This window comes from Neoarius graeffei, chromosome 16, assembly GCF_027579695.1.
Source record: "Neoarius graeffei isolate fNeoGra1 chromosome 16, fNeoGra1.pri, whole genome shotgun sequence".
NCBI classification, from domain to species: Eukaryota; Metazoa; Chordata; class Actinopteri; order Siluriformes; family Ariidae; genus Neoarius; species Neoarius graeffei.
This window is the reverse complement of record NC_083584.1, coordinates 59,978,196-60,040,222: the sequence shown is the minus strand read 5'-3', so window position 1 is coordinate 60,040,222 and position 62,027 is coordinate 59,978,196. Positions and strand designations below refer to the sequence as shown.

Genomic DNA, 62,027 nt, shown 5'->3' with positions numbered 1-62,027 from the left:
TATGAACCTACCATTATATGCCTGGTAAGACTGAAATATTAAACAAACCCAGAGGTAGAAATATCAATACTGTCAGAATGGTATGTGAATTATGACTCTGGCAGTTCCTCAACCTGAGCTACATCACTCCAGGTCATAACTAGTCTCAATTAAATATGTCCACAGGACTGTTGTATCTGTTAACTCTCACAGTCATTATTTTTTCTGTTCCTCTTAGTGAATTTATTTGGTTCTATTCCCCAAAACATGTATTACAATCTAGTAGCCTAACTTAAATCACTGCAGACATCCCAACCTGACAAAATTCATTTCAGGGAGGTCCCCCTCTTTGGGGAAGGATTTTTTTTTGGGGGGGGGGGCAAATACATTGCCAGGGGGTATGGGGGTACTCCCCCAGAAAATTTGGATTTGGTTGATGTGATTTCCTGCATTCTGGTGGATTTTGGGGTGGCCTTTTGGAGATGAACAATACCTGAATTCACTCAGTTCACTCAGATTCATAGCTGACACCTTGACTTGGGGACTTAGCTGCCCCCAACCCATAAACTATGATAACTACAATGTGCCATATATTAAGCTCCTTACTGATTGAATCTGGACCCCCCCCAGAAAAAAAGGAAGGATGACCAGTATAGATAGAAATGTTCACCACAGAACATTGCTTTACTTAGATACCGAAACACAGATGAATATAACAGAACAATGAATGAATTGCATGAGTGACAATGAATGCAACTGTACATGTAGGCCTAGGCCAAAAGGACTCTTTCCTTTCCTCTGTTCTATGCCTGTTCCTTTTGCAAGCTTTCACTGTATTTAGAGGCTGCTTGCTTTGCAGATTTGAGCAATTTTCCAGATACCTCCACCTCGTAGTACTCTGTGTCAGTAAACTTGTTAATCTTGCAAGACATCGGATTCACAAGTGTTTGGTGAGACGTCTGACTCCTAAATTCTGTCTTGATATGACGCACCGAAATCCCTTTCCACATCACAGTTAGAATTTGGCAGCACCAATAGCAGCTTCATCAGCTGAGAGAGCTCCCTGAATCTCAACTGCCCTGAGCTCACAGATGTGACTTTGAACAGCTTCCCCCAGAACTCATCAACTGGTAAATTCTTATAATTTGGCACCAGTGCTTCCAGGTTAGATGAGACATAATCCAGGACTTCTAAATGGAGTTGTTCTTTGACATCTGCCTTCATTACATTTTGAAATCTCTCTGCCAAAGTCAAAATCTGCTCTGGTTTCACATCATCATGGTTCTCAGGATTGACCACTGACAGATTCGTCAAGATTTGATCTCTCACTGGGAATTTTTCCTTTTTTTTTTTGAAAGCTTCTGACGTAGAATGCTCTCGCATCTCTGTAGAATGGCTTTGTCTTGTGACTGGAGAGTGCTGATTTTCACATCGGAAAATCACACATTTGACTGAAGATGGATGTGTTAATAGTACCTGAAGATACAGTATTAATTGAACAGCGTAAATTTTGCACATCATGTGAGAGAATCTCTTTCAGAGCCTATAAACACAGAAAACTCAGATGAGTTAGTTGAGAGAGATAACAGGATGGCGTGTCCATTCATTTGATATTGAAATCATGTTTTTAGATGCAATATCACATCACACGTGTTTCAGTGGACAAAAAGGCGATGACAAGATTCAGAAATACACAGGGAAGTTTATAAATTATAAATTAATCTTGCAATGGCTTTTTCCTTCACTCCAATTCCATGATTATTGTAGAGACTTTACCTTAAAATTTCAAACAGGTTCAATTCACCTTAAAATCAGCTCTCTGTAAAGGGACACCGCAAGATCATAGGGTTTGGAATTTTTAAAAAAAAAATCCTGTATGGTTGCAAAGATATGATGATTTTAGTAAAAATAAATAAATAAATAACGGTAATTACGTGTTGACACCCCCCCCCCCCACACACACACACCTCTACTTAACGTTGTAGCACAAAATAGAAAGGGTATACATGGTCCTAATTGGTTCTGTTTGAACCAGAAAAGGTTGTAGTTTTATGAGCAACTTAGTTTTGGAGGTGAATCCGAACAAATTCCTGGTGGTTGCCCGCCACCTGCTCCTGCAGCTCCAGCACTGAAAGTGAAAGTAATTTATTGCCATTGTTGAGCCTTCTGCCGAGCAAGTGAGCTTACAAAGATGACAATTACAAAGAGACACTGCTTTATCATAACCGTGAAAGTTGAACACCAAATCAGTTAAAAACAAACAAACTCCCCCCCCCCCCGATGATTTGTACCATGCATTAATTTCCTGGGTTCCAGAAAACAGCTGGAGCAGCTGCTGCTCTTCTTCATGCTCTATGCAGTCACTGACTGGTCGTTAGGTTCGGGATGAAGATTGCTCACTTGCTCTAGATTCCGTGAGATTGTATGTAATTTGCGGGCATCAGGGAGCCGCTATCAATATGCGGGAGACTCCCAGAACTTCCGGGAGACTTGGGATGTCTGCCACTGTGATCCTGACCAGGCAGTTACTCATTGTCATCGGCTGTCCATTGCTAGTGATGATGACTGCTTCATTAGGATGCGCAGAAATGCAGATAGGCTGCGAGGCCCGCATCAGAGTGACAGAGTCACCCTCAGTGGTGGCACAAACAGCCCGGCCGAGCCTCCACGGAATGTCTGGCCTCTCACATATGATTCTCCTCTCCTAGCAAAGCGCCTTGCACAGTAAGGTAAGACAAACGGTGTCATGCCCCAATCATGTTGTCTCTCTGGACCTCCAGACCTGATGCCAAGTGGTGCACAAAAGTGCCACAGACCTGACGGGTATGGAAGTTGCCCTGCAGTGACAACTGACTTGCCGAATGATGCCATCCTTTGGCCATTTGGGTGGCTCTTCCACATGCCATCAGGTGGTGTGCCATTGACCCTGTCGGGTTCATTTACCACATTGCACCAAAAAGCACCCTGCTGCCAGCCCCTTGTTGGTGATGTCCTATTTAACCCATAGCTGGAACCCAGGCAGGTGCTACCACTCCAGATCAGAGTGGACCTGGGAACAATTGTGATTAAGGGGTAACTCCACTTTCACCAATACTCAAGTCCTTCCAGACCTAAGACTCACCACTGGTTGCAGTTTAAAGTCATACCCAGGACTATACCAGGCAGTTACTAAGGATGGTGTAATAAGGATTGAGACTCGAGTTTTCAATCAGGTGCAAGTCCAGAGTCTGAGATGGTCATTACTAAACACCAGTTTTATGGTCTCATTACCATTTTTTGTATTTATTTGGTAGTTTTGAAACTTCACAACCCCTGAAAAATGAACTCCACTTTGGTTCTTTCTTTTCTTCTTTACTTCTTATGGAGTCAGAATGCTTCCTGGACAATTAACTGATCAAGACCTAGAACTTTTTATTTACTTTTTAATGGTATGTTTAATTGCTTATATATTTTATAAGCATGATCTGACTCATGCAGCTCATCAATCATCTGTTATTTTTGTATTGAAAGCAATTTGAGATTGTGCATGTAAATATCATACTTGCCAACTCGACCAATTCATGCAGTAGTTTACTGATTTTGGCAGGTGAAGACAACCTACTGCTTTTAGTTCTAAAAAATACTGCATTACAAAATTATCAGTGAACATTGTTGGATTCTTGTTTCAGCTGTTTTCAGCACAGGGGATACAAGTATACAGTGTCAAATAGTCATATTAAGTAAAGCCAAGAGCCAATTGTATTGTGCCATTCCATTGGCTCTCGTTATGGTTCTCAATCTGCAATGAGCTCACATGTTACAACAAATCGTGCCAGTGTTTGTGAAAACCAAACACAATTCTTTTTCTTCTCCGTGCTCTCACAGAAGGCGGTCGCATTCCTCTCCTCTCCTCTCCTCTCCTCTCCTTTTTTTCCTGCTTGTGCTCTTTGTTTTGTCTCATCTGCCTATACTTTTTTTTTTGAGAGAGACTCTCTCCGCATTGAATTTCTAAACTAAAAAAGCATGGATTTGATAAACTGGTCTCCTAACGAAATTGACACAGTTTCTGGGTTTGGGGGAACCCACCTGTCCTGCTGGAACATCTGTGGAGGACATTGAAGATATCTACCTATTCGGAACCATGATTACCAGACTTTTGCTGATTGGATTAGGCATTGCCCTGGTATATCGAGGAAATCAGACAACGGTGACAGCTGTTCAAAGCCCCACAAAGCTGCCCGATATGATTGGAGTGGTGGGCAAAGCTGTCGGCATTCAGACTGTGGCAGAACTTGAACCACAACATGGTTGTCAGCTTGGAGATGCTTTCGGCTTTGCAAGGAAGAAGTATTTCGGAGACCAAATGGAATTGAATTGAACAGAAATAGACAAAATGGACAGATATGGACGAGTGGTGTGGACGTGTAAAGACTGCGTCTGTTCGAAAGACCAAACAATCTCTATCGTATCGACATTCGGCTCCCTGAACAGCACCGGCCTCGATCAAGGCCGTTGCTGGGAAAACATTTCCCCCAGAAGGTCACTGCTGGGAGACACTCTCGCATTCTTCGCATTCCTTCCCCAATTTTCCGCGGTCGCCATTTTTCACCCCCAGTGTGACAAGCAGGTGCGTGACCAGCGCCGCTTGCATGGCTGCAGGAGCGGATGGCTGCTTGCTTGCGCTGGGTTACATCTACCTCCTCCCCTCCCCTCCTACCCCCTTACCCCTCCTCCCCACCCCTGATTGCCCCCTCCTTCCCCCCTTTCCCCCCCTCAAGTCCCATGTTTTAAAGTGTACTTGTGTTGTTGTGTGCTTGTGCGGAGGTTTTTAAATGCTCCCACACTGTACTCCTGATAGGAGCATAGTGGGGGGGGGTCTTTTTTTCCTCATCTTTCCTCATGTTACTACTTTCTTTTTCTTTTCTTTTATCCCTGTCTTCCTGTCCTGTTCCCCCTCTGTAAGGACAGGTTGATGGTCAATTTCACTGGTAACAGTGATAATAAAGGGTTCATTCATTCAATCTGGTGATCACGAACAATGTAAACTCAGAAGAATAAAAAGATTTGTTATGACAAGAAGTTCAAAGTGACTTGGTCATTGGATCATCCAGCATCGAGGTGAAATGAGGAGCAGCATTTTATGAAATACGTCAGTCCAATTTCATGATCAATTTTCTTCAAATATGGCACTCAGAATGCAGGAGAATGCACCATTTTACACCAAGAAGGGCACGGCTGCGCTGCACAACCTGATCTACCACTTTTAATTCTCTGGGGGTTGGCAAGTATGTAATATTATTTCCATTTATCTTTATGTGTAGGTGTGCCAGTTTTGAGAGATAATGCTAAAAAAAAGTGGGAGTATCTTTATGATGGTCTGGAAAATACAAAGTCTGGAAAATACAAAATGTCTATGAACAATGTTTGTGTAGATAAATGTTTGAAAACTAGAACCCACTAACAAACTGTTCTCCATTGAGTGGTGACTTGCTTCAGTGTGGGTTCAGTCAGTGTGTCTTTAGACCCTGAACAGTTAATTTTACAGCTATTTGAATGTTGTTTTGAGTTGTTGCACATTTAAATTTTGCAATTTCTGAGCATCGAGGCTTGTGAACTGGTATAGAAAGATCTGGAAAACATCGGAAGGGTCTTTTATGAAGACTACTGTATCTGAATTGTGTAACTGAAGTTCAGTGTTCTTCCTGGAAAATAACTCTGTGCATGGCAATTCAATTTAAACACTGAACTTTCAATTCATAAATGAGTTCAAAACAGTTGTGGTTGTCTATATGGACAGACAGGTCAGCGCCCCATCACATGCAAGTCTTTGTTCATGAGTTCATACATTTAAAGTCGATTGAAATACTAATTAGCTCTTTTGAGAGACCGACTGATACAAGCTGATCCCACTGATTTGGTGATCTTTCTAGATGTGTGCTTACTTAGGCCCTGGTCACACTATAGCTCGCAATGGGTTTGCAAATACTTGGCGATGAAAAATAGGTAGCATCACCACCAATCATGTGATGCATGACGAATGTTCTCTGAGCTTTGCGAGTTGTTTTTTGTTGTGTCTCTGCCTCGTGAGTGGGCAAAAACATCACAGTAAATTTCAATGCAGGCATTGAAATTTGGTGCCAATGTTTTTATCAGCAAACTAAGTGGCAAATACTCGCAGATGGGTTTGGGAATACTTCCTGAAGCTCGGGGAACCTTTGTCGAGCCTCTTGAGATGTATTTGTCTCGAATCCATATCCCTGATGCTCACTGGAGTCTCATCAACACACCGGCTCAGCATAGCCTAGCCTTCTCCGAGACTTGCAAAGTGCATTTACATTCGGGAATCCTTTGGAGCGCAGTGTGTGCACTCTTGGGACCCAGTCATAATGGGAAACACCTGATGCTGATTTGAGCGCAATCAGCATATGCAGATAAGGATGCTGTTTTCACAGAGACGTTGTTAAGTATTCTATCAGGTATGCGGTGGTAGATGGATGTAAGTGCAGGAAGAATGTTTATTAGCAGGCGTAATATTTACAATAACAAAACGTGAAGCAAGGTCACAGTAACAAAATACAAATGAAACCAAAAGCAAAACAGAATCCTAAAGCAGAGTATTTAACCAAAGTCATAAACATAGCTAGAAACAAATGTGACAGTGATAATGATAATACTTCGCAAAGTCTCTGTGAAAACAGCATCCTTATATGCGCATGCTGATTGCGTTCAAATCAGCATCAGGTGTTTCTCATAACGACTGGGTCCCGAGAGCATGCGCAATGCGCTCCATGAGTGCGCACGGCCGCTTGAGCTGCGTCAGACTAAAGCGCATGAAGGTGTGACAGTCAAGTGCTCGCCTGTTGTGTGATCACAACTTTTAGCTCACCTGTACATCGGCATGCATCACCACCAAAACAGCTCATTGTCATTGATAGCCCATTGCAAAGCACCGCAAACTCTAGTGTGAACGTAACTTTAGCCATTTCACAGATATTATTGAGCCTAGTGGTCAAAAATGGGAACAGCAACAAAAGCTATGAGAGGCCCATTTGTGCAGGAATCACGCAGTATGCCTAGGTAATGGTTTCTATGCCAAATAAAGATAGTTTGATAGTTTAATTATCAATACTCCACTGCCTCCAAAAGCCATTTCTATTTTAAGATATATTGCAAAGGAAAGACACATTGACCTTGCTTCTCATACAAAGGCTGAGAAAAAGAAGACAAATGTTCGGCTTGTTTCAGGTCTTTTGTATGGTTTTTGAGATGTAGTTAAGCTGGCAAACCTGGTTAAAGATTTCAGCTCTTCTGTGTCTACCTTGTGGATGATCAGAAACAGACCTGCTGTATTAAACAGTTGAACAAAGGTAAATCTAAAACCACCCAATGTTTGCCACACTATATCTTTGAACTTCTCCTGAGAACACTGGACACAAATTGGGGAATAACACATTGTACACCATGCACACACATTCACATATTAGCAAAGCTAATCCACCTCCTGGCATGTTTATGGGAGGTAACCCAAAAATGATAACACCCATGTTCAATCATTCATTTTCATTAACGTCTTTGTCTTGATAAGCGATGCAGTGAATCCATGCCCTCACACATTCGCATGAGGCAATTCAGCATAGCCAGTGTGTGTTTTGAAGCTGTGAGGTGGGAAAGCTACCTGCTGCACCACCATGCATATACAGCGCAATGCATTTTCATAAAAAATGTAGAGGGAGTAACAATTGCAGTGTAGTACACAAGCTGATGCGTGCACTACACTGATTTTGCATTTTCATGGATCCCACTCCTGGCACCATTAAGCATGATGAATCATTTATTGTAGGATGTAATAAGTGGGGTATTGAGTGGTCTCAATCTTTGTTCTATTATAAAAGCACTCAGTGTCAGGACTGAGCAGTGCGTGTGTGTGTATAAAGCAAGGTTTAAAAAAATCTATCGTACTGTCTATTCTTGTTTGTAATGAACTGCGTGCTAGGCTAAACTCCAAGCCCTCTTGGCAGGCTTTATTGTCTGTGCAAGGCTAGGCTTTTACCTGTGTGGTTTGGTCGTCTTTTATCAGTTGAATAGTTACCCATAAAGATGCATGTAGGGGTACTATTTGATAGAACTTGAAAGACATGCATGGGTGGTAGTATAACGTGTTCAGTGTTAGTTTAGTTCAATGGACAACTGCACCAGAGGACAGATTCTGTGACTTGAAGGCAATCTATACCTCTAAAAGTGGCAGATATATAACAAAAATATAGCAGATTTGGATTCAGTACACAGTCTTAATTAGAGCCTCTGTTAATGCCTTGACTTATTCCACAATTAGATCCAAGTTTAGCATGGAGCATGTTACAGTGGCTTGAAAATGTATTCAGCCTGCATCTCTATAATATCAATGTCTTCTTCCCTGCTATATTTGTGAGTCCTTTTTTCTGTTACGTAAAAGAATAATCATTTATGCATATTGAACAAATATTTTTCCATCATTGCCAGTGCCAACTTGGGCATCAGTATAGCAATAAGTGTATCTGAGTGCATCTTTTTTAAACTTTAAGCTCAAAGCAATATTTGTCCATTAGTCCTTAAAATTCTTCAAGTCGTGCCAGGTTAGTTGGGTGACATGACAAACTCTTGTCAGATGGAGAGTATATTTAAGAAAAACAAAACATGACACCATTCAGACATTCCAATTTCTGTTTGCAAATTCTCTGTGATGACTGATTTTCAGGCAGAGCTACTTCTGTGCAACCCAAACAAAATAGAGTTCAGATTTGATGCTTTATTGCCATGTTTTTGCCAAATTTGCCACTTAATGTCCTCCTTTAACAGTTGCTACTGCCTCCTCCACTGTGCCTCTGTTAACCACCTCCAGTGAACATGACAGCTACAGATGGCCTTTGTGCTGTCCAAATTATCTGTAACAATTTTAACTCTGCTGGTTTCCTTGCCTATTTGTACAAATTGCCCCATGCCTACTTTCAATACTGCTGTTTCCAATGACCCATTGGGAATTCTTCAACTTGTAGATGATTCATTTTTCACCCCTCATTTCCTTCCAATTGCAGCCCTTTTCACCTTGATCTCAGCTTTCCATCATCTTGACATTCCCCTTCTCTCTGGGCCCCTTTACTACTCTCTATTTCTTCATCCATTAGATCAACGTCTTCTTTCAGACCTCCCAACTGAATTGTCTTTACATTATCTTACATGCTCAAATGCCCCCAATACACCAAAGTCTTCCTCATCTGGGTTGCATCACCTATGTGGCTTGCTTTATACCATATTGTATCACTTTCCCCATTTTGCTTTATCAGTTTCTTTGCTGTAGAAAACTATTATCTGAGAAATGGTCCTTTCAACTTCAGCACTGGAACAGTATCTCCTTCATCTACCAGCATGCAGTGTTTTCCCCCTTAATACTATTTGCAGATACTGCTTTCTCTGTTACCATTTTACCACACTATTATTGCTGGCCTTCCTTGGGGTATACTTAGACACTCTTACTCATTCTGATAACTTGGTAGTTACACACATCAATGGTAGACACCCCACCAAATCCCAAGTCTCAAGCCTTTGTTGATCATCAAACTTACCACCAGTTGCCAGTTGTTCCATTTAAATGTAGAACTGAATATATAGGTATTTCTAACAATGACTGGTACCTGGATTATTCAAATTTTAAGGTCTTTATTCAAGGGCCAAACCTACAACCTTCCCATCAGTAGCCCAGTGTGTTAACCACTGAGCCTTCAGTGCCATCCTTCAAAGCTTTGCCGATTCAAATTTTGCATTTACTTCTCTATCATATGGAGGCATCTCCTAATACCTCAATCCACAGCAGTCTGTTTCCACAGTAACCATCCTTCTTCTTGCCTTTAAAGGTATTGCCTTTAAACCAACTTTAACAATGTCACAGATTTTTACCATCAAATTTAACAAGCAGATCACCTTGGGAAAACTACCACCCTCAACTTATTCAAGCCAGATTTGACCTGAAAACCAAGTGAATCTCTAATTGGCTTCCTCCAGTTCAGACACTCACAAAGCACTTTAAGGTCTGGTCTTTCTCAAATTGGCTCCATTTTCACTGATTGCTGATTTCAGAGCCATCTTCCCAACAAGTTTGGGGCAAATCCAGCATCCAGGTCAGGACTTCTCAAAAGTACCTTCCAACTGTGAGTGTTGGTCTTCCAAAGTGCTCCATGCTCACCCTGTCCAACGTCTTGGACATTAATCTTTCTGGATATACGACAGCTATATCCTAGACCCTATACTATCCCATGAGCTTATAAAAGGTTCATCAATTTAACTATAACATTCCAGGGGTCTGGCTTTCTAGGAAAAAGCAGGACTCATGGAGAAATCCTCATACCATTAGTGGCTGCATGGTCTACACTCATAAAATAAGATAAAAGACATTGAAATTCTACCTCCCTCTTAGCTAGCTTCCTATACGGTATACTGTAATTCTGTTTCACCATACTACACAGGTTCCCAACTCGGGTCCAGCAGTAACCCCTGCCCTGCATGTTTTATTGTTTTCCCTGCACCCAACATACCCGATTCAACCAGCTGATAACCTTCTCTTGAGTTGAAGTGGCTGTGGTAGAGCAGGCAAAATACTCAAATGTGCAGGATAGGGGGTACTCCAGGACCAGGGATGGGACCCCATGTCTTACTATCTGACATATCACTTGAAGGTGTGGTTGGCACTTGCAAAATGGATTGGTCTTAGTAATATTTGTGTTTCTAGATAATCTCATTCTGTCTATCTTGAAATCTCAAAAGATGAATGTTAAAGGTCCAGGTAGAACGAGTCAACAAATTGGGATTTCTAGGGTAAAGTTTTCCACTTTGAATGCATTCCATTATGATTTTCACTGTTCTGTTGCTATTTAATTCATTCATTAATTAATCTTCAGTCACTACTTTATCCTGGTCAGGGTTGTAGTGGATCTGGAGCTTATCCCAGTAATACCAGGCACCATGAATGGAATGCTGGTCCATTACAGGGCACCATGCATGGATACATGTTCACACCTTGGGGCAATTCAGTCCACATGCTGGCATGTGTTTGACAGTGGAATGAAACCAGAAAACCCAGAAGAAACCCACAAATAGACCGAAAGAGCATGTGAAACTCTGCACAGACAGTTACCCAAGCTCAGGATCGAACCCCTGGAGCTGTGAAGCAGTAATGCTACCAACGGTGTCACTGTGCCACCAGTGCTGTTTACGTTTTTTGTAATATTTATTAATTCAAAGGCAAAATCCACATTATAGTCTTTAAGAACACACTCTTTTTATAGGCACTTGATAACATAAGCCTTTACAAAAACAATTTTCATGATAAACAAAGAACTGTCTTGGGCTTGTGAGTAGTGCATCAGAAAAGGACGTGAGCTAGCAGTGGGAAATCATGAGCTCGAGTCCTTATGACACCACAGCTATCTGTAGCCGGTTGGTAGCTGTTGTGGGAGAAGGGAGAGCCGACTAGTGGGTGGGAATGGACAGATGACCAAACTGGGGAGAAAATATGGGAAAAGAAAAAGACAGAAAAAAGAGGTCTATTTAAAAAAAAAAGACACATATGCCCTAAAAATGTTTCTCCTTATTACTCACATAGTCGTTTTGCTCGCCCTTAATGGCAATGTAGCCTTTTCAGTGCTGTTATACACTGAAAAAGCTACCTACAGTATATAGTGAGCACACTACTATATATAGTGAGAATAAAGGCATTTAGAATTCAACATAAATGTCTTGAGGCACTATAATTATTTTATATCATTTCCATTATCTTTGTTTGGACCCTTCTAGTGTTTTAGCATTTTCTGCTGCTAGTAGATTACGACATCAGTTTCCTCTGTGCTTTCTCGTGTTATTTGTCTTGGCAGGCCCGTCTGGGGTTTTATGGACATTTCAACACTAGATCCAAGGGAGTGGAATTACTTTTTGTACTGAAGATATAAAACACGCCATAAACCATGTAACAAGTGTTTAAAATGCCCTTTAACTTCAAGGGTTTTATAATATAAGAACATTGCAAGCTTTTCCTTTTAGGTAATAATTCTATGTTGTATATAAGGTTTAGATGCATTTTATAAAAAAAAAAGTCACCAATAAAGTATTATTAAAAATAATATAAAAATATACGTTCAATATACATAACCTGCCAAATTCACGAACCCCATTTATCAAAGTGATCACGTCATCAAGATCAAACAGACTGTTACGAATCCATTGAAATGCTTTTTGTTTTTGTTTATCTGTTTATTTCAGGTATGTTTGTGTGACTTGATTGTTGCCTTAGGGACGAGTTTTATGATTTTGTTTTATTTTATTATATATGTTTTATTTGTGCAATGCACGAGCACTGTGTTCTAGGTTCTGCTATTTTTACTCTGGACACAACAGGAACCCAAATGGATCGAGACAACAAGTGCAATATAAAACCGGACTTTTTTGCGTGCACAAACCTAGAGAAAAACATTCATCCTGATTGCAATAATTATTCATGTGTTCACTGGCCTAGATAAACAAATTTACAGGTTTGTAGACGAATGTCAGCCTTTATTAAGTTTAGCAAAGTCACATTTAATTTATTTCCCCTTAATGTCACATATATCGTCTTTGTATTTCATGTTTATATGGATTTGTAACCCTTTAAAATATACATTTCAAATTTGTAAGTCTTTAAATTTTACAAGTCATGTTATGGAAGTAATGGTTGATATTGTGATTGATATTTCTGAGATATTTAAATGCACTTAGTATAATGACTTGCTTTAAAAAGAACTAGAGTGTAAAACTGAACTGAAAACTAAACGACTAAATTATTATTGTTTGTATAAATCTCTATGTATCTCTTTCTCTTGCGCTCTCTCCACACACACACACACACACACACACACACACACACGTAAATTTCCTTGTTAGTAATTTCTACAAGATTTGTAGATTTGTATGATCTAGAAAAATATTTCCAAATATATTCTATTCTAAAAAAAATCTGCTTTTTTTTATGATGAATGAATCCTGTTAATAAAACACTATTTATGATGCACAGAGCCTCAAAGGCTATTTAATTCTTGGAAAAAAAAAGTTATACAAGTATGTTCCATGTTCCACCATAGCCGTTTTTGTCTATTAAATGTGTTTTGCAGAGTTCATTTGTGTAAATTAAAGAATGAGAGCATATGGGTCTCTTAGCTCCATGCGTTGTTTTAATGTACTGCCTTAAATGTAATGTTTCAGTCCACTACGTCATCTGGCATTCGATGTTACTAGAAATGTGTTTGCACTGTACTGTTCTGCATGTCATAGATGTGCAAAAAGGCATGTCCACTTTATGTGCATGATCTGTTTTCTGTGTTCATGTTTACCTTTTTTGTTCTTTGAGAAAAATAAATCTGAAAAGCAGTTCTTAATGCTTTTATATGGTCACCATTTAAGAATAAACAAAAAAAAAGATGTAAAAAGTAATTTTAACTGTCTCTTTATATTTGTAGTTTATCTTTTTGGCCTGGAAGAAGCCCAACACTGCTCATCACTCTGAGAACATCATCCATACAGTGAAGCATGGTGGTGGTAGATAGTTGATAGTTATTGTCAGCCTCTTGGTTGCTTCTCTGTCTAATACCCCCTTTACCTGATCACTGAAATTTGAGGCACAGACTCATGTAGGCAGATTCATGTTGTATTGTACTATACTCTGTCCATTTTTTAATAAGGGGTTTAACGATGCTCTATGGTATGTTCAACCTTTGTTTAAAAAACATCTCAAACCCTGACTGATAGTTTTCCATAACTTTGGCTTGTTTTGATAGCTCTTTGGTCTTCATGATCCTATTTGTTCAGCCATGTTCTTTTATGAACTCTGGGATTTTTCAGGAATATTTATATTGCAGTCATGTGACATTCACGTAATTATTTGACTTCTGATGGTAACTAGTTATACCAGAACTAATTTAGGGGTTTCAAAGCAAATACAGTGAACATATATTCAATTTCAACTTTTCAGTAGACATGCAATGATATATTTGTGACAATTTGGATCGATGTAATAATCAGGCTCTTAGTTTTTCCTTGCTGTAATTGTGTTGTTTAGACAGCAGACGGCAGACATAGTAGCGTACAATAGCAGGAATGCACATGACTTCACTGTAGGCGGAAGTAACTCAGCTCTAATGCCATGAAAACGCGCACAAAAAACAGATGTAGAATGTGAAAGAGCTGTTGTGTGATTCTGAACAGATTTAACAAGAAATCAGAGCTCTCTTTTTGCAGACTGCTGAAAGATTAATAAAAGAGAAGCAAATGGAGGCAGTACAAATGTTTGTAAAAGTTTATTAAGAAAAGGAATATTTATTATTAACTTTTTCATTTTTAATAAAAGGAATACTTCAGTTAATAGGTGATTTATATTTTCCTTCAACCTTTACAAATGTGGGTAAATAATTATTGTTGAGTGTTAAAAAAATGGTGAGGCATGCTACAATACAGATGTGAGTACAGAATCAAACTCTCGCAGTTACCAGATGACGAGCAGCCACGGGCTAGAGAAACTGCATTGGCTGGCACCAATCTCTTCTTAAGGACCTGATTAGTACTGAGACTGCCTGGCAAGATCAGGTCCTGGCATGGGAGGGGCTATTAAGAAAATTAAACAAGTTTTTTTTAAATTTCGAATTGTAAACCCAATATTGTGAAGCAAATCGAATCGTGAATTGGGTGAACTGTTACATGCGTAATTTTGAGGTTTCTTACTTGTAAACAATTTTGCTCAATAGATTATCCAGTTAAGTCCAACACAACTCAGGTTATAACACTACAACATGTGAAAAAGTTCAACGGGGTGAACACTTAGGCATGCTGCTGTTGTATTCTATTATTAAACCGTACTGTTAGGGTACATACCTTCTAGTGTGGACTACAACATAATGAGAAAATGGACTCTCCTTCAATCCAAAACCAACCACCAGACCAAAGAGTTGGGCATTTATTAAAATATCTATGGTTTACTTATTCTCACAAAAAGTCCTCAGCCACACCAGAAACTGAAAAACATGAAGGAAAAGGACTGATCTCACCTCATAAGCACGTGATCACCCTGAATGCAAAAACCTTAATTCAGGACATGGTCCGAGTCGAGAAATTCATGCATTAACCCAAAGATTTTTAGCTTCTGGGATTCAACTTCGCAAGTCTTCTAGCCTTAAGCTACTTGATGACAAAATTGGGTAAAACACAAACTACCTCCAGTACTTAGTATGAGCTTTCTAAGGTTTAAATTTGTCCTCCTAGCTTATTGTTTTTTCCCTCCAAAAATCCTGACTCCTCCCTGTTTCCTTTTTCCACCAATCATCCCAGTGAAAACAGGGCAACAGAAAAAAAAAAAACTAAATGCTAACAACAAATTTAAAGTCTCCTTTCCAGCCGTGTTACAATAGTGATGACAAATAATGCTTTCTGAAACAATGAAACGTTCCTTAAAAAAAAAAAAAAAATTACTCAGTTTTCTGGTGGTTGAAGTGGATCGCCGAGTAGATCATGCAGCAGGGTTTGGGTTCCAGTGAACAAATTTGTGCATTTTAATGCTGTGAAAGTCCCCCCCCCCCCCTTTAAACAATAAGGTCAACTAGTAGCATTAAGTATTGGTGTGTATTAATGAATAAACCAAAAGCATTTCCTGTATATGTTTTTTGTTTTATAGGCAAAGCAAAGATTTTACAGTACATACAGTAGTAGTATTAATACCATTAATACATTTGTTGATTAGTAAAAAAGAAATTCCCCAAACTTTTGAACACCTTTGTTTCTTTGTTGGTTCCACAACCACAGAGCATCTCTGTATCTCTAATCACTGAAACTAAATTCCCCTCGAATGACTTCTGAAACCCACGCCAGGTTTCAAATCCATTTCCAAAGCAGTAAAATGTGGTTGTAAAGGCTGCTTCCCAAACCTCATCTGGAAGAGAAAACCTTGCTTGTGAGCCAAAACAATCAGACAAAGCAACACAAGTCTGCCTTTAAAAAGACAATATTATTAGTATTTAATATTTTATATATGCATAGCATATAATTTATTGACGCTACAAGATACTAAATCAGGGTCTTGAAATGTTCATATGTACATGATATATATTGATTTTATCATGCATTTAATTTCCAATTTTGATTTGTTATTAAATGAAAAAAATAATGCTAATGTTTTGGTTAATTTGATATTCTCCTGTAAAGTTTGAAGGAAAAGCTGACCCAGCACTCATCTATTATGATGAGTGCACACTTTAAAGAGACTATTTATTTAATGCTTAATTAACTAATTGTGTCATTTTATGGTCATAATATTGAACTAAAATGGCATTTTGAGTGTATTTTACAACTCCGATTCCAAAAAAATTGGGACAAAGTACAAATTGTAAATAAAAACGGAATGCAATGATGTGGAAGTTTCAAAATTCCATATTTTATTCAGAATAGAACATAGATGACATATCAAATGTTTAAACTGAGAAAATGTATCATTTAAAGAGAAAAATTAGGTGATTTTAAATTTCATGACAACAGCATCTCAAAAAAGTTGGGACAAGGCCATGTTTACCACTGTGAGACATCCCCTTTTCTCTTTACAACAGTCTGTAAACGTCTGGGGACTGAGGAGACAAGTTGCTCAAGTTTAGGGACAGGAATGTTAACCCATTCTTGTCTAATGTAGGATTCTAGTTGCTCAACTGTCTTAGGTCTTTTTTGTCGTATCTTCCATTTTATGATGCGCCAAATGTTTTCTATGGGTGAAAGATCTGGACTGCAGGCTGGCCAGTTCAGTACCCGGACCCTTCTTCTACACAGCCATGATGCTGTAATTGATGCAGTATGTGGTTTGGCATTGTCATGTTGGAAAATGCAAGGTCTTCCCTGAAAGAGACATCGTCTGGATGGGAGCATATGTTGCTCTAGAACCTGGATATACCTTTCAGCATTGATGGTGTCTTTCCAGATGTGTAAGCTGCCCATGCCACACGCACTAATGCAACCCCATACCATCAGATATGCAGGCTTCTGAACTGAGCGCTGATAACAACTTGGGTCGTCCTTCTCCTCTTTAGTCCGAATGACACGGCGTCCCTGATTTCCATAAAGAACTTCAAATTTTGATTCGTCTAACAACAGAACAGTTTTCCACTTTGCCACAGTCCATTTTAAATGAGCCTTGGCCCAGAGAAGACGTCTGCACTTCTGGATCATGTTTAGATACGGCTTCTTCTTTGAACTATAGAGTTTTAGCTGGCAACGGCGGATGGCACGGTGAATTGTGTTCACAGATAATGTTCTCTGGAAATATTCCTGAGCCCATTTTGTGATTTCCAATACAGAAGCATGTCTGTATGTGATGCAGTGCCGTCTAAGGGCCCGAAGATCACGGGCACCCAGTATGGTTTTCCGGCCTTGACCCTTACGCACAGAGATTCTTCCAGATTCTCTGAATCTTTTGATGATATTATGCACTGTAGATGATGATATGTTCAAACTCTTTGCAATTTTACACTGTCGAACTCCTTTCTGATATCGCTCCACTATTTGTCGGTGCAGAATTAGGGGGATTGGTGATCCTCTTCCCATCTTTACTTCTGAGAGCCACTGCCACTCCAAGATGCTCTTTTTATACCCAGTCATGTTAATGACCTATTGCCAATTGACCTAATGAGTTGCAATTTGGTCCTCCAGCTGTTCCTTTTTTTGTACCTTTAACTTTTCCAGTCTCTTATTGCCCCGTCCCAACTTTTTTGAGATGTGTTACTGTCATGAACTTTCAAATGAGCCAATATTTGGCATGAAATTTCAAAATGTCTCACTTTCGACATTTGATATGTTGTCTATGTTCTATTGTGAATACAATATCAGTTTTTGAGATTTGTAAATTACTGCATTCCGTTTTTATTTACAATTTGTACTTTGTTCCAACTTTTTTGCAATTGGGGTTGTATATTCAAAATATAACATTTAGCTTAACATACAGTGCTCCTCAATCCAGTAGATATCATGCAAGAAAAATGCGCACATCTGAAACACGTGTCTGAATGCACATTGAGGTGCACAATTGTGGTATCAAATTATTGAGGAATGTTTATTAATGTCCCCTTGTCATAAAGTGTCACCTTATGTTTTACTTGAATGCAAAATGTTTTTCCTATGCACTACAAAACCTTACATTTAATCGTACTGTTCTTTTTGTTAAATGCAAGTAAATTAGTCAGAAATTAAATTACATGGTTCATAGTTACACGTCCAAACAGTGCATGCTGACAGATTATAGATTAGTCATAAATAATGATCAAATGAAAATACGATATAGAGGCTGTTCAAAGAACACAAAGGAAGCCATATTTTAAAAGATGGAGTGAAAAATGAAGATATGCATTAAGACTGAAAGATGCAGAGGCAAAAACCCCACTGGATCCCTGTGTCTGTCACCACCAGCAGTCTGTGTCCATCGTTTTGTGCAGCCAGGTTGCATAGTTTGCCACTCGAGTGTACACCCCATACACCTGCTGACTACCGCATCCCTCTGGCCCGCCCCACGACACGAGACCCTGTACCACCCACTTTCCACTGTGGGGATCCTTTATCACAAATCCTCCCCCACTGTCCCCTAAACACGTATCGCGTCCTCCTTGATAGAACCCGGCACAGAACATGTTCTCTGTGATGTTGTAGTTTGCAGAACGCGAGGTGTAGCTGGCTTCACACTCCTCCTGCGAAACAACTGGCAATTTCACGTATTGCAGCACCTCAGACACAACACCAAGATCAAAGGTTATCCCATTGTACAAGGCAGAGGTATTAGGCATGTTGATCCCCCAACCAGCGACTACGCCTAGCGTGTTAGGCAAGGGTGTATGAGCTTGGCCTTTGACCCACGGTGGGGGCAAACAAACAGGCCTCACCAGATCATTCAGCACCACCTCTTGGCTGAGTTTGACCAGGGCAATGTCATTGTTGTAGTTGCGCAGGTCAAATTCTGGATGAAGGATAAGCAACTCGACAGAACGGTTGATGGCCAGCCTTTTATCCCGGACATCTGTGAGCCCCAGTGTAGCATGGACATGTGCAGGATCCACAGGAACAACTGACAGATCCCGGAGCTGTCGGCGAAGCACATGTGCAGCTGTGAGAACCCATGATGTGGACAGGAGAGCACCACTACCAAACCAGTGACCTGTTGGAACCCGAGACGTATCCTCCACAGACAGGAGAACCTGCCAGGGAAAAAGACCTGGAAATGCTGCGCGTCCACCCACAATCCGCTTTTGGAGGGATGGGAATGGCCGTGATTCCTCACCACATGCTTACACACAAATCAAACACACACAAACTTACAATAGTCATGAACCATTTCACATGGATTGACCTGAATGTATGAATACCAGCATACGGACAGTCTAAACATGGATGGACAAAGATAAAGTGTATAAAACTTCCAGGGTTTTGATTGTGAGTCACAGATTTTAACTTACCTGGTTGGGCTTTCGCTGTTGTAGTCGGCAACTGGAACTCGGAATCCGACTGTGTGGTATTCTCCAGATCTGTTACATCATCCAGAGCCATGGTTTTAGTCCAACCAGAAACCACAAAACTGAGACACCAATCTCCAGGTAAAAGACAGGGACTGTACTATACATCAGAAGTGCAATTAACTGTACTATACATCAGAGGTGCTAACATTGAGTCTTATTTATTGTAGCTGGATACAATGGAATTTAGTCAAAAATTGCAGTAGTAATGAGATAGTCAAAAAGAGAAAAAAGCTCTTTTACCTGTTTAGTTGTCATTTTGTCTTTTCAGCTTTCTATGCGCTATGCCTTTTACAGAGTTTTGTGGGTGTGGCGAAATGTAAATCAGTTGTCGCTTGACCTTGCTTGGTGAATTACAACATTTTGATTGGAATTGATCAAAATGCTGTATGTATATTCTGGTGGAAAGTTTATTTGTTCAGTTTGGCCAAGAAAACATTTACACACAACTTTACTAAATGCTTAATAAACAAGGAGTGTGAAGCGTATAAAAATTCAAAACAAAGAGAGAAAAACAATTTCACCAAAGAAAACCTGATTGTTTATTGCTGGATACACAGCTCCTTTTTTTCCTTCAGTTGTAAGAACAGTAAGAAACTAGGTCACTCGGTAGGGTTCCTATCTCTACCAAGCCACATACTCGAATTTGCATCAAAATCTAATCAATTGTTTCTTGGCCCATGGCTCACCTTTCCACCAAATTCCATTAAAATCGGTTCACTACTTTTTGAGTTATGTTGGGAAAAGGCAAACAAAGAAACGGATGCAAAAACATCACCTTGTCCAACACAGCTGGTGAGTTAGACAGTTAAACAAAATGTGACCAAAGAGTACACAGTACTGTCTTCTTGTTTTATATTCGCAGACAAGACAGAGGCTAATTGTGAATCCACCTAGACTTGCCGTGAAGTGAAAGTAACCATTACCACTAAATCACAGATATCAGCACCTCGGCTACATACCTACTGTACATCCACATATACTGAACACAAAAATCTAATCATTTAAACAAAAGAACAGTGTGCTGGGCAATAAACACATTCAAGGTGCATGAACAGGTTCACCTGGTCGGCATGTAGGTAGTGTGGCTCCATCCTTACTCATCCACACACCACTCCAATCACACGTATATGTTCCTACATAAAGCAACAAAGAGGACAATGTTTAACAGTTACATTGAAGATTTTCATCTATGCAGCAATCAATTCCAAATAAAGATTTAAAAAAAAAATTTACTGCACAAAATTCTTGGTCATACCCAAGCTTTCAACTCCTTCAGGAGCCTTCATCAGAGATGGGAAGTGACATCATTCCTTCGAGCATGCAGTGCACATGCCTGATAAAATATCCTAAAGACCTTACCCCTACAAGTGAATGCTGTGGCCCGGTGTATCTAATTAAATGTCAAGGAAGTGCCACGGAAGGGTGGCATGGTGGTGTAGTGGTTAGCACTATCGCCTCACAGCAAGAAGGTCCTGGGTTCAAGCCCAGTGGCCGACAAGGGCCTTTCTGTGTGGAGGTTGCATGTTCTCCCCATGTCTGCATGGGTTTCTTCTGGGTGCTCCGATTGCCCCCACAGTCCAAAGACATGCAGGTTAGGCTAACTGGTGGCTCTAAATTGACTGTAGGTGTGAATGAATGAATGAATGTTTATTAATGTGTCTTGCAACCACTTTAAGTCTCCCAGCCCACATGGGCTTATAAGACACCGAAACAAAAAAAACATTACATCAAATCAAATGAAACATAAGTAATTGATAAATCAAAATCCAACCAGAAATGATAATGATAGCAACACAGAAAGAGGGTATTACATAGGGTGGTGTTCAACACAAATAATGATATGACTTGTACATACACAAAATCAACTCAATGTAAAGTAAACCGGTAAACGTAACAGGAAAAGAGAAAAACCAAACCAAAACTACAAATAAAACAGGTCTATAATAAAATTCATTCTATTGAATCACTCATACTGTTTTTTTCCCTCTTATGAATAAATGTAATATTTGTGTTTTTCCCAAGCCTGCTGTAAATATGACGCAATTTCAAACACCCCCTCTGTAAATAACCAGTTAAGTTTAATTTCATCTCTTTTCCAGATAATATCAGGTCTCTTGCTGTACGTTTTATCAAAAAGTGCTTGACGTAAATCGTCATAGAATGGGCAGTAGAATATAAAATGAGCCTCATTTTATATTTCATGTAGGTCACATAACAAACAGATTCTGTCCCCTTCCGGAATGGCACGGTATCAGCCCATTTCAATACACAAAGGTAGTATCCCAGATTTAACCTGGGCACACAAAGACCTCTGGGACCTTGTAAGAGGTAAGGTAACATTTTTCTGGGGAAAATGTATCTTTCATCAGCACATAAGATCTCAGTTTCGGTTTCAGCCATAGTTCAGAGGACCAGTTTTGCTCATCTTGAGAGAACAGTACCTCTTTGATGAGTCTAATATCGCCTCTGAGCATATTCAAGAAGACATGTTCATGCTCTAAGTCACAAAATATTTTAAATAAATCTTTGTTCCAGTGTGAGTGTGAATGGTTGGTTGTCTCTATGTGTCAGCCCTGCGATGATCTGGTGACTTGTCCAGGGTGTACCCTGCCTCTTGCCCATAGTCAGCTGGGATAGACTCCAGCTTACCCAGTACAGGACAAGCGGTTATAGATAATGGATGGAAGTGCCATGGAACAGTGTAGTGCATCTTATGTTGGGGAAACTGAAAGGATGTTCAAAACAAGATGTATGGAGCATTGTAGACCGAGCTCTATGTCTTCTGAAGTCTCCCAACACATTCACAAACATTGTAAGGGACACAAATTTGATTTGGACAACATCAAGATATTGGATCAAGCTCTAGACTGGTTTAGATGGGGCGTGAAGGAGGCCATTCAGATTAGGACCTACAGACTGTCCCTAAACAAGGACAGGGGGAGGTATCAACTACCAGCAGTTTGGGATGATATTTTATTGGGCAGGCTCACTGCATGCTTGAAGGAATGATGTCACTTCCCATCCCTAATGAAGACTCCTGAAGGAGTTGAAAGCTTGGGTATGTCCAAGAATTTTGTACAGTAAAAAGTTTTTATTTTTATATGGAATATTTAACAGAAGTGCTTTCAATGCTTGTTGATCATTTCAGTGACTAGTGAGGGTTAGAGCCATACTCTGTTCTCCAGGAGAGCTCTTACAGCTGTACAGGAGCCTGGATCCAAAGGTAGTACTGTTGCTGGAGTTAATATGCACCACATCGCCGAAAGATACATCTACAGGTCCACAGTCAATCACTAGAGAGAGAGAGAGAGAGAGAGAGAGAGAGTTTAGAACATAAACCATGATGGAAATCAATATTTTTTCTTTGAGAAGCACAATATAATGTGATGAGTTTGATGCTGAAGAGGAGGCTTTGAAGGATTAACACCAGACGAAAGATGTTAGTCTGCTAGTCAGTGTTTATAGCAAATGTGACCGAGAAAGACACCAGAATTTGAATTAGCATGATCATTTTGTCAAGAAGAAAGCTAATTAACTCATTTGGATCAGTTTTTACTGCTTAAATTGTTTCTTGAGATGATTAGCAGTATGTATTTGGATGGGATTTGGAATTAATCCATGGACAGAATTAAGCTGAACCAAAACCATACCGACTTCTGCTGCATCCATCTCTTCACCTGAAGCTTCTGTCCATGTCCATGAGAAGTGAAGTGCATCAGTTTACAGACTCCATATCTCCACTTACTGAAAGTAAATTTGACCCATTTCTATTTTATTGGCAGGAAAAATTTTATATGACAGAATTTTAGTGCTCGATGGAGCTGAGCGCCACAATATATACTGAGCAGGAGAGAGGAGATAGAGCCATCCATCAAAAGATTGTTGGGTAAAATCCTTGTGCTGGAGATGAAGTTGTGCAGTGGAGTTAGTCGTGAAATCGGACACGGCAGTAGTGTCGTGTAGACGCTGAAGACAAGCCGAGAAAATCAACTGAAGTGAGCGAGTAACCTGATTCTGAATACAAGGAACTTTCCCCACATGAATATCAGCTCTGAATATCTAAAAACATTTTTTGGACTAAAAACTCTCCAGTAACATTTATTAGATGAACTCTTTTCAAATTTTGTGTGTTCTCACTTCTGGTTAAATAACAGACCAGACTTGAATTGTGTTCAGCATTGGAGTTTACTGTTCTACAAATGTACTCGTAAGGGAAAAAAAAAAAAAAAAACATCTTAAACTACAAAAGGCGGCTCCTTTGAGATTCCTTCTCTGGCTCGCAGTGGAGAGAAATGAAGGACAGTCAGGATGAGAGAAAGAGGGAGGGGGAAGAAAGAGATACAGTGGATATAAAACATGTACACACCCCATTAAAATGATGTTTTTCTGATGTAAAAAAAAAAAAATTATATATATATGAATGAGACCACGATAAATAATTTCAAAACTTTTCCCACCTTTAATGTGACCTATAACCTGTGTAATTCAACTGAAAAACAAACAAATCTGTTACTGGGGAAAAACAAAAAATAAAAAACGTACAATAAGCTGGTTGCATAAGTGTGCACACCCTTAAACTAATACTTTGTTGAAGCACCTTTTGATTTAATTACAGCATTCGGTCTTTTTGGGTTGGAGTCGATCAGCCTGACACGTCTAGACTTGGCAATATTTGCCCACTCTTCCTTGCAAAAGCGCTCCAAATCTGTCAGATTGCGAGGGCGTCTCTTGTGCACAGCCCTCTTCAGGTCACCCCACAGATTTTCACTTGGGTTTAGGTCTGGGCTCTGGCTGGGCTGTTCCAAAACTTTTTTGGGGTCACTGTCGTGCTGAAAGATGAAATTCATCTTCAGCTTTCTAGCAGACACCTGAAGGATTTAGGCCAAAATTGACTGGTATTTAGAACTGTTCATAATTCCCTCCAGCTTGACTAAAGCCCCTGTTCCAGCTGAAGAAAAACAAGCCCAAAACATGATGCTGCCACTACCATGCTTCACCATGGGTGTGGTGTTATTTTGGTGATGCACAGTGTTGTTTTTGCGCCAAACATACCTTTTGGAATTGTGGCCAAAAAGTTCAACCTTGGTTTCATCAGACCATAACACATTTTCCCACATGCTTTTGGGAGAGTTGATGGTTTTGGTTTTTGTTGCAAAATTTAGCCGGGCCTGGATGTTTTTCTTTGTAAGAAAAGGCTTCCGTCTTGTGACCCTACCTCATAGTCCAGACATATGGAGAATACGGGAGATTGTTGTCACATGTAGTACACAACCAGTACTTACCAGAAATTCCTGCAGCTCCTTCAGTGTTGCTGTCGGCCTCTCGGCAGCCTCCCTGACCAGTTTTCGTCTTGTCTTTTCATCAGTTTTGGAGGGACGTCCAGTTCTCGGTAATGTCACTGCTGTCCCATGTTTTCTCCACTTCTTGATGTCTGTCTTCACTGTGCTCCATGGTATATCTAATGCCGTGGAAATGTTTTTGTCCCCTTCTCCTGACTGATACCTTTCAACAATGAGATCCCTTTGATGTTTTGTAAGCTCTCTGTGAACCCTGGCTTTTGCTGGAGGATGCAACTGAGTGAACGTCAGGAAAATCCTCCTCGGACAGCTGAACTTTATTTGGGGTTAATCAGAGCCATTTTAATTGATGGCAGGTGTGAACCCAAAAAGACTGAATGCTGTAATTAAATCAAAAGGGGCTTCAACAAAGTATTAGTTTAAGGGTGTGCACACTTATGCAACCAGCTTATTGTATGTTTATTTTTTATGTTTTCCCCCTAACAGATTTGTTTGTTTTTCAATTGAATTGTACAGGTTACACTTTTTATATCCACTGTAAGAAGTGTGGAGTAAAATTTAATTTTTAGACAATTTTTATGACTTTAGTGATCTTTGGAATGGTAAGCTTCAGAGACACTGTGGAGAGGAAAAATATACTTTTTTAGAGTATCTGTGCCTCTCAGATCCTTAGAAGATCAGACACTGTGTCCCATGTTTATATAAGATGAAGAATGTTGTTGTGTTCTATTTTCTAGGTTATTGTAAACGTGTGTATGTGTGAAGATAGCCAGGATAGCGGGGTAGTGATAGAGAGGATGCCAAGGCTGAACACCCTGAAATTGAGACGATATCTGATATGCAAGTTATGTTATTGTTATTTTGGCAAGTATAAACAGGGTCTGTGGAAATGGAGAATACTTCTCTGGGTGAAATTCTTTTATTTGGAAAAGTCCTTTTGCAAGCAGTACTTTAATAAATTCATATTTCTGTGTGTTTTTTTCCTGATAGCCTCGGGTTTGATTACATTTTTCCACCACAGAAGATAGTGAGAAAGACAACAGACATTTAAGACACGTCTTCAGTATAGCTGTTAAATCATCATCATCATCATCATCATCATCATCATCAAAACAGAGAAGAGCGCTTACACACTCTGTACAGACAACAAATACAATTTTGAAATATTAAATGAGCTAAAAAAAGACATTGATATTAAGACATTTTGTGAACATTAGTGTGTGAATGAATCAGCAATTGTTTTCCATAAGATCAGATTATAAATATCAAGGAAGGTGGAGTAGCTTGTATTGGTCATTTGAAATGCAAGAACTTTATTTCATGGGCATTTGATCATGGGAATGGTTTTTCTTGGCCACGAAAAATATACAATACTACAGTTGCTTACTTCTACAGAGAGGTATGTGGCTGCTCCAGTTTCCATCTGCCTGGCACTCGATCTGGTAATGCTCAAACTTCTCTCTATCCTGAAAAACAGTAAGAATATGAGCAAGTCAGTCTGGTGTTGCATGTGCACTCCAGTGTAAAACATGTTGAAATGTTTATGATGTGTTTAGCGAATATGCTGCTAGCTCATCAGTAGGTACTGGGAGACGAAACACTAGAAAAAAAAAAAACGACTAAAGCACTGCTGCATCACTTTCTTTAGATCGAAATGACGCGAGGGTTCAATCCCACTGCATCACTATCAGCAGGGAGTCAAATGACATTGTGGGTAATGTAAGAGGTTTAAACTAAAGATGAAGGTGTATGTTTGGCTTTAAAACCAATCTATATCACCTTTTGCAAAAAGTAGCCAGGGTCACAGGTCACTGTGATGTGTTCTTTGAAAAAGTACTTCAACTGTAGTGGCTCCAAATGACCATTAGGTGGCGGCATAGGAACAGCACACTCACTGCCTACCAAAACAAACAAACAAACAAACAAACAAGAATTTACACTTATGGTTTAATTTAAAACCATTTTCTGTTAGTTCCTGCAGTCATACAGTCAAGTGCTTTTACCTGTAGAAGTGAAGGTGAGCTTCCAGCCCAAATTCTCTCCTGAGATATCACTATGAAAAAAGATCCTCACAATGCTACTTCCTGTCTGGATGCTGCCAGGTGATTTGTCTCCACAGAATGGGCCAAACACTCTCTCTCCTGCCTGAATCTACAAAAACAGAATATAATCATCATCAATACCATCGGTGTCATCAATTTCATCAACAGCAGGATCATTATTTTTATCTTTTCCCAAAATTATGTATGCCTGCACATTGGTGCCATCTATGGACGGCATTGCATCACTGACTCCACAAACTAGTTGGGATTTCCAAGATCCTACTCGGAAATGTCAATTGGAACACCCCCTGAAGTTGGATTTCCAACTGGGAAAGTCAGAGGAACCTCACCAACCCTGACTTCAAAAATCAAGATGGCTGCTCCACACATCAACAGTGTGAAAGCTGTAGTAATAAACTGTTTATTGTTTTATTTGTGTCTCATTAAATCAGTTGTGCACACAGTACTGTCCAGTTTCTATCTGTGGACATGTTGCTATGGTGATTGTATGTGCAATATACCGTGTTATCAACTGGTATTACTAACAAAGGCTAACCTAGTGAGAACTATGCTCATTTCTGGTATTGGTTTTCTGAGTATTTGTGGAGTATTTAATAGTTGCAAAACAAAAGTCACATGATATTCCTTTCAACCTCAAATCAGTTCAGATCCATATGTAATATACAGTGGTGCTTGAAAGTTTGTGAACCCTTTAGAATTTTCTGTATTTCTGCATAAATATGACCTAAAACATCATCAGATTTTCACACAAGTCCTAAAAGTAGATAAAGAGAACCCAGTTAAACAAATGAGACAAAAATTATTATACTTGGTCATTTATTTATTGAGGAAAATGATCCAATATTACATATGTGTGAGTGGCAAAAGTATGTGAACCTTTGCTTTCAGTCTCTGGTGTGAACCCCTTGTGCAGCAATAACTGCAGCTAAACGTTTCCGTTAACTGTTGATCAGTCCTGCACACCGGCTTGGAGGAATTTTAGCCCATTCCTCCATACAGAACAGCTTCAACTCTGGGATGTTGGTGGGTTTCCTCACATGAACTGCTCGCTTCAGGTCCTTCCACAACATTTCGATTGGATTAAGGTCAGGACTTTGACTTGGCCATTCCAAAACATTAACTTTATTCTTCTTTAACCATTCTTTGGTAGAACGACTTGTGTGCTTAGGATTGTTGTCTTGCTGCATGACCCACCTTCTCTTGAGATTCAGTTCATGGACAGATGTCCTGACATTTTCCTTTAGAATTCACTGGTATAATTCAGAATTCATTGTTCTATCAATGATGGCAAGCTGTCCTGGCCCAGATGCAGCAAAACAGGTCCAAACCATGATACTACCACCACCATGTTTCACAGATGGGATAAGGTTCTTATGCTGGAATGCAGTGTTTTCCTTTCTCCAAACATAACGCTTCTCATTTAAACCAAAAAGTTCTATTTTGGTCTCATCCGTCCACAAAACGTTTTTCCAATAGCCTTCTGGCTTGTCCACATGATCTTTAGCAAACTGCAGATGAGCAGCAATGTTCTTTTTGGAGAGCAGTGGTTTTCTCCTTGCAACCCTGCCATGCACACCATTGTTGTTCAGTGTTCTCCTGATGGTGAACTCATGAACATTAACATTAGTCAATGTGAGAGAGGCCTTCAGTTGCTTAGAAGTTACCCTGGGGTCCTTTGTGACCTCGCCGACTATTACATGCCTTGCTCTTGGAGTGATCTTTGTTGGTCGACCACTCCTGGGGAGGGTAACAATGGTCTTGAATTTCCTCCATTTGTACACAATCTGTCTGACCGTGGATTGGTGGAGTCCAAACTCTTTAGAGATGGTTTTGTAACCTTTTCCAACCTGATGAGCATCAACAACGCTTTGTCTGAGGTCCTCAGAAATCTCCTTTGTTCGTGCCATGATACACTTCCACAAACATGTGTTGTGAAGATCAGACTTTGATAGATCCCTGTTCTTTAAATAAAACAGGGTGCCCACTCACACCTGATTGTCATCCCATTGATTGGAAACACCTGACTCTAATTTCACCTTCAAATTAACTGCTAATCCTAGAGGTTCACATACTTTTGCCACTCACAGATATGTAACATTGGATCATTTTCCTCAATAAATAAATGACCAAGTATAATATTTTTGTCTCATTTGTTTAACTGGGTTCTCTTTATCTACTTTTAGGACTTGTGTGAAAATCTGATGATGTTTTAGGTCATATTTATGCAGAAATATAGAAAATTCTAAAGGGTTCACAAACTTTCAAGCACCACTGTAGGTATTAACTCCTGAGTCTGAACCACAGGCTGGAGATCAGTCGAGTGTTCAGTCTCTACGTAATAACATAAATGAGGCGGAATTTGGGAATATCCCAAACCCTGCCAAGCAAGTGAAGACAGATGCCGTAACAGGTTCAACAAGATGCTTAAGGATTGGATGATCATTTATTTAACTCTCATACAGATTTTTTGCCCACCCAACATTGAAACCAAATCAGTGGCCATGCTAATTAAAGTCAAAGCCCCTCTTGTGCCAGGATCTGGTCTTCCCAGGCAGTCTCCTGTCTCTGTACTAACCAGGCACTTAATGCATTGGGTGGTGCCAATCTCTGTTTCTATAGCCCTTGGCCTCTCACCTATTACACAGATGTGGTTACAGTGGGGGGCAGGTTCTCTAGTAACCGCAAGAGTTTGACTCCCTACTCATATCTGTATTGTAGCACCTCACGAGATGGCAGTACCGTAGGTACCATTTTTATGATGGCCTTTGGTATGAACTCATGATCTCCTGGTCTAGAGGCAGACACACTAACCACTAGGCCAACTCATGGTACAGCCATGTTCATAGAAGAGATGTATTCAGAGTCAGATCAAGCCACATCCTAAATACTTGTAAAATAACAGCTTCTTTCTGTCACTGAAACCTAAATACTGCTCAGTGTGATGTTTTTTCAGATCTATCAGCTGAGCTTCTGAATCCAAATGAGCCATCTCTGTTGGAGAAGTCTTATTGCATTTCATATCTGACCACATACATGATATACACCACTGATCTAAATACAGTACAGTGAGGAAGCAGTCATATTTCATAATATATACATGACAGAGACACATTGCACACATTCTAGATATTTTTGGGCATTCAAAGGGCTCTCCATGTAGAAATCTTTCTTTTCTTTATCTTATTTGAACATCACAGAGGAAAGAAGGGGTTACAGAAACTTGCCAGAATCCTAACTCTAGGATAACTCAAGACAGAATGCTTTATTTATTTATAGCACAATATTAACCTGTTGCTAGCATCAATGAGAATAAAGCCATTAAATGTATATTATTAACAGTGTTGAATTCTTGAAATTGATTGGTCAGATTTTGCTGATTAATGTTCTATGAGCGGGGTGGCACAGTGGTGTAGTGTTTAGCAATGTTGCCTCACAGCAAGAAGGTCCTGGGTTCAAGCCCAGCGGCCGATGAGGGCCTTTCTGTGTGGAGTTTGCATGTTCTCCCCATGTCTGCGTGGGTTTCCCCCACAGTCCAAAGACATGCAGGTTAGGTTAACTGGTGGCTCTAAAGTGAGTGTGAATAGTTGTTTGTGTCCATGTGTCAGCCCTGTGATGACCTCGCAACTTTTCCAGGGTGTACCCTGCTTTTCACCCATAGTCAGCTGGAATAGGCTCCAGCTTGCCTGTGACCCTGTACAGGATAAGCGGCTACAGATAATGGATGAATGTTCTATGAGAGCACCTTGGACAGTAGTTCTAGCTATAATCAAATTATAGCGTGGGGCGTGGCCAAGCGGCGGTCTGTGACCGGAGGGCGGAGTCAGGGAAGGTAAGTGGCAGAATCACTGCACCTGATGTCAATTAACCTGTGCTTGTGTGTCTTCCCCAGTGACTGCGCCCTATATAAGGAGGGAGAGAGCGGAGGAAGGGGGCTCTCTCCCCAACCAGATGACTGGTGTGTGTGTGTGTGTGTGTGTGTGTGTGTCTAAGTGTCTGGGAGAGTGTAAACGCTGAAAAGTGTGACAAAAAAGAGTTTTTGGAAACTCAGTTCTGGCCTGCCGTCCTTCTGTGCTCCACCCACCCGCTCAAAGTTTTACAGTGGTGCTGAAACCCGGGACAGAGCACAGAGGAGAACAGCCCCATGGAGTCCTCCCCCTTTCTCAGACCTGATCCACGCCCTCGCCACGGCCCAACAGAGCCAGCACCAGGCACTGGTTGCCCTCTGAAAGGAGCAAGAGCAACGGTTCGAGGCCCTGGTACTGGTGCAACAGGAAGATCGTCAGGCGTTCCGGCACCTCCTTGCGTCGGTGGGGTCCACCGCCTCCACCGCCGTGGGCCCACCACACCTCACCCTAACAAAGATGGGCCCGCATGACATCCCCGAGGCCTTCCTCATGCTATTCAAACAAGCAGCAGAGGCCTGGGGCTGGCCAGTGGAGCAGCACGCAGCGCGCCTCCTCCCCCTGCTAACGGGCGAGGCGCAGCTGGCCACGCTACAGCTCCCCACCAACGATGGTCTATGTAGACCTGCGCCGGGCTGTCCTCCAGCGTGTGGGGTGTACTCCCGAACAACAATGCCAGCGCTTCCACACTCTATGCCTAGAGGAGGTTGGCCGGCCATTCGCGTTTGGCCAGCAACTCCGGGACGCCTGCCGGCAGTGGCTGAGGGCTGACAACCGCGACGCCGAGGGAATCATCGATCTGGTGGTACTGGAGCAGTTCATCATCCGACTTCCCAAAGGAACAGCGGAGTGGGTCCAGTGCCATCGCCTGGCATAGCTGGATCAGGCCATCGAGTTGGCGGAGGATCATTTGGCAGCTGTTCCCACAGCAGGATTGCAGATCTCCTCTTCTCCTCTCTCTCTCCCTCCCCTTCTGTGTCTCATCCTCGCCCCGTTCCCCCACCGCGGAGGCGGGGGCTGGCTCCACCCCAGCCAGCCCGCCGCACCCGTGGTGCCCTCCCATTTCCTGCTTCTGTGTCTGTCTCTCTCCCCCCTCAGGTGAGTGAGCCCCACCCAGAGCGCCGGTGCAGAGAGAAAGCCCGGGTCGGTTTGCTGGCGCTGTGGGGAGCCGGGGCACCTCCAGCATCAGTGCTCAGCATTGGAGGTGGGCGCGGTGGTCCGGATCCCCGATGCGCCAGGAACCGCCCTCGATCAGGCCAGAGCATATCGCATACCGGTGAGCGTCCAAGGGGATACGTATCAGGCTTTGGTGGACTCTGGCTGTAATCAGATCTCAACCCACCAAAGCTTGGTGCAAGATGAGGCATTGGGGGGAGCACAATTGGTGAAGGTGTTGTGTGTGCACGGGGATGTTCACAACTACCCTTTAGTGTCGGTCCACATTCTATTTTGAGGGGAGAAATTTAGTGTAAAGGCGGCGGTTAATCCTCGCCTTACCCACTCGATAATTTTGGGGACTGATTGGCCGGGATTTCGGGAATTAATGACTCATTTAGTGAAGAGTGGGTCCTGCCGTAGTTTAACAGGGGGAGGTCCCAGTGTGGCATTGGTGGGAGCAGCTATCACAGAGCCATCTACGTCATCTCTGCGTCAGAGTGAGGAGCAGCAGGCTCCTCCTCCCTCTCTCGGGGAATCCCTCGCGGATTTCCCGTTAGAGCAATCACCAGACGAGACTCTGCGGCATGCATTTGACCAAGCGAGAGTAATCGATGGTCATACACTCCAGCCAAATGCCACCCTGTCCTTCCCCTATTTCTCCATTATGAGGGATAGATTATACCGAGTGACGCAGGACACTCAGACTAAGGGCCCTGTCACACTATAGCGTTTTGTTCGACGTTTGGTTGCGTTTTTAAAAATTTGAGAAACGCCGGGGAACGTCGACGTTCTTCAAATTAAGTTTCTAGGTCAACGATGTTGTAACGTTCTTGTAACGCTTGGGTAACGCTCAGCCAACGTTCCCTCAGTGTCAGGCGACGTTTGTGGTCCAAAATAGCAGCAAAACCTAGCGTTCTCATAGCGTCCACAGCGCTTTGATAGCGTTATCATAGCATTTGGGTAGCGTCTGCCTTGCGTCCAGGTAATGTTCTGGACGTTACACAGACGCTGGAAAAATTCAGAACGCTGACAGACGTTAGAAAGATGTTGAAAGAGCGTTACATGAGCGTTAAGAACGCTCGGCGAACGCTGACGAACGCTGAAAAACGTTGGCGACACGCTGGACAGACGTTCGATGGACGTTACACAGGCGTTAGGCAAGCGTTACCCAAGCGCTAGGCACGCGCTGGACACTCGACCCTGATGGGTCGGCGTCCGCCTAGCGTCCAGGGAACGTCCTGACTTTCGAGTAACGTTCGAGTAACGCCCGCAAACTTTCGTGTAACGTTCCTCTAACGTGTAAGTAGCGTTTTGATAGAACGTCCTGAATTTTTGTGCACACCCAAAACTATTTTTCACCCTCAGCGTTCGCCGACGTCCCTCGACGTTCCCCAACGTTTGCCGACGCTCGTCTAACTTTCTTGTAACTTTTTTCTAACGTTCTCGACGTTCCTCTGCGTTTCGCAACACGTTACTCGAATGCTGGTGAGAACGTCGTAGTGTGACAGGGCCCTATGGAGACGGTCTCACAACTTTTGATCCCAAAGAGCCGCCGGGAATTGGTATTCCAGGCTGCTCACTTTAATCCCATGGCTGGACACTTGGGGCAGGATAAGACACTAGCCCAAATAATGGCCCGGTTCTATTGGCCAGGGATTCGCGGCAATGTCCGTAGGTGGTGTACGGAATGCCGCGAATGCCAGTTAGTAAATCCAGCGGCCATTCCAAAAGCGCCTTTGCGCCCTCTACCATTAATCAAGACCCCGTTCGAAAGAATTGGGATGGATCTCGTCGGGCCATTAGATCGGTCAACACGAGGGTATCGCTTTATTTTAGTTCTGGTGGACTATGCAACGCGATACCCGGAAGCAGTGCCTCTTCGCAATATCTCAGCATGCAGTATTGTGGAGGCGCTCTTCCACGTTATCTCCCAAGTCAGAATCCCCAAAGAGATTCTGACTGATCAAGGCACTTCATTTATGTCACACATGCTGAGCGAACTGTATGGGCTACTGGGAATTAAGCCGAGCCGCACCAGCGTTTATCACCCACAAATGGATGGTTTAGTCGAACGGTTCAATCGCACCCTCAAGAACATAATTAAAAAGTTTGTACACGAGGATGCACGCAATTGGGATAAGTGGCTCAAACCCCTGTTATTTGCAGTGCGAGAGGTCCCACAAGCCTCCACGGGGTTCTCCCTGTTCTAATTATTATATGGGCATAAGCCGTGCGGCATCCTAGATGTACTGCAGGAAAATTGGGAGGAGGGACCTTCACCAAGCAAAAATGAAATCCAATATGTTATTGACCTGCACGCAAAACTCCACACACTCACACACCTAACCCAGGAGAATTTGCAGCAGGCCCAAGAACGGCAAATCCGCCTGTGCGACAGGGGTACGTGCCTTAGGGAGTTCGCACCGGGAGATAAAGTACTCATACTGTTGCCCACGTCGAGCTCCAAATTGATCGCCAAGTGGCAAGGACCCTTTGAGGTCACACAGTGAGTCGGGGACGTTGACTATGAGGTGAGGCGAACAGACAGGCGTGGGGCACTACAGATTTACCATCTCAATCTGCTCAAACTCTGGAACGAGGAGGTCCCTGTGGCATTGGTGTCGGTGGTTCCGGAGAAGGCGGAGCTGGGGCCGGAGGTTCAAAAAGGTACATTGACATCGCTTACCTCTCTGGTCCCCTGTGGAGACCACCTCTCCCCGACCCAACTCACGGAGGTTGCCCAGTTGCAGACCGAATTTTCGGACATGTTCTCGCCCCTGCCCGGCCGCACCTGCCTCATAGAACACCACATTGAGACGCCCCCGGGGGTGGTAGTGCGCAGCCACCCTTACAGGCTACCCGAACACAAGAAAAGGTGGTTCGGGAAGAACTCAAGGCCATGCTCGAAATGGGCATCATCGAGGAGTCCCACAGTGACTGGAGCAGCCCAGTGGTCTTGGTTCCCAAGGCCGATGGGTTGGTCCGGTTCTGTGTGGACTATAGAAAAGTCAACACGGTGTCTAAATTCGATGCGTACCCAATGCTTCGTATTGACGAGTTGCTGGATCGACTAGACACGGCTCACTTTTATTTGACACTGGATTTGACAAAGGGTTATTGGCAGATCCCCTTGACTCCACTATCCTGAGCAAAAACAGCCTTTTCCACACCGTTTGGCTTACACCAATTTGTCACACTTCCTTTTGGGCTTTTTGGGGCGCCCGCTACGTTCTAGCGGCTTATGGACAGGGTCCTCCGCCCCCAAGCCACCTACGCGGCCGCATACTTAGACGACATAATAATCTATAGTAATGACTGGCCGCGGCATCTGCAACACCTGAGAGCCGTCCTTGGGTCGCTGAGGTGAGTGGGTCTCACAGCCAACCTGAAGAAGTGTGCGATTGGGCGGGTGGAAGTATGGTATCTGGGCTTCCACTTGGGCATTCAGCAGGTTCGTCCCCAAATTAATAAGACAGCAGTGATTGCGGCCTGCCCGAGGCCCAAGACCAAAAAGGAGGTGAGACAGTTCCTGGGGCTGGCTGGCTACTATCGTAGGTTTATACCTAATTATTCGGATGTCACCAGCCCGCTCACTGATCTCACTAAAAAGGTGGTCCAGTGGACGGAGCAATGCCAGCAGGCTTTCTCTGAGGTGAAGGCTGCACTGTGTGGGGGGCCACTGTTACACTCCCCTGACTTTTCTCTCCCCTTTATGTTGCAGACGGATGCGTCAGACAGAGGACTGGGGGCTGTTTTGTCCCAGGAGGTGGAGGGGGAGGATCGCCCCGTGCTGTACATCAGCAGGAAGCTGTCAGTGCATGAGGGGCGCTACAGCACAATAGAGAAGGGGTGCCTAGCCATCAAGTGGGTGGTCCTCGCCCTCCACTACTACCTGCTGGGACGCCCTTTCACCCTCTGTTTGGACAACGTGCCCCTCCAGTGGCTCCAATGCATGAAGGATGCCAACGCGCGGATCACCCGTTGGTATCTGGCACTCCAGCCCTTTAATTTCAAGGTGATCCACAGGCCGAAGGTGCAGATGGTCATGGCGGACTTCCTCTCCCGTCGGGGGGGGGGGGGGGGGGGGGGGGGAGTCGGCTGCAGGCCGGACGGTGGGGGTATGTGACAGCGGGGGCATGGCCAAGCATCCGGCTGTGACCAGAGGGCGGAGTCAGGGAAGGTAAGTGGCAGAATCACTGCACCTGATGTCAATTAACCTGTGTTTGTGTGCCTTCCCCAGTGACCGCACCCTATATAAGGAGGGAGAGAGTGGAGGAAGGGGGCTCTCTCCCCAACCAGACGACTGATGTGTGTGTGCGCATGTCTGAGTGTCTGGGAGAGTGCAAACGCTGAAAAGTGTGACAATAAAGAGTTTTTGGAAACTCAGTTCTGGCCTGCCGCACTTCTGTGCTCCACCCACCCGCTCAAAGTTTTACAATATTGTATTAGTTGTAGATGTGGATCCTAACAATGATGTACAGCTAATAATAAGTGTTTAAAAAAGTGTAATTGTTGACATGGGGAAGCTTGCTGTAAGGAAATGTTTCTTTAATGTTTAATTATTTTCCTATTGTGGTCTCCCAGAGGGCCACCATAAGGTGTACCTCTCTCCTAGAGGACCACCACAAGGGATACAACCTGGGACACCGCCATCCTCACAGATCTTGGTGCCATGGATAAACAGGATCCAGGCCAAGACTGGGAATAGGAACTCACACCCTTTCCTGATCTCACATGAATGATGTGTGATTATTTTCCTATAACCTCTCACCCCCTAGTGTTTCATTCCTTAAATGGCAGTTTTGAGAATAACTGGAGTCATCACGTCGTCATTATCATGGCAACAAAATGGCACCACCCCAAGCCATTATATTGACTGTTTCTTGGCTCTATACCAAACGCAACTGTGTACCAGAGCTAAAACAGCAGAGAACTGAGTCTTGCTGCGAAACCGTTTAGACACGCCTTGTGATTGTAAATACTTTTGAAAAGTCACTCACCTTGATGTGGTCATAGGGGCAGGTGATATCAGGGTGATCTTCTACATCAAAGGTCTCATCGAAATCCAGAGTGACTGAGAAACCTTTCTCCAGATTGATTCGGTAGAGACATTCCGAGTTTTTAGGGTACGGCTTGGGAAAATCTGGACTGGTGATCAGTCCAGAACCTTCGGTGTACACGCTGTCACTACATTCCACTGAACACACACACACACAAGATTATAACATGACTTTGACTGGTGTGTGGTTGTCAGTGGCTGGTTTCAGAAACTGCTGATCTCCTGGAGTTTTCATGGAAAACAGACTGGTTCAAACTGACACTAAGGCTATAGGAACTCAAATACTTTGCATTCTCTACAAGCATAGTGAAAAAGAAAAAGCATCCCAGAATGCACAATAAGGCTGAACCTTAAGGCAGAGGGGCTACAACAGTAGAAGACCACAACAAGTGCCAGTCCTGTCAGTCAAGAACAGGAATCTGAGACTACAGTGAGAACAGACTAATCGAAACACAATAGTAAATCACCATGTTGAGAAATCTTTCCTCTTGCTTGGACACAAATGGAGCACAAACAAAGCATAAGAATGTGTCTGAGCTATTGTGGACATACCAATGTTCTGGGGTCACACCCAGAGGCTTGGCCTATTATTTCGTGTGGCATGGTCTGCTGTGCCATGGTGACTCATGCTTCTGGGGCAGCAGGTTTGGTTTGACAGGTCAATTCTTCCAGAATCAAGAATAGCTACAACACCCTGGTTGCTAAGTCTGCCAGATGTGCTATAGTGTCTTACACAGCAGCGGTAACAGTTGCTAGACTTGCACCAGTGCATCATGGTTCAAAGCGATTGTCTCCGCGCTGTCCATGAACCACTTTGGACAGTGATCTCTCTGTCTGTGCACAAACAGATCAGCTTCTGTTCTTCTATAGGCATTCCTGTACACAGGACTGAAGCAGTTCTGGTTAAGCTGGTTGGCCATATTTGCAAGCAAATTAATGTTTGAGATTCTCTTATTGGGGCGGCACAGTGGTGTAGTAGTTAGCACTGTCGTCTCACAGCAAGAAGGTTCTGCGTTCGAGCCTAATGGATGACAGGGGCCTTTCTGTGTGGAGTTTGCATGTTCTCCCTGTGCCTGTGTGGGTTTCCTCCAGGTGCTCTGGTTTCCCCCACAGTCCAAAGACATGCAGGTTAGGTTAATTGGTGGCTCTAAATTGACTGTAGGTGTGAGTGTAAATGGTTGTTTGTCTCTATGTGTCAGCCCTGTGATGATCTGGTGACTTGTCCAGGGTGTACCCCACCTTTTGCCCATAGTCAGCTGGGATAGGCTCCAGCTTGCCCATGACCCTGCACAGGATAAGTGGTTACAGATAATGGATGGATGGATGGATTTCCTTATTGTTATATTTTATTGTCTGTAGCATTTATAGTGATAATTCAGATAATTAGCAAGGTGCGAAAGACGGTCTACCAGCAATTGTAAGCTGGTCAGACCAAGCTTTGGGTTTTTCCGTTTATTCTCTATCAGAAAGCACTGGCCCTATAGCTAGACAGCCCTTAAGACAGAAGTTTTGCATCTTCGTATGTCCAGAGGTTATCCTTAGGGCCATGGTTATGAGGTGACAACTTTGATTTTGGCCCTTGACAAGGAGACGAACACACAGGAACACTTCACTAGTTGCAAGAAGAGAACAGAGCTACAGCGAATGTGTATTATACCCATCTAAGTGATTCTAATTTGGAATCAGTTTATATTTACTCAGAAATGACATTTCTTTGGCAAAAGGCTCAACCCTGAATCACAAGATTCCCCTTCTTGCTCCTGCTCCAGTGCTAATAGGGTGACTGAGGTTCACAGGCATTTCTCAGATTTCCCTGGCAGCTTGAATGTAAATATTTGTCACTTATCTTTCAGATATGATCAGCGTGACTGGGCCAAAGTGTGGACATAAAACAGACGCGCAATCAACCCCCACACAAACACACACATACATTTAGAAATATTTCTATCACTCATTCTACCACACGTGCTTTCCTAAAGCTGACCTTGTTTAGGAATTTAGGAATTTCCAACCACTAATCCCATTTTATATGTATTATTTGGACCTTTGAGTCTGTAACAATAAAGTGTATATTGAACCAAAGTCTCTCTCTCTCTCTCTCTCTCTCTCTCCAAGTTCACAGCTAGCTAATCCCTCAGATTTAAATCAAACCATTGTACATTCCTTCAGATATACATTTAAAATAACTGAAATAATGAAAAGCTGTGACCTGTATACATGTGTCAGTTTGAAATACTCAATCATCTAAATCACTCAAGTAATAAGAAAAGGGTAAACAAGTTCAAACAGCATCACACACCCTGTTATTTTGTGTGGGAGCAACTAGATCTCATGTCTTCTTAATCTTAAATGTCAGCAGGGTCAAACTAAGCCAACTAACATTTCTGAAAGTATTTGCGTTCAACACATACAGGATTTGTTCTTCCAAAGCCAAACATAAACATTTCAATTTTTGGTAATAATATCCAGGAAAGAAAGAAGGATATATATATATATATATATATATATATATATATATATATATATATATATATATATATATATATATAAAACCTGCAAAATTCTAAGCCATTGACAAAGATGTTGGTATTCAGTGGCAAATTGTTTAAGGTGTTCTGAATGAATGTACAATCACTCACCACTGGAGCTATACTTTATATCAGTTTGGATTTTTCAGTGAACCTGTACCTGGTGTAGCCTTAGATTCCTCCTCTTTCAGAACTCAATGAGTTTTTCTGCTCTTACTGCCTATCTGCCTCAAGGTTTGGCATGTTGTGCATTTGGAGATTCTTTTCTGTTCACCACAGTTGTAAAGAGAGATTATTTGAGTTATCGTAGCCTTCCTATGAACTCAAACCAGTTTCACCATTTTCCTCTGACCTCTCTCATTATTGAAGCCTCCAGAACCTCCACTCTCAGGGTGTTTTTGTTTTACGCACCATTCTGTATAAAATCTAGAGACTGTTAAGCTAAAAATACTCCTGCCAACGTCTTGAAGACCAAAGATACAGAAATCACATTTTTTCCTTGACCTTGACCTACTGCATGATTGGCTGATGTCTTATACACTGATTGCCTCTAAACCTTTGCACCACCATTTTTACTTCAGTTTAAAGGTGTTAATGAAAATCGTTTATACCTTTGCACGTTCTGTTGTCAGAATGAAGCTGGTGTCCATATCGACAGGAGCAGTAGAAGCCGCCAATATAGTTGTGACAAAAGTGATCACAGGCCCTGACTTCATCATTTTCATCTCTACACTCATCAATATCTGTGGACAGTCAGAAAAAGTGAACAACAAAGAAAGAATGTCATTAATTAATATATCATTAATAAAGCGGGGTGTAATTGCTCTTGTTGGCCAATCTGAGTTAAAAGTTTCTGTAATACTTCTAAAAGTTTCACTGATTTTCTTTGGAAGTGTCAGTAACTGCATTGAAAACGCAAGCTCGGAACAGCCTCCAAACATGGCTGCTCTGGACTACAACACCCAAGAGTCACAGCGCCCTCTGTCACCTGATTACTGATTGCATCTGTCTCTTGTTCCTCAGCAATCACCTCGCCTACTTAAACTCATCTCTCACACACATGTTGCAAAGTATCATTTAGTGTTTCTGTGCCTAACTTTACCGAGCCATTTACTTTCTGCCTGACTTCATGTGTTTCAACCATTATCTATGTTCCGTCCCCGACTTCGCTCTATTGTTTGCTCTGTGTTATCCTGTTTGCTGATCGACTGACCCCTGCCTGTTACTCTGACTATGATTCCTGCTCTTTGTTTTGGCTCAGTCTGCAGTTTGCTTCTTCCTGCTCTCCCCTGCGCCTGCATCCACAAGTGCCTGCACCCTTACAGGAAGTTGATAAATGCCAGATGGCACAACTGATTTTCATTTTGTGACGCCCACAAAACTCCATATAAGGCAAAGCTAATGGATGGGAAAATGACTGATGGCATGATGAAATCATGAGTATGGTGAAAGAGCGCTCAAGCACGGCATACACTAAACCCTCCAGTAATGCAGCTCAGCCACTGCAGAGCTTCGGCTACCAATGATTCCTTTTATAAGGGTGCCATTTCTTTTGTCCTAATTGAATTTACTTGTCTTAATTTACAGATTGGGTTTCGGATTATTTCTTTTAAGGCATTGATATGAAACATCCGAATCACAATTATACAATTTGAAGCTGATACATCGAGGTGCATGTTAGTGAGTCTCCTTACATGCAAATTTAAATTAACTCAGGAGTGAATGTTAGATACGAACGGTTTTCTGGACTAAATGGATTTTCTGCAAGATATCATATTGCTGGGATAAATACTCTTGTGAAAGATTTAGGAATAAATTTGTTTGTATCAAGTTTCACATATGAGGCCCAATAGTGTAATCCTGTAAGGTGTGTGTGTGTGTGTGTGTGTGTATTTTACCCACTGCACTGTAGTGTGCTTCAAACCCAGAGTAATGCTCCTCGTTGGAAAAGTCTGAGTGAAACGCCACACTGAGAATGTTCCCTGGTGATAAGATAACATCGTCAGCAGGAACCCGTTCTGTATCCGTGTTCTCTCTTCCACAAAACACTGCAAGCTCCTCGCTGTCTGAGTATACCTACACACACACACACACACACACACTTCCCTTATCTATTTGCCTCGTTTGGGTGTTTACACTAAGCGTCAGTGAACGATGGGTCAAGCATGGCTAACTCACACACACACACACACACACACACATACTGCAGTAAGTTATCATAATACCATTTTTTCACTGTCATTTCACCTGTTTTGAGATGGGTATTTGAGTTGACGGGTCAGTGAGAGGGCAAGTTGGAGATTTTTTAATTCCCCTGTGGTTATGGGAGTGTGTGAACTAAGTGAGGAATAAAATAGTTGAACTGTTATAAGAAAATAATCACCAGTGGAGTGGTGTGATGTGGCCTGACGCAAAACAAAGTTCATGTTACTGCCCCAGTGTTGATTATTTCTGAAAACACCACGTCCTAAATGGTTAGTTCCTTATAACAGAACAATTCAATTACAAATGAATTTTTTAATTTATTAAAGCACGACATATCACACTTTTAACCGTTTATAGTTACTGTTAATGTTGTGGAACATCTGAAAGATAAGATAGTTCCTGTTATCACTTATGTTATTACACCTATGAAGAGTTATTCCTCTGAGACGGCTACCTCAAGACGTGCTTCCTCTGAGTTGGCTACCTCAAGACGTGCTTCCTCTAAGTCGGCTACCCCAACACGTGCTTCCTCTGAGATGGCTACCCCAACACGTGATTCCTCTGAGACGGCGACCCCACCACGTGCTTCCTTTGAGACGGCTACCCCAACACGTGCTTCCTCTGAGTCGGCTACCCCAACACGTGGTTCCTCTCAGTCGGCTAACCCAACATGTTCTTCAACACGTGCTTCCTCTAAGGCAGCTACCTCAACACGTGCTTCCTCTGAGACAGCTACATCAACAAGTTCTTCCACAACACATGCTTCCTCTGAGATGACTACCTCAAGACATGCTTCTTTTGAGTCGGCTAACTCAAAACGTGCTTCCTCTGAGACGGCTACCCCACCAGGTGCTTCCTATGAGTCAGCTACCCCAACACGTGCTTCCTCTGAGTCGGCTACCACAATATGTGCTTCCTCTGAGTCGGCTACCCCAACGTGTGCTTCCTCTGAGACGGCTACCCCAACACATGCTTCCTCTGAGATGCCTAGCCCAACACGTGCTTCATCTGAGACGGCTACCCCAACACGTGCTTCCTCTGAGATGGCTACCTCAACAAGTTCTTCCACAACACATGCTTCCTCTGAGACGCCTACCCCAACATGTGCTTCCTCTGCAATGCCTACCCCAATACGTGCTTCCTCTAAGACGCCTGCCCCAACACGTGCTTCCTCTGAGACGCCTACCCCAAAACGTACTTCTTCTGAGACAGCTACCTCAATATGTGCTTCCTCTGAGATAGCTACCTCAACACATGCTTCCTCTGTGACAGGTACCTCAACACATGCTTCCTCTGAGACAGCTACCTCAAAACATACTTCCTCTGAGACAGTTACCTCAACCCGTGTGTCCTCTGAGACAGATAGCTCAAAACGTGATTCCTCTGAGACAGTTACCTCAATACATACTTCTTTTGAGATGGCTACCCCAACACATGCTTCCTCTGAGACAGCTATCTCAATGTTCTTCCACAACATGTGCTTCCTCTGAGACAGCTATCTCAACATGATCTTCCACAATACGTGCTTCCTCTAAGGCATCTACCTCAGCACATGCTTCCTCTGAGATGGCTACCCCAACACGTACTTCCCTTTGAGACAGTTCCCTCAACACGTGCTTATTCTGAGACGGCTACTCCAACACGTGCTCCTTCTGAGACGGCTACCCCAACACATGCTTTCTCTGAGACAGCTATCTCAACATGTTCTTCCACAACACGTGCTTCCTCTAAGGCATCTACCTCAGCACATGCTTCCTCTGAGATGGCTACCCCAACATGTGCTTCCTCTGAGACGGCTACCCTAACACGTGCTTCCTCTGGGACGGCTATCCCAACATGTTCTTCCACAACACGTGCTTCCTCTGAGATGCCTACCCCACACGTGCTTCCTCTGAGATGCCTACCCCAACACGTGCCTCCTCTGAGACACCTACCCCAACACGTGCTTCCTCTGAGATGCCTACCCCAACACGTTCTTCCTCTGAGACGCCTATCCCAAAACGTACTTCCTCTGAGACAGCTACCTCAACACATGCTTCCTCTGAGATAGCTACCTCAACACATGCTTCCTCTGTGACAGGTACCTCAACACATGCTTCCTCTGAGACAGCTACCTCAAAACATACTTCCTCTGAGACAGTTACCTCAACCCGTGTGTCCTCTGAGACAGATAGCTCAACACGTGATTCTTCTGAGACAGTTACCTCAATACATACTTCTTTTGAGATGGCTACCCCAACACATGCTTCCTCTGAGACAGCTATCTCAATGTTCTTCCACAACATGTGCTTCCTCTGAGACAGCTATCTCAACATGATCTTCCACAATACGTGCTTCCTCTAAGGCAGGGGTGTCCAAACTGATCCATGAAGGGCCATGTGGCTGCAGGTTTTCATTCCAGCCATGCAGCAGCACACCTGACGTGGCTCATTCAATCAACTGAACTGTCTTCACACAGTCAAATACTTGCAGCCACACCCACCCTTGATTAAAGGGTGGGTGTGTCAGTTGATTGAATAAGCCAAATCAGGTGTGCTGCTGCATGGCTGGAATGAAAACTTGCAGCCACATGGCCCTTCATGGATCAGTTTGGACACCCCTGCTCTAAGGCATCTACCTCAGCACATGCTTCCTCTGAGACAGCTACCCCAACACGTACTTCCCATTGAGACAGTTCCCTCAACACGTGCTTCTTCTGAGATGGCTACTCCAACACATGCTTCTTCTGAGATGGCTACCCCAACACATGCTTTCTCTGAGACAGCTATCTCAACATGTTCTTCCACAACACGTGCTTCCTCTAAGGCATCTACCTCAGCACATGCTTCCTCTGAGATGGCTACCCCAACACGTAATTCCTCTGAGATGGCTACCCCAACACGTGCTTCCTTTGGGATGGCTACCCCAACATGTTCTTCCACAACATGTGCTTCCTCTGAGATGGCTACCTCAAGACGTGCTTCCTCTGAGATGGCTACCTCAAGACGTGCTTCCTCTGAAACACCTACCCCAACATGTGCTTCCTCTGAGACGCCTACCCCAACATGTGCTTTCTCTGAGACGGCTACCTCAACACGTGCTTCCGATGAGACATCTACCTCAACATGTTCTTCCACAACACCTGCTTCCTCTAAGGCAGCTACCTCAGCATGTGCTTCCTCTGAGACAGCTACCTCAAATCATGCTTGCCCTGAGACGGCTACCTCAACATGTTCTTCCACAATACGTGCTTCCTCTGAGTTGGCTACCCCAACACATGGTTCCTCTCAGTCAGCTACCCCAACATGTGCTTCATCTAAGGCTGCTACCTCAGCACGTGCTTCCTCTGAGACAGCTACCCCAACATGTGCTTCCTCTGAGATAGCTACCCCAACACGTGCTTCCTCTGAGACAGCTACCACAACACGTGCTTCATTTAAGGCCGCTACCTCAGCACATGCTTCCTCTGAGACAGCTACCTCAGCACATGCTTTCTCTGACACAGCTACCTGAACATGTTCTTCCACAGCACGTGCTTCCTCTGAGACAGCTACCTCAATACATGCTTCCTCTGAGATGGCTACCCCAATACATGCTTCCTCTGAGACAGCTACCTCAACACATGCTTCCTCTTAGACACCTACCTTAACACATACTTCCTCTGAGACACCTACCTCAACACATGCTTCCTCTGAGGTACCTATCTGAACACATGTTTCCTCTGAGACAGCTACCTCAACATGTTCTTCCACAACACGTGCTTCCTCTGAGACGGCTACCCCAACACGTGCTTCATCTAAGGCTGCTACCTCAGCACGCGCTTCCTCAGATATGTATCTCAATACATACTTCCTTTGAGATGGCTACCCCAATACATGCTTCCTCTGAGACACCTACCTCAACACATGCTACCTCTGAGACACGTACCTCAACACGTGCTTACTCTGAGACAGCTACCTCAACATGTTCTTCCACAACACGTGCTTCCTCTGAGATAGCTACCCCAACACGTGCTTCCTCTGAGACGGCTACCCCAACACGTGCTTCATCTAAGGCTGCTACCTCAGCATGCGCTTCCTCAGATATGTATCTCAATACATACTTCCTTTGAGATGGCTACCCCAATACATGCTTCCTCTGAGACACCTACCTCAACACATGCTTCCTCTGAGACACGTACCTCAACATGTGCTTACTCTGAGACAGCTACCTCAACATGTTCTTCCACAACACGTGCTTCCTCTGAGATAGCTACCCCAACACGTGCTTCCTCTGAGACGGCTACCCCAACACGTGCTTCATCTAAGGCTGCTACCTCAGCATGCGCTTCCTCAGATATGTATCTCAATACATACTTCCTCTGAGATGGCTACCCCAATACATGCTTCCTCTGAGACACCTACCTCAACAGATGCTTCCTCTGAGACACGTACCTCAACACGTGCTTACTCTGAGACAGCTACCTCAACATGTTCTTCCACAACACATGCTTCCTCTGAGACAGCTACCCCAACACATGCTTCCTCTGAGATAGCTACCCCAACATGTGCTTCCTCTGAGACGGCTACCCCAACACATGCTTCCTCTGAGACAGCTACCTCAACAAATTCTTCAACAACACATGCTTCCTCTAAGGCAGCTACCTCAGCACATGCTTCCTCTGAGACAGCTCCCTCAACATGTTCTTCCACAACACTTGCTTCCTCTAAGGCAGCTACCTCAGCACATGCTTCTTTTGAGACAGCTACCTCAATATACTTCCTCTGAGACAGTTACCTCAATTCGTGCTTCCTCTGAGACAGCTACCTCAACATGTTCTTCCACAACACGTGCTTCATCTGATATGGCTACCTCAAGACATGCTTCCTCTGAAACACCTACCCCAACACGTGCTTCCTCTGAGACGCCTACCCCAACATGTGCTTCCTCTGAGACGGCTACCTCAACACATGCTTCCGATGAGACATCTACCTCAACATGTTCTTCCACAACACGTGCTTCATCTGATATGGCTACCTCAAGACATGCTTCCTCTGAAACACCTACCCCAACACATGCTTCCTCTGAAACATCTACCCCAACATGTGCTTCCTCTGAGACGCCTACCCCAACATGTGCTTCCTCTGAGACGGCTACCTCAACACGTGCTTCCGATGAGACATCTACCTCAACATGTTCTTCCACAACACCTGCTTCCTGTAAGGCAGCTACCTCAGCATGTGCTTCCTCTGAGACAGCTACCTCAAATCATGCTTGTTCTGAGACGGCTACCTCAACATGTTCTTCCACAATACGTGCTTCCTCTGAGTTGGCTACCCCAACACATGGTTCCTCTCAGTCAGCTACCCCAACATGTGCTTCATCTAAGGCTGCTACCTCAGCACGTGCTTCCTCTGAGACAGCTACCCCAACATGTGCTTCCTCTGAGATAGCTACCCCAACACGTGCTTCCTCTGAGACAGCTACCACAACACGTGCTTCATTTAAGGCCGCTACCTCAGCACATGCTTCCTCTGAGACAGCTACCTCAGCACATGCTTTCTCTGACACAGCTACCTGAACATGTTCTTCCACAGCACGTGCTTCCTCTGAGACAGCTACCTCAATACATGCTTCCTCTGAGATGGCTACCCCAATACATGCTTCCTCTGAGACAGCTACCTCAACACATGCTTCCTCTTAGACACCTACCTTAACACATACTTCCTCTGAGGTACCTATCTGAACACATGTTTCCTCTGAGACAGCTACCTCAACATGTTCTTCCACAACACGTGCTTCCTCTGAGACGGCTACCCCAACACGTGCTTCATCTAAGGCTGCTACCTCAGCACGCGCTTCCTCAGATATGTATCTCAATACATACTTCCTTTGAGATGGCTACCCCAATACATGCTTCCTCTGAGACACCTACCTCAACACATGCTTCCTCTGAGACACGTACCTCAACACGTGCTTACTCTGAGACAGCTACCTCAACATGTTCTTCCACAACACGTGCTTCCTCTGAGATAGCTACCCCAACACGTGCTTCCTCTGAGACGGCTACCCCAACACGTGCTTCATCTAAGGCTGCTACCTCAGCATGCGCTTCCTCAGATATGTATCTCAATACATACTTCCTCTGAGATGGCTACCCCAATACATGCTTCCTCTGAGACACCTACCTCAACAGATGCTTCCTCTGAGACACGTACCTCAACACGTGCTTACTCTGAGACAGCTACCTCAACATGTTCTTCCACAACACATGCTTCCTCTGAGACAGCTACCCCAACACATGCTTCCTCTGAGATAGCTACCCCAACATGTGCTTCCTCTGAGACGGCTACCCCAACACATGCTTCATCTAAGGCTGCTACCTCAGCACGTACTTCCTCTGAGACAGGTACCTCAATACATACTTCCTCTGAGATGGCTACCCCAGTACATGCTTCCTCTGAGACAGCTACCTCAACACGTGCTTCCTCTGAGACACCTACCTCAACACATGCTTCCTCTGCGACACCTACCTCAACACGTGCTTCCTCTGAGACAGCTACCTCAACATGTTCTTCCACAACACATGCTTCCTCTGAGACAGCTACCTCAACACATGCTTTCTCTGAGACAGCTACCTTAACATGTTCTTCCACAACACATGCTTCCTCTCAGGCAGCTAGCTCAGCACATGCTTCCTCTGAGACAGCTACCTCAAAACGTACTTCCTCTGAGATGGCTACCCCAATATATGCTTCCTCTGAGACGGCTACCTCAACACGTGCTTCTCCTGAGACACCTACCTCAACACGAGCTTCCTCTGAGACAGCTACCTCAACACGTGCTTCTTCTGAGACAGTTACTTCAACACATGCTTCCTCTAAGACAGCTACATCAACATGTTCTTCCACAAACGTGCTTCCTCTGAGATGGCTATCCCAACACGTGCTTCCTCTGAGACGGCTACCCCAACACGTGCTTCATCTAAGGCTGCTACCTCAGCATGCGCTTCCTCAGATATGTATCTCAATACATACTTCCTCTGAGATGGCTACCCCAATACATGCTTCCTCTGAGACACCTACCTCAACAGATGCTTCCTCTGAGACACGTACCTCAACACGTGCTTACTCTGAGACAGCTACCTCAACATGTTCTTCCACAACACATGCTTCCTCTGAGACAGCTACCCCAACACATGCTTCTTCTGAGACAGTTACTTCAACACATGCTTCCTCTAAGACAGCTACCTCAACATGTTCTTCCACAAACGTGCTTCCTCTGAGATGGCTATCCCAACACGTGCTTCATCTAAGCCCGCTACCTCAGCATGTGCTTCCTCTGAGACAGTTACCTCAACACGTGCTTCCTATGAGACATCTACCTCAACATGTTCTTCCATAACACCTGCTTCCTCTAAGGCAGCTACCTCAGCACGTGCTTCCTCTGAGACAGCTACCTCAAAACATACTTCCTCTCAGACTGTTACCTCAACACGTGCTTCCTCTGAAACAACTACCTCAACTCATGCTTCCTCTGAGATGGCTACCTCAACATGTTCTTCCACAACACTTGCTTCCTCTTAGGCAGCTACCTCAACACATGCTTCCTCTGAGACAGCTACCTCAACAAATTCTTCAACAACACATGCTTCCTCTAAGGCAGCTACCTCAGCACATGCTTCCTCTGAGACAGCTCCCTCAACATGTTCTTCCACAACACTTGCTTCCTCTAAGGCAGCTACCTCAGCACATGCTTCTTTTGAGACAGCTACCTCAATATACTTCCTCTGAGACAGTTACCTCAATTCGTGCTTCCTCTGAGACAGCTACCTCAACATGTTCTTCCACAACACGTGCTTCATCTGATATGGCTACCTCAAGACATGCTTCCTCTGAAACACCTACCCCAACACGTGCTTCCTCTGAGACGCCTACCCCAACATGTGCTTCCTCTGAGACGGCTACCTCAACACATGCTTCCGATGAGACATCTACCTCAACATGTTCTTCCACAACACCTGCTTCCTCTAAGGCAGCTACCTCAGCATGTGCTTCCTCTGAGACAGCTACCTCAAAACATACTTCCTCTCAGACCATTACCTCAACACGTGCTTCCTCTGAAACAGCTACCTCAAATCATGCTTCCTCTGAGACGGCTACCTCAACATGTTCTTCCACAACACATGCTTCCTCTGAGTTGGCTAGCCCAACACATGGTTCCTCTCAGTCGGCTACCCCAACATGTGCTTCATCTAAGGCTGCTACCTCAGCACATGCTTCCTCTGAGACAGCTACCCCAACATCTGCTTCCTCTGAGATAGCTACCCCAACACGTGCTTCCTCTGAGACAGCTACCACAACACGTGCTTCATTTAAGGCCGCTACCTCAGCACATGCTTCCTCTGAGACAGCTACCTCAGCACATGCTTCCTCTGAGATGGCTACCCCAACACATGCTTCCTCTGAGATAGCTACCCCAACATGTGCTTCCTCTGAGACGGCTACCCCAACACATGCTTCATCTAAGGCTGCTACCTCAGCACATACTTCCTCTGAGACAGGTACCTCAATACATACTTCCTCTGAGATGGCTACCCCAGTACATGCTTCCTCTGAGACAGCTACCTCAACACGTGCTTCCTCTGAGACACCTACCTCAACACATGCTTCCTCTGCGACACCTACCTCAACACGTGCTTCCTCTGAGACAGCTACCTCAACATGTTCTTCCACAACACGTGCTTCCTCTGAAACAGCTACCTCAACACATGCTTTCTCTGAGACAGCTACCTTAACATGTTCTTCCACAACACCTGCTTCCTCTCAGGCAGCTAGCCCAGCACATGCTTCCTCTGAGACAGCTACCTCAAAACGTACTTCCTCTGAGATGGCTACCCCAATATATGCTTCCTCTGAGACGGCTACCTCAACACGTGCTTCTCCTGAGACACCTACCTCAACATGAGCTTCCTCTGAGACAGCTACTTCAACACGTGCTTCTTCTGAGACAGTTACTTCAACACATGCTTCCTCTAAGACAGCTACGTCAACATGTTCTTCCACAAACGTGCTTCCTCTGAGACGGCTACCCCAACATGTGCTTCATCTAAGCCTGCTACCTCAGCATGTGCTTCCTCTGAGACAGTTACCTCAACATGTGCTTCCTATGAGACATCTACCTCAACATGTTCTTCCATAACACCTGCTTCTTCTAAGTCAGCTACCTCAGCATGTGCTTCCTCTGAGACAGCTACCTCAAAACATACTTCCTCTCAGACTGTTACCTCAACACGTGCTTCCTCTGAGACGGCTACCTCAACATGTTCTTCCACAACACTTGCTTCCTCTTAGGCAGCTACCTCAACACATGCTTCCTCTGAGACAGCTCCCTCAACATGTTCTTCCACAATACTTGCTTCCTCTAAGGCAGCTACCTCAGCACATGCTTCTTTCGAGACAGCTACCTCAATACATACTTCCTCTGAGACAGTTACCTCAATTCGTGCTTCCTCTGAGACAGCTACCTCAACATGTTCTTCCACAACACGTGCTTCATCTGAGATGGCTACCTCAAGACGTGCTTCCTCTGAAACACCTACCCCAACACGTGCTTCCTCTGAGACGCCTACCCCAACATGAGCTTCCTCTGAGACGGCTACCTCAACACGTGCTTCCGATGAGACATCTACCTCAACATGTTCTTCCACAACACCTGCTTCCTCTAAGGCAGCTACCTCAGCATGTGCTTCCTCTGAGACAGCTACCTCAAAACATACTTCCTCTCAGACCATTACCTCAACACGTGCTTCCTCTGAAACAGCTACCTCAAATCATGCTTCCTCTGAGACGGCTACCTCAACATGTTCTTCCACAACACGTGCTTCCTCTGAGTTGGCTAGCCCAACACATGGTTCCTCTCAGTCAGCTACCCCAACATGTGCTTCATCTAAGGCTGCTACCTCAGCACGTGCTTCCTCTGAGACAGCTACCCCAACATGTGCTTCCTCTGAGATAGCTACCCCAACACATGCTTCCTCTGAGACAGCTACCACAACACGTGCTTCATTTAAGGCCGCTACCTCAGCATGTGCTTCCTCTGAGACAGCTACCTCAAAACATACTTCCTCTCAGACCATTACCTCAACACGTGCTTCCTCTGAAACAGCTACCTCAAATCATGCTTCCTCTGAGACGGCTACCTCAACATGTTCTTCCACAACACGTGCTTCCTCTGAGTTGGCTAGCCCAACACATGGTTCCTCTCAGTCAGCTACCCCAACATGTGCTTCATCTAAGGCTGCTACCTCAGCACGTGCTTCCTCTGAGACAGCTACCCCAACATGTGCTTCCTCTGAGATAGCTACCCCAACACATGCTTCCTCTGAGACAGCTACCACAACACGTGCTTCATTTAAGGCCGCTACCTCAGCACATGCTTCCTCTGAGACAGCTACCTCAGCACATGCTTCCTCTGAGATGGCTACCCCAATACATGCTTCCTCTGAGACAGCTACCTCAACACATGCTTCCTCTTAGACACCTACCTCAACACATGCTTCCTCTGAGACACCTACCTCAATACATGCTTCCTCTGAGGTACCTACCTCAATACGTGCTTACTCTGAGACAGCTACCTCAACATGTTCTTCCACAACACGTGCTTCCTCTGAGATAGCTACCCCAACACGCGCTTCCTCTGAGACGGCTACCCCAACACGTGCTTCATCTAAGGCTGCTACCTCAGCGCGCGCTTCCTCAGATATGTATCTCAATGCATACTTCCTCTGAGATGGCTACCCCAATACATGCTTCCTCTGAGACACCTACCTCAACACATGCTTCCTCTGAGACACCTACCTCAACACATGCTTCCTATGAGACATCTACCTCAACATATTCTTCCATAACACCTGCTTCCTCTAAAGCAGCTACCTCAGCATGTGCTTCCTCTGAGACAGCTACCTCAAAACATACTTCCTCTCAGACTGTTACCTCAATACGTGCTTCCTCTGAAACAGCTACCTCAACTCATGCTTCCTCTGAGACGGCTACCTCAACATGTTCTTCCACAACACTTGCTTCCTCTTAAGCAGCTACCTCAACACATGCTTCCTCTGAGACAGCTACCTCAACATGTTCTTCCAAAACACTTGCTTCCTCTAAGTCAACTACCTCAGCACATGCTTCTTCCGAGACAGCTACCTCAATACATACTTCCTCTGAGACAGTTACCTCAATTTGTGCTTCCTCTGAGACAGCTACCTCAACATGTTCTTCCACAACACGTGCTTCCTCTGAGACACCTACCCCAACACGTGCTTCCTCTGAGATGCATACCCCAACACGTGCCTCCTCTGAGACGCCTACCCCAACATGTGCTTCCTCTGAGATGCCTACCCCAACACGTGCTTCCTCTGCGATGGCTACCTCAACATGTTCTTCCACAACACATGCTTCCTCTTAGACACCTACCCCAACACATGCTTCCTCTGAGACGCCTACCCGAACACGTGCTTCATCTAAGGCCGCTACCTCAGCACGTGCTTCCTCTGAGACAGCTACCCCAACACATGCTTCCTCTGAGATAGCTACCCCAACACGTGCTTCATCTAAGGCTGCTACCTCAGCATGTGCTTCCTCTGAGACAGCTACCTCAGCACATGCTTTATCTGACACAGCTACCTGAACATGTTCTTCCACAACATGTGCTTCCTCTAAGTCAGCTACCTCATCATATGCTTCCTTTGAGACAGCTACCTCAATACATACTTCCTCTGAGATGGCTACCCCAATACATGCTTCCTCTGAGACAGCTACCCCAACACATGCTTCCTCTGAGACAGCTACACCAACACGTGCTTACTCTGAGACAGCTACCTCAACACTTGCTTCCTCTAAGACAGCTACCTCAAAATGTTCTTCCACAACATGTGCTTCCTCTGAGACAGCTACCCCAACACGTGCTTCCTCTGAGATAGCTACCCCAACACATGCTTCCTCTGAGACGGCTACACCAACACGTGCTTCCTCTGAAACAGCTACCTCAACTCATGCTTCCTCTGAGACGGCTACCTCAACATGTTCTTCCACAACACGTGCTTCCTCTGAGTTGGCTACCCCAACACATGGTTCCTCTCAGTCGGCTACCCCAACATGTTCTTACACAACACTTGCTTCCTCTTAGGCAGCTACCTCAACACATGCTTCCTCTGAGACAGCTACCTCAACATGTGCTTCCTCTGAGACAGCTACCTCAACAAATTCTTCCACAACACATGCTTCCTCTAAGGCAGCTACCTCAGCACATGCTTCCTCTGAGACAGCTACCTCAACATGTTCTTCCACAACACTTGCTTCCTCTAAGGCAGCTACCTCAGCACGTGCTTCTTCCGAGACAGCTACCTCAATACATACTTCCTCTGATACAGTTACTTCAATACATGCTTCCTCTGAGACAGCTACCTCAACATGTTGTTCCACAACATGTGCTTCCTCTAAGGCAGCTATCTCATGGTAGATGATTGGGTGGGGAAAAACAACAACCTCCTTCTAGTTTTAGCCTCGCCTGAATACAGATACAGGTATTTGGAGTAAAGCAGTAAACAGATGCAGATCCAGACATTGGTTTAATGTTACACCCCTAATAATATGGTGGTGAATATATCCAAATGGACTCACCTTTACATAGTCATACTCGCACAGGTATGATGGCTCGATGTCGAAGTGCATGAAGTAGAGGCGAATCTGATATCCTTCTGGAACACTGATATTCCAGTGTATCTCGCTGTCCTTTGGATATGGTTCTGGAAAGCTGGGTGAGTGCATGGTTCCGTACATGTCGGTGAGCAGGAGCACTCGGGCCCACACTGCACTCACACACTGCAGAAGCACTGACAGGACAAGGCTGGATGGAAACATGACAATGTTAATGTTTGGTCCTAATGAGAGTGTATTCCTGCTTTGTGTCCAGTGTTCCCGGGAGAGGCCCCGAATCCACCATGACCCTGACAAGGATGAAGTCACTACTCAAGATGAACAAGAGAATGAATATAAAGGTCCTTTGCTGTTCATTTTATAGCCAATTTTCGCTGTATTTATTTTAGCTTTTTTATTTCTATTCAAACCCATGATTCTCACACTGGGGTCCAGAGACTCCCAGAAATTTGGGAAACATATCCATATCTTTGATATCTCTTTTGTTGTAATGGCAGAAAACACAATCCACCATCATCAAGGTGTGTAACATGCATTATTGATTTCCTGTCATGATTAGCTTGAATAGAATTGAATGGAATGGATTTAAAAATATTATCGTACACATAGAAATAATATTTCACTCATAATATTTAAATAGAGCATTAAACATTATGTTCATAAAATACATCTGTACAGAAGGAGTGTGCAGAAATGTCTGTGATCACCTGATATGAACCTCTATATACAGTACCAGTCAAAAGTTTGTACACCCCTATTCTACTCATTCATAGGTGTTTCTGTATTTTCTACATTGTAGAACAAGACTGAAGACGTCAGAACTATGGAACATATTTAGAATTGTGTGGTCAACAAAAAAAAGTGTTAAAAAACAGCATGTTTGATATTTTAGATTCTTCAATGTGCCCAGTGTTTACCTTGATGACGCTTTGCATGCTATTGGCATTATCTTAACCAGCTTCATGAGGGAGTCACCTGGAAAGCATTTCAATGAACAGGGGTGTCTCATCAAAAGTTAATTAGTGGACAAGTTTCTTATCTTATTAATGTGTTTGAGCTCAAACAGTAAATAGTAAACAATAAAAATACCTTATTAAATAGCCCTATTCCACAACTGTAGTCATCCCTATCATGTCAAGAACCAAACAACTAAGTAAAGAGAAACGACATCCATCATCACTTTAAGACATGGAGTATTTTCATTAACAAAAATAAAGAATATTTTGACTGGTACTGTAATTAATGTTATAATTAATTACAAATTAATTAAAAACTAATGCTATTATTATTATTATTATTATTATTATTATTATTAGTAGTAGTAGTTGTAATAGCCTACGAATAATAACAAAGAAGCAGCAAACCTCTGTAACAAAAGCACTCTATTAAATAGTAAACTATTATCATTCCCTAACACATTAGCCAAACAATAAATAAATAATTATAATAAAAAATGACTAATAAGTATAGTAAAACCACCACAACAGTAACATTATTTACTTTTTAGTGCAATATTTTTTCAAATTCATGTTGATCTTAAAACTAAAGTTGCCACCTAAATCCAACTGTGATGCAATCTTTGGATTAAAACAAACCTCCATTCACTGGGTTAAAGTGAATCCACTAAACTCCAACTTGCTTCTCCCTTTAAACTGCATACAAACAAACACTGAACCTCTAACTGCTGACTTTATAACTCCATGTTTATGCCTTAAGAAACTGGATACAAAAAACTGGAGTAAGTAAAACGAGTAGAGCTTCTTACCGTGTTAGATCCATGAGGCACTATGTATGAGGAGTCTCTCTCTCTCTCTCTCTCTCTCTCTCTCTCACACACACACATACACACAGAAAGAGAGAGAGAGAGAGAGAGAGAGAGAGAGAGAAAAAAAAAAAGAAAATCTCTTTTTCAGGGGAAAGTAGTCAGTAGCTAATCCACACTGAAAAACTCTACAAGAAGTCACTGGTTGGCATCATATCCTAATTTACATATTCATAGATTCCGTCACGGTAGTTTGCATATAAAAAGTGTTCGGCGAAGAAGGAAAAATTTCCAAAGACACTTAGAATCAAATTTAATTTTCTCACAATGGACAATAATAGATTCAAACTTATTTCTGATAGAAAGTAGTCATTGAGGTAACTTTTCATCTCATCTCATTATCTCTAGCCGCTTTATCCTGTTCTACAGGGTCGCAGGCAAGCTGGAGCCTATCCCAGCTGACTACGGGCAAAAGGCGGGGTACACCCTGGACAAATCGCCAGGTCATCACAGGGCTGACACATAGACACAGACAACCATTCACACTCACATTCACACCTACGCTCAATTTAGAGTCACCAGTTAACCTAACCTGCATGTCTTTGGACTGTGGGGGAAACCGGAGCACCCGGAGGAAACCCACGCGGACACGGAGAGAACATGCAAACTCCACACAGAAAGGCCCTTGCCGGCCACAGGGCTCGAACCCGGACCTTCTTGCTGTGAGGCGACAGCGCTAACCACTACACCACCGTGCCGCCCAGTAACTTTTCATATAACTGACAAAATACTTTAATTTCTATCAAGAACACAGACAAAATAAAGCAGTGGAATAACACACTTTTATTACTGAATGTTTACAACAGACAAGCTACAGAGCCACACTGAGGGCAGGACAGTCTCTAACATCTGCTGGAAAAGTCACTAGACTCTCTTTTTTTGTTTTTTGGAAAAAAAAAGTAAAAGTCACTAAAGCAATCAAAAAATTTGGCAACGCTGAACTAAAATGTTAATATTTTTCAATCAAATCAACTTATTGTGCATAACACAAGCAATTAAAAAATGTGTTTTAAAAATATATGGTTGAACATTTTGGCGCACAGGACATTTCAATTAACTAGCAATTTGTTATAATAATAATAGGCGGCACGGTGGTGTAGTGGTTAGCACTGTCGCCTCACAACAAGAAGGTCCTGGGTTCAAGCCCAGCGGCCGATGAGGGCCTTTCTGTGTGGAGTTTGCATGTCCACCTGGATTTCCTCCGTGTGCTCCAGTTTTCCCCACAATCTAAAGGCATTCAGGTTAGGCTAATTTGTGGCTCTAAATTGACCGTAAGTGTGAATGGTTGTCTGTGTCTATGTGTCAGCCCTGCGATGACCTAGCGACTTGTCCAGGGTGTATCCTGCCTCTCGCCCATAGTTAGCTGGGATAGGCTCCAGCTTGCCTGTGACTCTGTAGGACAGGATAAGTGGCTACAGATAATGGATGGATAATAATAATAAGTTTAACTTATGTAGTGCCTTTCTCACACTCAAGGTCACTTTACAATTACAAAAAAAAAAAAAGTCCACCAAAAGAGGGTCAGGATGTAACTCCATTGGCGTAGTTGGCCACAGTCCCACCAAAAGGTGCATGAAGGTAAATTCCACACCATCTGCACAGCTGCCACAATGCCACTGGGCAACAGTGCTCGGAACACCGTGCCATGGATCCAGAAAGCGAGCACAGAGGGAAGGTCTGATGTTAAAGAGAATAATGAGCTCTTTGCAGTTCATGACGAGCAATGGTGGACCAAGGCCTGAGGATACTGACACCCAAAACTGGGTCTGGAACTACGCCACAACTGGTGGACAAAACATTCAAACAAAGAAGAAACTTCAAACCATACAAACACAGAAAGAAAAAAAGAAAAGAAAAGAAAGCACTCCGTCAAGAAGCGGTAGCCAAAACCATCAGCATACTCAACTGGAAATGGACGAAATAATGTTACTTCCTGGCTGGTGTAATTTTATTTGCTGTCAAAGTTACCCCATGAGGACAATTCATTTGGAATGAGTTAAATACTAATATTATTTGGGAAAAAAAAAAACCCAGTGACTTTTACTCTCCAAATTTTGTGTTTCCAAAAAACTTGCTTTGCTTTCAGTGAAGTAGAGCACTTATGGGAGGGGTCATGCCATTGCTTGTGGTCTTGTGGTCAGAGATAACCCTGCCCCAAACAAATAATCAGTCTCTCAGGAATTCTCTCTGAAATTCTTCTGACATCTCTGAAGTCGGTGTTTTCCCCATAAAACCTAGTTAGACATGCAAGTTCATTTCTATGGACGTAAGATTACCTCCAGGGAGGGTGAAAAAACCCCACAGCTGAATACCTTCATGTACACACACATGCTGAAACCTTCAAAGTCACAATATGCCACAATTATGACATACTGTTGTCATAGTTCTATCGCTTCAGTGGAATGCCCTTGCCAAGTTCCTGCTACATTTGTCCTGGTTCCAATAAACAGGGATTATCTATTACTTATAAAGCCTTCAACAAACCACAGTTACATACACTATATGACCAAAGGTTTATGGACACCTGAACTTCTAAGTGGAAAGTCAGATCAAGTCAATTGGAAAAATTTTCAGAGATGATCACCACACTCAACACCATTGGAAAGGGCAATGTTAAACTTGTAGAACCGGTAGGGGAATACAGTGATGGCAAATACAGAGAGCCTTGAAGTAATGCCCATGAAGACACGATGCTTCTTGGTTCTAGAGTGGCATGTCATGGCCCACCTGCATGCCATGGTGATGACATCCATCACCCACTGAGCTTTACTGAGTTCCTCTGTGACAAATGACTAATTAACCTAATGATCAAATCACTGCTGTAATCCAGCCACTGGGGGTGCATAAATGTACTCTGGTGCCGGTCCCAAGCCCGGATAAATTGGAGAGGGTTGCGTCAGGAAGGGCATCCAGCATAAAACTGTACTAAATCTAACATGCAAAATGAAAAGAGAAATACCATACTGGATTGGTCAGGGCCTGGGTTAACAACGACCGCCTCTGGTACTGTTGGTCAACAGGGTGCCAGTGGAAAGTGTGCTACTGTTGTGCCAAAACAGAGAAGGAGAAAGAGAGGGGGGAGGCGTGTTAGGAGAGAGCATGAAAGATGGAAGGGAAGGAGCTTAGAATTGAGGGTAGGAAAACTGAATGTGGGAACATTGACTGGCATAGCAAGAGAGTTAGCAGGTATGATGGAAAGAAGGAAGTTGGACATTTTGTGTGTGCAGAAGACAAGGTGAAAAGGAAGCAAGGCCAAGAACATTGGAGATGGATGCAAGTTGTTTTATTATGGAGTGGATGGAAAGAGAAATGGTGTTGGTATTGTTTTGAGGGGAGAGTTGGTCAACAGTGTGATTGATGTGAAGAGGGTGTCAGATAGAGTGATAGGCATGAAGTTGGAGATTCAAGGAGTGGTAATCAACATTGTGTGTGCGTATGCCCCACAGGTTGGATGCGAGAATGAAGAGAGTCTTTCTGGGAAAAGATGGATGAAGTGGTAAAAAGTATACCGAGGGAGGAGCAGATGCTGATAGGAGCAGATTTCAACGGACATGTTGGCGAGGGGAACAGAGGAGATGAGGATGTGATGGGCAGATATGGTGTAAGAGAGAGAAATGTGGAAGGGCAAATGGTGGTTGATTTTTCAAAGAGGGTGAATTTGGCAATAGTCAATACATACTTCGAGAAGAAAGAGCAGAACAGGGTGATGTTTAAGAGTGGAGGAAGATCTACACAGGCGGACTACATATTCTGCAGAATGGGTAACCTGAAGGAGACTGGAGACTGTAAAGTGATGGCAGGGGAGAGTGTAGCTAGACAACATCAAGTGGTTGTGTGCAGGATGAGCTTGAAAGTGAAAAAGAGGCAGCATGAAATAGTGGAGCCGAAGATTAAGTGGTGGAAACTAAAAGAGGTTGAACATCAGAAGGAGTTTAGGGAAGAAATGAGACGAGCATTGAGTGGTAATGGAAGTCTGGCAGAAGATTGGAATACTACTGCTGTACTAGCCAGAGAGGCAGCAAGGAAGGTGCTAGCGTGGTCATCGGGAAGGAGGAAGGAAGACAAGGAGACATGGTGGTGGAACAAAGAAGTGCAGGAAATTATAAAAGAGAAGAGGCTAGCAAAGAAGAATTGGGACGATCAGAGAGATGAGGAAAGCAGGCGGTTATACAGAGAGACGAGACAGAAGGCAAAAAGAACGGTAGTGAAGGTGAAAGCAGATGCATACCAGGAGTTGTACGAAAGACTGGAGACCAAAGAAGGAGAGAAAGACCTGTACAGACTAGCTAGGCAGAGAAACAGGGAAGCGAGGGATGTACAGCAGGTAAGAGTGATGAAAGATGTAAATGGAAATGTGCTGACAAACAAAGAGAGTGTATTAAAGGATGTGGGACATGGATTTTTACCTGGGCATAATTATGTATAAAGGACATAAGAAATGCCATCTAAATCACTGCAGGGCGTCAAAAATGTGAAAATCATCACATTATTCAACTTTTTCTATACATCAGCGTAAAACAAGGATTCGTTAATGAGCTAGGTGGTCATGTGGCCCGTGATGTCACAAAAACTTTCCAAGGAGCCAGCGCTTGGGAATCTAATGTAAACAGGTTACCGAAATGGACACCATCGACAGTGACATTCCCGATGTTTCACAGAGATGTGAAGTTAGACCCTATCAATTCGAACCGATAGCTGGGAATTCACATGAACATGGATCTTGTCTTTACTCTGACGGGTCAGATGATTCTGAGAGTGAGGGTTCATTCAATCCCCATGAAACTGAAAGCGGTCGGCTGGATAACACTTCCTGGTAAGTTAAAAACAATTCTGCTCAAAGGCTAATGATCTGTTGAAAGAAGTATTATTTTTGTATCATACATTGAAAGTTCATCATAGATCTAGCTAAAGTCCGTTGCAAGCTAGTTTTTTTTTTGCTGATATTTTTCGAGATTGATTGAGATACAATGCTTCCGGAGTCCGAGATGAAAACATTCAAAATGGCGAAACGAGTCAGAATTATGATAATCAATAATTGATACACCCAAAATTATAATACTAATCCTTACCTCGGCTTTCAGTCGCTTAGCGCAGAGGTCTTCAACAGGGGGGTCGCGAAATCGCACCGGATCACTCATATCAACAAAAATATTCCTGCCCTGTCCCCTGGCCTCCGTGCAGGGATGCAAATAGCGCGCCTTTCGGCAGATGCCGCCTTTTTCACGGCTGAATCGCGCAGATCCGATTTTTAAAAAAAAATAGCGATGTTGGTTCATGGAGCATGAGGCATGAAGTGTAAGGATGAGAGACAGGCGGTTTGGGTTGGGAAGCTGCGCGCATTTGTGCAGCCTGGCGCAGGTGTGCGCGGCTTCCCGATTTGAACTGTTTTTTTTTCTCATCCTTATGCTTCCTGTTTCATGAATTAATATCGCTCAGTACCTGAGTATTAATGTTGAAAGAATCCTCAGTGAAATGGTCCGAATACAGTTTGTGGGAAACAGTAGGTGCAAAGTTTTTTTCAACAGGTGTTCTGTAAAGTTGTCCTACCAAGCCTACTGCGCATGCGCAGGTGAGCCCACACTTTCCTCAGCTTCGGGTCCTTGGGGAATGCAAAAAAACTTACTCCAGGGCATTTCCCATTGGAATTATTGCAACCATAAGCAGCACAATACACCATGATGTCCAATGTATGATGTCCAATGTACTTTAAAGACTATAAAAACAATTTTCTTGTCATTCACTTCTCCATTCATCTACCCGCTTGTGCTGTGCCCGAAA

General features: G+C 43.5%; 1 protein-coding gene across 1 annotated transcript; it reads right to left on the bottom strand.

Moving 5' to 3' along the window:
• Positions 1-18,434: 18,434 nt before the first annotated feature.
• On the bottom strand, positions 18,435-56,206 carry masp1 (MBL associated serine protease 1). The gene is made up of 12 exons (XM_060942178.1): positions 56,193-56,206; positions 54,392-54,617; positions 41,447-41,624; positions 40,160-40,291; positions 36,962-37,158; positions 26,842-26,989; positions 26,618-26,736; positions 26,226-26,304; positions 22,715-22,834; positions 20,603-20,674; positions 19,482-19,550; positions 18,435-19,312 (listed from the first exon to the last, which is right to left on the bottom strand). The coding sequence occupies exons 1-12, from the start codon at positions 56,204-56,206 to the stop codon at positions 18,435-18,437; spliced, it is 2,232 nt and encodes a 743-aa protein (XP_060798161.1).
• Positions 56,207-62,027: the final 5,821 nt, after the last annotated feature.

Bases quoted from the DNA above. Each gene is read 5' to 3' on its own strand.
- masp1 (XM_060942178.1), bottom strand. The intron at 37,159-40,159 runs GTATAAACGATT...GTGTGTGTTCAG, and splicing joins TGACAACAGAACGTGCAAAG to TGGAATGTAGTGACAGCGTG. The intron at 22,835-26,225 runs GTAAGCAACTGT...CTCTCTCTCTAG, and splicing joins CCACATACCTCTCTGTAGAA to TGATTGACTGTGGACCTGTA.